The 60000-nt window shown below is 43.4% G+C and overlaps 2 protein-coding genes across 7 annotated transcripts in view; both read right to left on the minus strand.

Annotated features, from left to right (window-relative positions):
• Window positions 1–9067, minus strand: part of LOC110534530 (mothers against decapentaplegic homolog 1) — a 25601-nt gene extending 16534 nt beyond the window's left edge. For 3 of the 5 annotated variants that reach the window (XM_021619420.2, XM_021619419.2, XM_021619416.2), the window contains exon 1: window positions 8921–9067. The gene's annotated coding sequence lies outside the window, so the exon portion shown is untranslated. Of the gene's footprint in view, window positions 1–7270; window positions 7927–8920 lie in introns of those variants that run through there. The other 2 variants (XM_021619417.2, XM_036933651.1) reach the window with 2 other exon arrangements.
• Window positions 9068–25196: 16129 nt separating this feature from the next.
• LOC110534529 (ATP-binding cassette sub-family E member 1) lies at window positions 25197–37072 on the minus strand. Of its 2 annotated transcripts, none has more exons than XM_021619415.2 (19): window positions 36908–37072; window positions 35900–36053; window positions 35597–35682; window positions 35389–35486; window positions 35149–35266; window positions 34739–34876; window positions 34534–34603; window positions 31493–31589; window positions 31316–31405; window positions 30897–31018; window positions 30263–30336; window positions 29917–30064; window positions 29774–29833; window positions 29312–29370; window positions 29078–29188; window positions 28538–28680; window positions 28208–28330; window positions 27685–27796; window positions 25197–25882 (listed from the first exon to the last, which is right to left on the minus strand). In XM_021619415.2, the coding sequence occupies exons 2-19, from the start codon at window positions 36000–36002 to the stop codon at window positions 25835–25837; spliced, it is 1800 nt and encodes a 599-aa protein (XP_021475090.1). In that variant the 5' UTR covers window positions 36003–36053; window positions 36908–37072; the 3' UTR covers window positions 25197–25834. The 2 variants fall into 2 exon arrangements, with proteins under 2 accessions (XP_021475090.1, XP_021475089.1); XM_021619414.2 differs by having other exon boundaries at window positions 35900–36058.
• Window positions 37073–60000: the final 22928 nt, after the last annotated feature.

A 60000-nucleotide genomic window follows, 5' to 3' on the forward strand; every position in this document is an offset into this window, starting at 1 on the left:
AACTCAGATTTTCACATTTCCTGACATTTAATCCTAGTAAAAAAAATCCCTGTTTTAGGTCAGTTAGGATCACCAATTTATTTTAAGAATGTGACATGTCAGAATAGAACTCGTTTTACTGTGGATATAGATAATTTTGTACCTGTTTCCTCCAGCATCTTCACAAGGTCCTTTGCTGTTGTTCTGGGATTGATTTGCACTTTTCGCACCAAAGTACGTTCATCTCTAGGAGACAGAACGCGTCAACTTCCTGAGCGGTATGACGGCTGCGTGGTCCCATGGTGTTTAAACTTGTGTACTATTGTTTGTACAGATGAACATGGTACCTTCATCAGACATTTGGAAATTGCTCCCGAGTATGAACCAGACTTGTGGAGGTCTACAATTTTTTTTCTGAGGTCTTGGATTTATTTTCATTTTCCCATGATGTCAAGCAAAGAGGCACTGGGTTTGAAGGTAAGCCTTGAAATACATCCACAGGTACACTTCCAATTGACTCAAATTATGTCAATTAGCAGAAGCTTCTAAAACCATGACATAATTTTCTGTAATTTTCCAAGCTGTTTAAAGGCACAGTCAACTTAGTGTGTGTAAACTTCTGACCACTGGAAATGTGATACAGTGAATTATAAGTGAAATAATCTGTCTGTAAACAATTGTTGGAAAATTGACTTGTGTCATGCACAAAGTAGATGTCCTAACCGACTTGCCAAAACTATAGTTTGTTAAAACCTGTTGTGACTAGGGGGCAGTATTTTCATTTTTGGAAAAATAACGTACCCAAAGTAAATGGGATATTTTGTTAGGACAAGATGCTAGAATATGCATATAATTGACAGCTTAGGATAGAAAATACTCTAAAGTTTCCAAAACTGTAAAAATATTGTCTGTGAGTATAACAGAACTGATATTGCAGGCGAAAGCCTGAGAAAAATCCAATCCGGAAGTGCCTCGTGTTTTGAAAGCTCTGCGTTCCAATGCGTCCCTATTGAGCAGTGAATGGGCTATCAACCAGATTACTTTTTCTACGTATTCCCCAAGGTGTCTACAGCATTGTGACGTAGTTTTACGCATTTATGTTGAAGAATACCCGTAAGCGGCTACATTGTGTAAGTGGTCACCTGATGGCTCTCAGAGTGACTCTCGCGTAAAATACAGAGGTAGCCATTTTTCCAATCGGTCCTACTGAAAAACCAATTGTCCCGGTGGATATATTATCGAATAGATATTTGAAAAACACCTTGAAGATTGATTATAAACAACATTTGCCATTTCTGTCGATTATTATGGAACTAATTTGGAATATTTTTCGGCGTTTCCGTGACCGTAATTTCCGGTCGATTTCTCAGCCAAACGTGAAGAACAAACGAAGCTATTTCGCCTACAAAAATAATATTTTTGGAAAAAATGAACATTGGCTATCTAACTGGGAGTCTCGTGAGTGAAAACATCCGAAGCTCATCAAAGGTAAACGTTTTAATTTGATTGCTTTTCTGACTTCCGTGACCAAGTTACCTGCTGCTAGCTGGACAAAATGCTATGCTAGGCTATCGATAAACTTACACAAATGCTTGTCTAGCTTTGGCTGTAAAGCATATTTTGAAAATCTGAGATGACAGGATGATTAACAAAAGGCTACGCTGTGTCTCAGTATATTTCACTTGTGATTTTCATGAATATAAATATTTTCTAGTAATATTTATGTCTTTCTCTCTGTCTCTGTCATCACCACCACCTGCATAGCAGCAATGTCACTTCCAGTTTAGGCCTGCAGGTCTCTCCACAGGTGGAGAGGGAGAACATTCAGAGGACTGAAGAAGAGAGGACAGATGTCTCTCTCTCTCTTGACTTTTCCATGGGTGGACAGGGGGATGGGAAGGGTTATGATTGGAAAGGGATGGTAAAAACGTTGTCTCAGTGTTGTTATGTGATCTTTACCTGACCTTTACATGTATTCTGTATACCAGTGGAGACTGCTGAGTGGAGGACAGCTCATAATAATAGCTGGAACGGCGCAGGTGGAATGGAATCAAACACATAGTACCATTCCACAAATTCCACTCACTCCATTACCACGAGCCCGTTGTCCTCAATTAAGGTGCCACCAGCTTCTGTGCGGTATACATATACAGTACCAGTCAAAAGTTTGGACACACCTACTCATTCAAGGGTTTTTCTTTTCTACATTGTAGAATAACAGTGATGACATCAAAACTATGAAATAACACATAGAATCATGTAGTAACCAAAAAAGTGTTATATTTTAGATTCTTCAAAGTAGCCACGCTTTGCCTCGATGACAGCTTTGCACACTCTTGGCATTCTCTCAACCAGCTTCACCTGGAATGCTTTTCCAACAGTCTTGAAGGAGTTCCCACATATGCTTAGCACTTGTTGGCTACTTTTCCTTCACTCTCCAACACATCTAAAGGACAGATTTCTACCTGTCTAATGTCCATTGCCCGTGTTTCTTGGCCCAAGCAGGTCTCTTCTCTCTGAACTTATCCTCTGCAGCAGCGGTAACTCTGGGTCTTCCTTTCCTGTGGTGGTCCTCAAGAAAGCCCGTTTCATCACAGCGCTGGATGTTTTTTGCGACTGCACTTGAAGAAAATTTCAAACTTTCTAGAAATGTTCCAGATTGACTGACCTTCATGTCTTAAAAGTAATGATGGATTGTCATTTCTCTTTGCTTATTTGAGCTTTGCTTATTTGAGCTGTTCTTGCCATTATATGGACTTCGTCTTTTACCAAATAGGGCTATCTTCTGTATACCACCCCTACTTTGTCACAAGTGACTACCTCGTGAAGCTGGTTGAGAGATTGCCCAGAGTGTGAACAGCTGTCATCAAGGCCAAGTGTGGCTACTTTGAATAATCTGTTTTGTTTAACACTTTTTTGGTTACTACATGATTCCATATGTGTTATTTCATAGTGTTGATGTCTTCACACTTGTTCTACATGTAGAAAATAGTAAAGAATAAAGAAAAACCCTTGAATGAGTAGGTGTGTCCAAACTTTTGACTGGTACTGTACGTTACAGTACCAGAAAATATGTATTTTTAAGTTGTAGATTTATTGTGTATTTATGACTTTGTAAATGGTAAATTATTGAATTTGAAATAAACCATTCTCTCTCTAACAGGTTTTCCCGCCATTCTGGGATGAGATTCCCTTTCCATGAACGGAAAAGGAGATCAAACTAAAAAGCAATGATACACAACTCAATACCAAAGACAGCTCTTGTCTGTCAATCTCAAACACAACCCTGCTTTGATGGGCCAGTCAGACAGTCAAACAGACAGTCAGTCAAACAGTTGGTCAGAGAGTCAGTCAGTCAGATAGTCAGACAATCGGTCAGATTGTCAGAGTCAGTCAGACAGTCAGATAGTCGGTCAGATAGTCTGACAGTCGGTCAGATAGTCAGTCAGACAGTCAGTCAGTAAGTCAGTGAGATAGTCAGTCAGTCAGTCAGTCACTTACTCAGACAGTCAGTCACTCACTCAGACAGTCACTCAGACAGTCAGTCAGTAAGTCGGTCAGATAGTCAGACAGTCACTCAGTCAGACAGTCAGTCAGTAAGTCAGGCAGATAGTCAGACAGTCAGTCAGTCAGTCAGTCACTCAGACAGTCAGTCACTCAGACAATCAGTCACTCAGACAGTCAGTCAGTTAGTCGACAGCCCATCTCACCACACGCTCCAGACCAGCTGCAAAAAAAACAACTCGTAATCCAATTCAGATGGAGGATTCCAGGAAAGTAGAGAGTGATAGACTGTAACAGGAACATCTGGACAGATAGGGCTCTCTACACAATCACCTACTGTCAACAACATCATACACTTGGATTAGATCTTCTGGATTTCTCCAGTCCAGACCTTACTTGGGTATTTCCAAACATGAGGATCTGAAGGGAATAGGTGTGACTTTCACTCACAATTAAAAACGGTATGTTTTATTTAGCTATTTCAGTCAAAAAAAGACAGGACGTTTCTTCTGTCAATTGCCATCATTAGAATCTACTAATCTCCAACCTGAGGAGGATCTATAATGTATGACCGATATATGATCAGAGTTTGATCAGCATTACTGTCACGCTCGTCCTCTTCTTCTGACAAGGACTAGCAAGGATCAGACCAAAGCGCAGCGTTGTACAGCGTCATGACGATATTTATTCAACTCAGAACACTAGAACAAAAATAACAACGAGAATGATACGAAACGAAACAGTCCTGTCTGGTGACATACACAAAGACAGAAAATAATCACCCACGAAACACAATAGAAAACAGGCTCCCTAAATATGGTTCTCAATCAGGGACAACGATTGACAGCTGCCTCTGATTGAGAACCATACCAGGCCAAACACAGAAATAGCAAATCATAGAAAAACTAATATAGACAACCCACCCAACTCACGCCCTGACCATACTAAAACAAAGACATAACAAAAGAACTAAGGTCAGAACGTGACAATTACTGTATGAAAAAGGAAAAATGGATTGTATTCACGCTTGAAACAGACAATGCTCATATGGGGTTGTCTGTGGACCAGTCAAAATAGAATGGGGCCGGTGTTGTGCCCTACTCTGGACTGTATAGAATGGGGCCGGTGTTGTTGTGCCCTACTCTGGACTGTATAGAATGGTGCCGGTGTTGTTGTGCCCTACTCTGGACTGTATAGAATGGGGCCGGTGTTGTGCCCTACTCTGGACTGTATAGAATGGGGCCGGTGTTGTGCCCTACTCTGGACTGTATCGAATGGGGCCGGTGTTGTTGTGCCCTACTCTGGACTGTATAGAATGGGGCCGGTGTTGTTGTGCCCTACTCTGGACTGTATAGAATGGGGCCGGTGTTGTTGTGCCCTACTCTGGACTGTATAGAATAGGGCCGGTGTTGTTGTGCCCTACTCTGGACTGTATAGAATGGGGCCGGTGTTGTGCCCTACTCTGGAATGTATAGAATGGGGCCGGTGTTGTGCTCTACTCTGGACTGTATAGAATGGGGCCGGTGTTGTTGTGCCCTACTCTGGACTGTATAGAATGGGGCCGGTGTTGTTGTGCCCTACTCTGGACTGAATAGAATGGGGCCGTGTTGTTGTGCCCTACTCTGGACTGTATAGAATGGGGCCGGTGTTGTTGTGCCCTACTCTGGACTGTATAGAATGGGGCCGTGGTGTTGTGCCCTACTCTGGACTGTATAGAATGGGGCCGGTGTTGTGCCCTACTCTGGACTGTATAGAATGGGGCCGGTGTTGTTGTGTTCTACTCTGGACTGTATAGAATGGGGCCGGTGTTGTTGTGCCCTACTCTGGACTGTATAGAATGGGGCCGGTGTTGTGCCCTACTCTGGACTGTATAGAATGGGTCTGGGCTACTATGATAAACTTACATTAGCTTTATACAGAATGTTCTGAGAACAGGAGTGGTAAAAATGTAAATGAGAAACCAAAGGTAATGTGATTGGTAAGGTTTCAGTATCACCTTATTAGTCATCAGACACAATAACTACCAAGCTAGATCACACACTATCTGATAAATGGTTACTACAAGTCATTATTTGATCACTGGTCGTTGGTTACTACAGGCAACCCCGTAGATCTGTGATAATCTGATATCCGATCCCCCTCCTAAAAGGTAAGCCTGACCTGCACTTTTCTTTCTTTCCTAAATCACATTAACCTCCCAAACATCTTCCAGCCCAGCAGTCCCCTTCTCTAACCTCTCTTACCCAACACATACTTAGTGTGTGTCCCAAATGGCACCCTATTCCCTACAGAGTGCACATAGTGCTATGGGCCCTATAGGTTGTGTAATATATAGAGAATAGGATGCCATTTGGGATGCAGAGTTACGCCTCTCCCTTACACAAGTAGGGCCCAATTAAGCATCACACAAATATCTGTAGCGGACAGGTCCCACTCTTATCCGCCCTCTGCCCATTTAAGCTGAAACACGCCACCGTTTACACAAGATAAAAGTGCCCAGGCAGAGCTATCTATCTATCTCCCTTCCTTGCCTGCAATTCATTCAGCCTGTATTGGGTTAGTGCGCTAACTGGCGCTAACGCTAACCCATTGGTGAGTAGTTAGCATAGCCAGGAGTTAATGGGAGTCAGAGGGATCTAATAGGTTAGCCCATGATCACATGTCATTGACAAGGCCTGTTAGCCTGACCTGTGCCATTTCAAGCCTGCTCTAGCTGCTAGCCACCAATCCCTACCAACCCCATTGATCATTTTGCGCTAGCTGCTTCAGTCAGTGCTGTTAATCAATTTAGGGGCCGGGGCTGTAGGATGAGGAGCCAGTAATGATGCTCTCTGCTCTCTCCCCAGAGACGGGGCATTATAAAGAAGTTACATTATTTATCAGCAGGGCCTGGACGGGGCCTCCATTAGCCCCCACTCAATTGAGTCGCTGGCTATGAAGGGAGGAGTGGATGGAGAGAGGAATAAAGAGATGCAGAGAGATAACGAATAGAGGAGAGAGGGATGAAGAGAGGTAAAGAGGAGAGGAGAGGGGGATAAAGAGATGGAGAGAGATAACGAATAGAGGAGAGAGGGATGGAAGAGGAGGGTGTGTGTGCATGCGTGCGTTCGTGTGTACGTTTGTGTGTACGTGCATGTGCAAGTGTGTCTGAGAGAGAGAAAAAGAGTGAACAGAGAGGCCGAGGGAGGAAAGAGGGAGAGAGAGAGGGTAAGAGAGAGGGGGAAAGAGTGAGGAGAAAGAGAGAGGAACGAGGGAGGAGAGAGAAGGGGGATGCAAATTCTCGTTAATACACACACTGTCTAGCCTCTCGGCGTAAACCTTCCACTTCACACAAGAGTGTTCCCTCTAACTGTCAGCTCAGCAGCCCAACACAAATAGTGACTGTATGGCCTCGTTGTGCTGTCTCCCTCTCACTCTGTGTGGCCTGACCCATCGCCATGGACGAGGTGTGTCTATTCCATGTATTATGTGTTCATTAATACACAGATAACAATCATCAAGTACCAAAACTGCACATCAAAATTCTAAATGTGTTTCGGCACGCAAGCCCTCACGAACTAGGCCTACCCACGACACCACAACACCCAAACAACCATACCTCCCCAGCCTCTACAGTAGACAGAAATAACCAGACAGACAGACAGACAGACAGACAGGAAGACGGAGAGGTTTTGCCCTTGGTGACTACACACAGCATTGACCCAGGAGGTCTACACAAATCTAGGGTCAGTTATCACACACGCACACACATCCACCACACCTCACGTTAGCCACAAACATAACTCACCCACTGTAACCAACACATGGGCTTTCAATCAGCTATCCCAACCATCCCAGGCATTTGGGGTAAGCGTTGTGTTTGTGGTGGTTGGGATGGTCGGGAGGACACCTCAGGCCAACACATCATGAGGGGTCTGGGATGGGTCGGACATATAGAGAAGGGCTATTCTGAGGATGCCTCTGTCTGAACGGAGAATGATGTTATGGCTGGAGACTGGAATGTGGTTAGCTTGTTTATTCCTATAAGGGGGAAATGTCTCTCCAAGTCCACCATGTGCTGTACCAGACTGAATACAGGAGATGTCCACCTATAGATGAACAGAAGAGGAACTGAGAAATGTGCCATTTCCTCTGTATAAGATCTAGGTTAAATGTCTTAAGCTAAGAAAAATACCCCATTCTCTGAGATAATGTTGCATTTGAATGATCAATATCACTATCAACACTGGGATTTAGAGATACAGTACACATGTCCCTTTCACTCCTTCTATTATCCTGTCTTTAGCGAACCCAACAGCTATCTGTTATCAGACCATTGCAGAAATATCACATCTCTATAACTATGTAACACAGGCATTGCATCACAATCGTTATATCTATTTAAAAGTTTGAATAAAGCCAAACTGTCAGTCTACAGTGTGCCCCACAACAACAAAAAAACAGAAACAAATAGTTCATTTATAATAAAACACAAACCTGAATTTGACAAGAATGCTGCAGGATTCAACAATTGTACTAAATCATGGACAAGGACAAATTCCAGTCCTTTGAGTAATCTGATATGTCATCTTCAATGATGTCAGGAGATCTGGCCCTGCTGCTCAGGGTCTCACAGTCACACAGGCTCGCTCTGCATCCATGAGACATGGAACACACACACACACACACATACATATGTGCACACAATGCACGCACCCTAACACACGCATGTGCACGCGCGCGCAAACACACACGATGGAAAAGATTGATAGCCTATGTTGATTATTTAAAGCAAGTAATTTAGCAATGAGACACAGCTTCCCTCCAAATGGACCCTGACGTTGAGATGAAGATCACTGTTAATATCCAATTAAATATCGCAAATCTTGGTTTTGCATCTTGGTTTTGCTGCTACATCCATGATGCATGAATTTAGATCAAATAATCTGCATGACATTTACAGATGGAAAGTTAACATGTGTGTCACAAATGTGATGTTGATACTATTTCTGAGTACAAGAGGCCTACATCAGTAGCATATTAGATTTAATCACAACAAATACAGATGGACAGACTGATATCAAACATCATACCAACACAATGCATCACAAAGGTTAACCATCAAAGCAGACTGACACATTGAAATACACACATTGTGCACACACACTATTAATATTGTTCACAAGTACGTGTTCCAACTGTAGAATACACGACAATACAATGTTACAAATATGAAATTAATCCCACATTCTACTAACGTTAATTGCCAATCAATCTCTGTTGCCAAATATGATAGACAGAAAAGTTTGAAGCTTCAAAATACATTTTCACTGTCTCTATCCCTTTTAAAAAGTTGCAAATACTATTTTCTTATAAGCAATAGATCTAGTCAACCGAACATACTCATTCCCCCAAGATTGTTGATGTTTTGACGGGTGAAAAATAAAGTTTACAGTACCTTATAAACATCTATCAAGCTCGCTCTCAACGCTCCCATACTATACAGCTGCCTGTCTCTGGTCTCCTCGCGCTGGCGTCAGGGAGTCGCTGGGCCGTCGCACCCTCCGCGGAGCGCCAGTATCATGCCGCGGGATACAGTTTGGGGCGGTCCGTGAATAACAAGACCTACTTTTACACATCTAACATTTTCATGCACTGTGGAATGGATTATGTAACTAAAACACTGTATTCTTTCGTGGAGTTTTTTTAAAAAGAGGGCTAGCTCTTTTGCTATTTTGGCAGTGGAGACTCTAGCCAAGTTGATTGCCTGTAGAGGACTATACACTCGTCTGACTCCTGTTTCTTGTTAAAATATACAGTTATGTGCTGCATCTTTTATGTGCAAATTGCATGAATGAGAAAAGAAGTAAATTTAGCATATTTATTTTACAAAGCTGTGAACATTTTTGAGGGTTTGATTCATTGTGATTAGATAGCAGAACATTTTTGCAGATGGATTGGCACAGCTGTTTTTGATGAACAGTTGCATTTATTCAAAAGATACATTAATTGCCATTGATGTATTGCTGATTCAACAAAATGGCCACACACATTCACACACTGTCAATAAAGATTGTGATAATTTCTTGTCGAAGGAATGCATAGAATAAATTATAAATTAATGCATATAATCGACATAAAAACGTAGGTTATTCTGGTGTAATACTATATAATATAGTAGTTTAGGCTATTTAGCAGACGCTTTTATTCAAAGTTACTTACAGTCAAGCATGTATACATATACATTCTTATATTATACTGAACAAAAATATGAACACAACATGCAACAATTTCAAAGATTTTACAGAGTTACAGTTCATATAAGGATATCAGTCAATTGAAATAAATAAATTAGGTCCTAATCAATGGATTTTACATGACTGGGCAGGGCGCAGCCATGGATGGGCCTGGAAGGGCCACTTGGGAGCCATGCCCAGGAAATCAGAATTAGTTTTTCCCCACAAAGGGGCTTTATTATAGACAGAAATATATATGGTCTCAGACGATCCCTCGGGTGATGAAGCCGGATGTGGAGGTCCTGGGCTGGCGTGGTTACAATGTGGTCTGCGGTTGTGAGGCCGGTTGGACGTACTGCCAAATTCTCTAAAACGACGTTGGAGGTGACTTGTGGTAGAGAAATTAACATTTAATTTTCTGCCAACAGCTCTGGTGGACATTCCTGCAGTCAGCATGCCAATTTCACGCTACCTCAAAACTTGAGACATCTGTAGCATTGTGTTGTGTGACAAAACTGCACATTTTAGAGTGGCCTTTTATTCCCCAGCACAAGGTGCACCTGTGTAATGATCATGCTGTTTAATCAACTTATTCATATGCCAGGTGGACGAATTATCTTGGCAAATGAGAAACGCTCACGAACAGGGATGTAATCAAATGTGTGCACAACATTTAAGAGAAATACGTTTGTTCTGCATATGGAACATTTCTGGGATCTTTTATTTCAGCTCATGAAACATCGGATCAGCACTTTACATGGTGCGTTTATATTTTTGTTCAGTATATATTCAGTTACCAGAATATGCCACTTTACTATAGACCTAATATAAGCAAGTTAAAAATACACCTTCTGGATCAGTAATCTCTTGCAAATATGAGAGAGAGCCCGATAACACTGGTGTGGTTATCTGATGGAACTGATCTGAACTTTTGAACTGATCTGTGCTAAGCTTGTTCTTAGTTCCCCTTCTTTGATTGTGGCGCGATAAGCACTATTTATGTACTCGGGAGAACTAAAGTGTCTAAGGCAAGTGTCAACACAAAGAGCATGTTCTGTCATGTCCTCATATAGGCTACCATCTCAAATGAACACCTTGCTCTAGGGGCTAGGCCTAAAGACAGTGTTTTAAAGTAAAGTGGAGAATGACAGCTGTGTTACAACTTAACAACAATGGGCCTGTGTTAAATGTGGGGAAAGACGGCTTAGTTTGTATCAACCCTCATTTTGATTGTTGCACTGTCAGAGAGAACGAAGCTGCAACGATTCATCAAACCATCTCATTAATACTGCATGCTAATGCATGAAAATAGACGTTAGGGTATCAGGCAGGCAGCAGGCAGGCTGGACGACAGGAACATTAAGTTTAATTTCCTCTCTCAGATTTGTGTGAGAGAGATGATACTAGACTGCAGACATAAACCCATTTTATATGTATTGACTGAATTGATAAATAGGCTCAATACATAGGCTAATAATAATTACTGATAGTTTACAATTGTGGGATAGTGCACCATAGCCTAGCCAACATCTGGAAGCCTGTAAGAAAATGAAGCAAAGAATATAATACACTAGAATATGACATGATAGACTACAATATAATATAACATACTGGAATAGAACAGAATAGAATAGGTTTATGCCATGATGACAGTGGACCTGTCATTATCATAAAATTACCATTGACATAATTGATGAGAAATAGGCTAAATAGATCTTCCTTTTGAGATGAATGATGTTAAATTTCGAAGATTTTTTACCGGTCAAGAATTTTCACCGGTCAAGTTTGACATGGCTATTTGGCAAATTGGAGGGAATCGCCGCCGGCAGCAAACAGAGACAAGCCGGTGGAACTAGATTCTCCTCAGGACTACTAGCGGCGGAGGAAAACCGCTGAAAGTGGAAGTTACTAGCGCAGGTTACGTCACGGGGCTGGCGACAGAATGTCTGAGTGAGGCGAGAGCAAGCTGCACGTGAACGTGAAGTGAAATCTGGGAAAACAGTGCGATGCGCGAGCGTGTTGGGAGCAGTTGAGGAGAAAAGACAAGGACTCTCGGAGGAGCCCTGAATTAGAATAAAATTGTCAGCAAATTAGATTACTTTGCTGTTTTAGAGCAGCAACAGTGTCTGTTTGCTCTCTCTTGTTCTGTACTTTTACAGACTGCAACTCACTGTCCAAATACTGTAAATTAATTTGTTTGCAAAGCTGGCAGCCACCCTTAGGCAAATATTTGCATTATGGCACCATCATATCTGATAAACACAGAGATAAAACAATGCACATGTTCTGTTCCAGACAGACTATCAGTGTAAGCATAATTGTAATCAATTTATCAAACCTATTTGAATCAGAACCTTTACAAATTATTTTGATTACTTGATTGCAAAAGAATGTGTGCATTTGCTGATATACACTATATATACAAAAGTATGTGGACACCCCTTCAAATTAGTGGATTTGTCTATTTCAGCCAAACCCGTTGCTGATAGGTGTATAAAATCAAGCACACGGCCATGCACTCTCCATAGACAAACATTGACAGTAGAATGGCCTTTCTGAAGAGCTCAGTGACTTTCAACGTGGCACCGTCATAGGATGCCACCTTTCCAGCAAGTCAGTTTGTTAAATTTCTGCACTGCTAGAGCTGCCCCGGTCAATCTTTAAGTGCTGTTATTGTGACGTGGAAGCACCATAGCCTAGCCAACATCTACACACAAGTCTAAGATCACCACACGCAATGAGTCGGCTGGAGTGGTAAGCTCGCCGCCATTGGACTCTGGAGCAGTGGAAACGTGTTCTCTGGAGTGATGAATCACGCTTCACCATCTGGCAGTCTGACGGACAAATCTGGGTTTGGCAGATGCCAGGAGAATGCTTCCTGCCCAATGCATAGTGCCAACTGTAAAGTTTGGTGGAGGAGGAATAATGGTAATGGGGCTGTTTTTCATGGTTCAAGCTAGGCCCCTTAGTTCCAGTGAAGGGAAATCTTAACGCTACAGCATACAATGACATTCTAGACCATTCTGTGCTTCCAACGTTGTGGCAACAGTTTGAAGAAGGCCCTTTACTGTTTCAGCATGACAATGCCCCTGTGCACAAAGCGAGGTCCAAACAGAAATGGTTTGTTGAGATCGGTGTGGAATAGAATGACAGAATGTTTGACTCATCCTAATTTTGATTAAACTCATTTGTCTACTCATATAGTCAATGGGTACCTTATATTGTTCTTCAGAAACTGTTAACACAAGAAAAGGAAAATGCATCTGAACTGTAATATCATAGTAAAAGTCATTAGAGATTTCATGAAAGCAGGACTACGGGAAGAACTGGGAAATAGAGTCAACCCCCATATCTTCTACATGCTGTCTCACCACCATTATTTCTAGTGATGTGTGTGTGCGTGTGTGTGTGTGTGTGTGTGTGTGTGTGTCTTTTTCTTTCCTGAGATGTTCTATGACAGGTCCTATTGTTAGGTCATCACACAGCTGGATACCTCGGAGTGACGGAGAAGAGAAAAGATCTATTGGAGAGGTCGTCACCTTCCCATCTCTCTTTAGCACACAAACACAGGCATGCACGCACACACACACAAACACACACTGCCTGTGTACTAAATAATGGAAGGCGTTGCTTTCTAAGCACAGATCCAGGATCAGCTCTTCCCGAGACCAAACCTAACCAACAAGAAAAAGGTTCAATGTATATCTGACCCAGACCTAAGATAACCTACTACACCCGACTCAGTCTTAAACCTATCGGTCCACTCCTTAGTGACCAGTGACCACTGATCTAAAATAAGACGATAGGTGGGTAACCAAAGGTGGGAACCAATGGTTAGTAGCGTGAGTCATTGACATCACTGGTATAGTGAGTCTTATGATCCTGCTACACCTGTTTTCATCTTAAACCTGTCCGTCCACTCCTTAGTGACCACTGATATAAAATGGCTAAAATTAGACGCGATAGGTGGGAACCAATAAGAGGTGGAACCAATGGTTAGTGACTGTGGGCATTTAATATCATACACTTAATGTTGTGGGCGCATGGCCAGCCACTTTGATTTCACTTAGTTGTTTGAGATCAGAGGTCATGAGGACAGCCGTGCCATTGGCCCATTTAAAAGCATTGGAACTCAGCCTGTCTCTAGGCTAGACGGCATGAGGAAGAGCATAACTGGAAGGTTGGATTGCAGCACAGCGTTCCATAGACGTCCATGAATTGGCACGGGCATCAGAATGCTCTACGATGAACGATGACAGACGTGTTTAGATGAGAGTGAGACCGGGCGGGTGGTGCGAGTGGGGACGTTGCCCCCCCCCCACCGGAGGACTTTGGCAGGCCTGGTAGGTTTTTCAGTAACGACAGGCATTCTGGCAGGCAGTGTATCGGCCAGCTCGCATTTCAAACGGGCGCCTCTCTCGACGCAGCTTTCCACTAGTCCTTCTAGAAATAATGTTGGGAGTGGTAATATTAAAACGGTCTCTCTACGGGCTGAGGGATTACTATCTCCATCCAGTCACTGCACAGCACAATGCCCTAAAGCCTTCCTCAGTAGCATACTGAAACATTCAGGTGTCACTCACTCATGTCAGTGACCACAACAAGCATATTGCTGTGTATATATCATTGGCTATTGTCACCATGACTCTCTAAATTGCAAAATAACAAGGCAGACACATGCACACACAGCTATCCACTGGCACGTGCACACACATGGTATGCAACAACAGAATGCATCAGTAGTACCCTACTATGTCACTTCTCCAGTATGACTCAAACCCCAGCCTGTAAGGACACACACACACACACACACACACACACACACACACACACACACACACACACACACACACACACACACGCCACTCCTCTCTCCTCGCCACACCTCTCTCCTCACCCCTCTGATCTGATCACAGGTCCGCTGGTGATTGCCGTTTGTCTCTGAGGACAATGTGCTATTTGTGAACCCGCTGTATGTAAACTGAGATGGCAGACTGTCGGCTGTGTCTAAAAATCACGGTTGGGGCTGGTCGCCTGCCCCCCACCCCCACCCCAACTATACCGCAGAAGAGGCCCCCAAGGCAGGGCACCAAGGAGGGTGGTCTGGGCTGCCCCTGTCCCCAGGGTTTGGCGGGTTGGGGGGGGGGTCACTTTTGGGGAGAAGCGTCAGCTGCCACGGTCACTTGGTGGATGAATGGAATAGTCAGCATCAGACAGCAGCTCACGGCTGTCAGTCAAGGATCCACCCTGAAGCGATGGGTTTGTGGGCTACAACAGAGAAGGGAAGGTGACACACTGGGCATCTCCTAACTGTGAGATGTGTTGTATTTTATTAGACATGCCGGTGAATTCTCAGATAGACCTTCACTTTCAGGCATACATCTCATGACCCATCCACGTTTGGTGTTACGGATGTGATTAGAAGACCACAGAACATTCTTCAAGGCCTTTGGAGATGACACAACGCGGTAGCACACAACGCTCATTCAGAAGCTGCATTAAGGGGAATGGGGTAATGGATTTAATTTACGGAGGGTTATACACAATATTCTTGTGAGGTGATGTCAGGGGTGACAAGATGTACCGTGCAAGGTTCTCCTCAACCAGTTAACGGATCTTTAATAGAGGAAGTGGAGGAAATGGATGATGTAACTATAGCCTTGTGATGACAGAACACCCTAAAGCTAATCATCTCATGCTGTACATCCAGCACTATTCTATCTCTGATATAAACACAGAACACAACACTGATATAGTACAGTACTGTATGTCATACTAAATATGGATCTGCTTTCATAGTAGGGGTCACAATGGGGCAAATATTCACGCTAAATCTGCTAGATTACATGGATGTTGTTTTACTGGAGTGCAGTGATGAGGTCATCTCTCACGAGACACGCACGCACACACACACACACACACACACACACACACACACACACGTGTGTACATCTGGGAGTTGAGAGAGAGCATTGTAAGCGATAGCATCATGACGTCACCTCTTTTCCTGGATTGGCCTCCAAACACCAGAACGTACTGTAACAGCAGCAGGCAAAAATAGATCACAGTTCCCAAACAAAGCGGTGATGACTGATTTAAAAAAAAATGTTATTAAAAAATGTAAGAATCACTCAGGCAGTGGTTGGAATTAGATCATTAGGGTAAGTTTGGGGTCGACCGTCAATGAGTACAGAGTAACACAAGGAGCGGGGCAGCTGTGGTAGTCATTAGATATAAGTTACTCATTAAAATGGATCGTGATACAGATTTAGCTCAATGAAAGAAAAATGTATTATTGTTACAATACAATGATGGTCTTGGAGTAAGGACACCCTGTCCAGTCGAAAAGAACATCAGGTGATAACTGCACCATCTCAAAGCAGGTCTGGTAAGACAAACAAATAAAAAGGGCCGCTGATTTCCAGAACTTTGAGGCGCAGCACGCAATTAAGAGGCATACAACCGAACGGTTCAATTAACATTATTACGTTTCACCCATCATGAAATGCCTGTTAAAATGTCACTATGTGTGGGTATAGCAGGGCTGTTGAATGTCACTATGTGTGGGTATAGCAGGGCTGTTGAATGTCACTATGTGTGGGTATAGCAGGGCTGTTGAATGTCACTATGTGTGGGTATAGCAGGGCTGTTGAATGTCACTATGTGTGGGTATAGCAGGGCTGTTAAATGTCACTATGTGTGGGTATAGCAGGGCTGTTAAATGTCACTATGTGTGGGTATAGCAGGGCTGTTAAATGTCACTATGTGTGGGTATAGCAGGGCTGTTAAAATGTCACTATGTGTGGGTATAGCAGGGCTGTTAAATGTCACTATGTGTGGGTATAGCAGGGCTGTTGAATGTCACTATGTGTGGGTATAGCAGGGCTGTTGAATGTCACTATGTGTGGGTATAGCAGGGCTGTTAAATGTCACTATGTGTGGGTATAGCAGGGCTGTTAAATGTCACTATGTGTGGGTATAGCAGGGCTGTTAAATGTCACTATGTGTGGGTATAGCAGGGCTGTTAAATGTCACTATGTGTGGGTATAGCAGGGCTGTTAAAATGTCACTATGTGTGGGTATAGCAGGGCTGTTAAATGTCACTACGTGTGGGTATAGCAGGGCTGTTGAATGTCACTATGTGTGGGTATAGCAGGGCTGTTAAATGTCACTATGTGTGGGTATAGCAGGGCTGTTGAATGTCACTATGTGTGGGTATAGCAGGGCTGTTGAATGTCACTATGTGTGGGTATAGCAGGGCTGTTAAATGTCACTATGTGTGGGTATCATGAAATGCCTGTTAAAATGTCACTATGTGTGGGTATAGCAGGGCTGTTGAATGTCACTATGTGTGGGTATAGCAGGGCTGTTGAATGTCACTATGTGTGGGTATAGCAGGGCTGTTGAATGTCACTATGTGTGGGTATAGCAGGGCTGTTGAATGTCACTATGTGTGGGTATAGCAGGGCTGTTAAATGTCACTATGTGTGGGTATAGCAGGGCTGTTAAATGTCACTATGTGTGGGTATAGCAGGGCTGTTAAATGTCACTATGTGTGGGTATAGCAGGGCTGTTAAAATGTCACTATGTGTGGGTATAGCAGGGCTGTTAAATGTCACTATGTGTGGGTATAGCAGGGCTGTTGAATGTCACTATGTGTGGGTATAGCAGGGCTGTTGAATGTCACTATGTGTGGGTATAGCAGGGCTGTTAAATGTCACTATGTGTGGGTATAGCAGGGCTGTTAAATGTCACTATGTGTGGGTATAGCAGGGCTGTTAAATGTCACTATGTGTGGGTATAGCAGGGCTGTTAAATGTCACTATGTGTGGGTATAGCAGGGCTGTTAAAATGTCACTATGTGTGGGTATAGCAGGGCTGTTAAATGTCACTACGTGTGGGTATAGCAGGGCTGTTGAATGTCACTATGTGTGGGTATAGCAGGGCTGTTAAATGTCACTATGTGTGGGTATAGCAGGGCTGTTAAATGTCACTATGTGTGGGTATAGCAGGGCTGTTAAATGTCACTATGTGTGGGTATAGCAGGGCTGTTGAATGTCACTATGTGTGGGTATAGCAGGGCTGTTAAATGTCACTATGTGTGGGTATAGCAGGGCTGTTAAATGTCACTATGTGTGGGTATAGCAGGGCTGTTGAATGTCACTATGTGTGGGTATAGCAGGGCTGTTAAATGTCACTATGTGTGGGTATAGCAGGGCTGTTGAATTGAACACTTGTTAAAGAAGCAGAAGCTTGGGGACATCCCTCCCTTGCTTTGTTGACCTTTAAGGGAGAGAGAGAGAGGCAAGCTGCACCCACCTACCCAGACTGAATGATGTCATGCCACCCACCTCCAGACCAGTGCTGGATTGATCTCTGTAGCACCACACCTTAGCCCCCCTGGGCTGCATGTAGCTATGTCCTCACTGCCCTGCACCCGAGGGAGGCAGGTGGAGGGACTTTAGGAGGGAGGCGGTCGTGGGGTTAGGGTCAGGGGTAATGTGGTTACAAGCTCAGTTAACTGCTCCAATCCAATCGTTCTTGATTAGGGGTTGTTGCATCATTTTACCCACTCCAGGGCAGACAGACCACCACTCTTTCCTCCCACGCTACCCCCTCCTATAGTCTAGTTATTCACCCCCTCTCCCTCCTGTAGTATCTTCCCCCTTTCTCTAATATCTTCCCCCTCCTCTAGTATCTTCCCCTTTCTCTCTCTAATATCACCCCCCCTTTCTCCTCTAGTCTTTCACCCATTTCACCCTCTAATATCTTCCCTCTATCTCCCCCCCCCCCTCTCCCTCTAATATCTTCCTTCCTCTATCCCCCCTCTCTCCTCTAGTATCTCCCCCCTAATATCTTCTCCCCATCTCTCTCCCTCTATCTTCCCTCTATCTTTCCCCGCTCTCTCTCCCTCTAATATCTTCCCTCTATCTTTCCACTCTAATATCTTCCCTCCTCTATCCCCCCCTCTCTCCTCTAGTAACTCCCCCCTCATATCTTCTCCCCATCTCTCTTCTCTAGTATCTCCACCCCCCTCTCTCTCTCCCTCCTCCTTCAGTGTGCAGCCTAGGCCTAAGGGGGAGACCCGTCCCATCGATCATGGCCAATTACCACAGCAACCCTCTCAGGACAGTACAGTGACAGTCAGACCTTGGTTCAAATACTATTTGAAATCACTTCAAATTCTTTATTTGAGCGTTATTGAGCTTGCCTGGCGCAATGGAACCAGTACAATAGTCACACGGCTGTAAACCCAGTCCATCTAGAACCACAGGCAGGCCAAATCAACAGTTAAGTATTTGAAAGATTTCAAAGAATATTTGAACCCAGGTCTGCTGTCTACAGATCTCCAATAACCTCTGGCCTACTATATACTACACTTTATGAGTCCTCTGAGTAGGATGGAGAGGATGGCTGAGAGATCAGTTGGTTAGTCCCCATAGGACAGTGATATGGAGGGGGTCACCTTCTGGAAAATGACAGTGGCTGCATCTGAAATCCACCCTATTCCCTGTATAGCGTAGTACTTTATACCAGGGGCCAGAGGGCCAACAAACAGATCTCTCCACAATCTCACCAAGATTTCAATTTCAAATCAAATCAAATTTGATTTGTCACATGCTTTGTAAACAACAGGTGTAGGCTAACAGTGAAATGCTGACTGATGGGCCCTTCCCAACCACGCTGAGAGAACAAAAGAAATGAAAAATGAACAAAAGAAAAAGAAAAATGGAGAGAAAAAAAGCCAAACAACTCAGATGTAGCCAACCTTGTCGTGTACCAAGCTCAGTTTCCAAATGTTTTTCTCCTATTCAAAGGGAGGAATCCCCTAGCCCTCACTCTGCTGTGACAGCCATCACTATTAACGTTGAACATAATGAACATAAACGCAAAACTCTATTTCTTAGAGTCAATGGCTCTTTACCCCCATCTAGTGTTGGTTGCATGGTTGACTTTGAAACAGTACAATATAGAATTTTAGTTAGGATATTCTGTCATTTGCACCTTTAAAGGGAAAGATTCACCCATTTTGATTGTTATATAGTTTTTGTGCATCTCTGAACAATGTTCTATCTATGCTGGAAGTTAATAGGAATACAGCTTTTTGATCATGAAAACCTATATCATACATGTCCAGGGTTGGGTAGGTTACTTTCTAAATGTAATCCGTTAGTTACTAGTTATCTGTCAAAAATTGTAATCAGTAACAATTTTGGATTACCCAAACTCAGTAACGTAATCTGATTACATTGTTACTTTTAGTTTACTTTCCCCTTAAGAGGCATTAGAAGAAGACAAAACTGTATGTTACCAATTGATTTATCCTGAAATAGATGTCGTTCAATGTTAAAGTTTACATAGCTGGCCATATATGAATGTTACATTTTACTTTATGGGTTGGTTATGTAGGCTTCTTCTAACCCATCTCTTTTTACTACTACATAGATACTACATAGATTAAATTATACCTTTACATTGAATCAGAATTCCAGTCATTCCAATAAATGTTATACTCCTTGATCTTCAAGAATAGGACTTGGAAATATGGAAATATAGATTAGGCAAATTGTTTTAACTGAGCTACAGACTTATTAGCCAACCCTACTTTGTTTACGATTTTGTTGTCAAGGAGGACTGATTTGGCTCATTGATTAGAGTTGTTGAGCTCATGGAATTGCATGCTTTGAGCACTAGTGAAAAGTGCTATTTTCATGTGAAAAATGAATGCCATATGCTGCATTTGCTATAGGCCTATTGTTACCCTTTGCCTTTTTACCTGTTGGTGACACTTTGATATCGTGATAATATGCAGCTGTTTAAAGGGCAAATCCACAGATTAAACAATAAAATGGACACCCCACCTATTTTGGTTGAGGGATGGGCCTGGAGAAATGTAACCACTGTCAGATTAATAGACAGAGCTATGGATGCAAGGACTGACCATCCATGATATAACAATGGTTTTAACCATGTTATGAGGTTATATACAGTGTTCATAAACATTGGAATAAAACAAGCTAATATTTTGGGTTCTAAACTCATGAGATAAATTATACTCTTTTAAAAAAAAAAAATCATAGATAGATAATTCTAATTTATAAATCCAAAAATGGATGTAGCCATTACAGACTGCCCCTTTAAGTCTATCAAAGGTGTACAAGTTCAAGCATGTGTCCATCAGGACAATGGATTTAAAAAAAAAATTATCAGCCTCCTCCCTAAGTGTGTCTTACTCACTGCTCTAGCACACTCTGCTAACCCTGATGTCCTTGCCGTGTCTGAATCCTGGCTCAGGAAGGCCACCAAAAATTCTGAGATTTCCATACCCAACTATAACATCTTCCGTCAAGATAGAACTGCCAAAGGGGGAGGAGTTGCAGTCTACTGCAGAGATAGCCTGCAAAGTAATGTCATACTCTCCAGGTCCATACCCAAACAGTTCGAACTACTAATTTTGAAAATTACTCTCTCCAGAAATAAGTCTCTCACTGTTGCCGCCTGCTACCGACCCCCCTCAGCTCCCAGCTGTGCCCTGGACACCATTTGTGAATTGATCGCCCCCCATCTAGCTTCAGAGTTTGTTCTGTTAGGTGACCTAAACTGGGATATGCTTAACACCCCGGCAGTCCTACAATCTAAGCTAGATGCCCTCAATCTCACTCAAATCATCAAGGAACCCACCAGGTACAACCCTAACTCTGTAAACAAGGGCACCCTCATTGACGTCATCCTGACCAACTGGCCCTCCAAATACACCTCCGCTGTCTACAACCAGGATCTCAGCGATCACTGCCTCATTGCCTGTATCCGCTACGGAGCCGCAGTCAAACGACCACCCCTCATCACTGTCAAACGCTCCCTAAAACACTTCTGTGAGCAGGCCTTTCTAATCGACCTGGCCCGGGTATCCTGGAAGGACATTGACCTCATCCCGTCAGTTGAGGATGCCTGGTCTTTCTTTAAAAGTAACTTCCTCACCATTTTAGATAAGCATGCTCCGTTCAAAAAATGCAGAACTAAGAACAGATATAGCCCCTGGTTCACTCCAGACCTGACTGCCCTCGACCAGCACAAAAACATCCTGTGGCGGACTGCGCTAACATCGAATAGTCCCCGCGATATGCAACTGTTCAGGGAAGTCAGGAACCAATACACACAGTCAGTCAGGAAAGCTAAAGCCAACTTCTTCAGGCAGAAGTTTGCATCCTGTAGCTCCAACTCCAAAAAGTTCTGGGACACTGTGAAGTCCATGGAGAACAAGAGCACCTCCTCCCAGCTGCCCACTGCACTGAGACTAGGTAACATGGTCACCACCGATAAATCCATGATTATCGAAAACTTCAACAAGCATTTCTCAACGGCTGGCCATGCCTTCCGCCTGGCTACTCCAACCTCGGACAACAGCTCCCCCCCCCCCGCAGCTACTCGCCCAAGCCTCTCCAGGTTCTCCTTTACCCAAATCCAGATAGCAGATGTCCTGAAAGAGCTGCAAAACCTGGACCCGTACAAATCAGCTGGGCTGGACAATCTGGACCCTCTATTCCTGAAACTATCCGCCGCCATTGTCGCAACCCCTATTACCAGCCTGTTCAACCTCTCTTTCATATCGTCTGAGATCCCCAAGGATTGGAAAGCTGCCGCAGTCATCCCCCTCTTCAAAGGGGGCGACACCCTGGACCCAAACTGTTACAGACCTATATCCATCCTGCCCTGCCTATCTAAGGTCTTCGAAAGCCAAGTCAACAAACAGGTCACTGACCATCTTGAATCCCACCGTACCTTCTCCGCTGTGCAATCTGGTTTCCGAGCCGGTCACGGGTGTACCTCAGCCACGCTCAAGGTACTAAACGATATCATAACCGCCATCGATAAAAGACAGTACTGTGCAGCCGTCTTCATAGACCTTGCCAAGGCTTTCGACTCTGTCAATCACCGTATTCTTATCGGCAGACTCAGTAGCCTCGGTTTTTCGGATGACTGCCTTGCCTGGTTCACCAATTACTTTGCAGACAGAGTTCAGTGTGTCAAATCGGAGGGCATGCTGTCCGGTCCTCTGGCAGTCTCTATGGGGGTGCCACAGGGTTCAATTCTCGGGCCGACTCTTTTCTCTGTATATATCAATGATGTTTCTCATGCTGCGGGCGATTCCCTGATCCACCTCTACGCAGACGACACCATTCTATATACTTCCGGCCCGTCCTTGGACACTGTGCTATCTAACCTCCAAACGAGCTTCAATGCCATACAGCACTCCTTCCGTGGCCTCCAACTGCTCTTAAACGCTAGTAAAACCAAATGCATGCTTTTCAACCGTTCGCTGCCTGCACCCGCACGCCTGACCAGCATCACCACCCTGGATGGTTCCGACCTTGAATATGTGGACATCTATAAGTACCTAGGTGTCTGGCTAGACTCTAAACTCTCCTTCCAGACCCATATCAAACATCTCCAATCGAAAATCAAATCAAGAGTCGGCTTTCTATTCCGCAACAAAGCCTCCTTCACTCACGCCGCCAAACTTACCCTAGTAAAACTGACTATCCTACCGATCCTCGACTTCGGCGACGTCATCTACAAAATTGCTTCCAACACTCTACTCAGCAAACTGGATGCAGTTTATCACAGTGCCATCCGTTTTGTCACTAAAGCACCTTATACCACCCACCACTGCGACTTGTATGCTCTAGTCGGCTGGCCCTCGCTACATATTCGTCGCCAGACCCACTGGCTCCAGGTCATCTACAAGTCCATGCTAGGTAAAGCTCCGCCTTATCTCAGTTCACTGGTTACGATGGCAACACCCATCCGTAGCACGCGCTCCAGCAGGTATATCTCACTGATCATCCCTAAAGCCAACACCTCATTTGGCCGCCTTTCGTTCCAGTTCTCTGCTGCCTGTGACTGGAACGAATTGCAAAAATCGCTGAAGTTGGAGACTTTTATCTCCCTCACCAACTTCAAACATCTGCTATCTGAGCAGCTAACCGATCGCTGCAGCTGTACATAGTCTATTGGTAAATAGCCCACCCATTTTCACCTACCTCATCCCCATACTGTTTTTATTTATTTATATTTTTCTGCTCTTTTGCACACCAATATCTCTACCTGTACATAACCATCTGATCATTTATCACTCCAGTGTTAATCTGCATAATTGTAATTATTTGCCTACCTCATGCCTTTTGCACACAATGTATATATAGACTCCCCTTTTTTTCTACTGTGTTATTGACTTGTTAATTGTTTACTCCATGTGTAACTCTGTGTTGTCTGTTCACACTGCTATGCCTTATCTTGGCCAGGTCGCAGTTGCAAATGAGAACTTGTTCTCAACTAGCCTACCTGGTTAAATAAAGGTGAAATAAAAAAATAAAAATAAAATGAATTACATTAAGCAATAAAAGCCACACTTTTATTCCATAGGCTTGGATCCGCACTATGCAGTTGTTGCAAGAGCACATGTTTCATTGGCTGTCCACTGGTTTCAAAAACAATGATTGATAGGCAACTTCAATTTATTGAATTCAACCATTATTGGGTTAAAATATTTAGATTAGTGAACACCCACCCACAACCCGTAAGGCGCAAATCGCAAAATGAGAGTAGCAGTGTGATTCGCATCAATGTGCTATGTAGCTATCAATAATAAGTGATATCCGTATCGCCGTAGACTACACCACTGCTGTCATCCTTACCTCCAAGCGTTTATTCAAGTTGGTTGCCGACAGCAGTCGCACAATTGGAAGACAGCTTGGACTGTAGCCTACAAAAGCCAATTCCTTTCTTTCGCCACGATCCATCAAACACATTTGGTGTGTCAAGAAACAAATTTAAAGTGAAACTTTTTTTCGATGCTGATTTGAACGTCATTGACATAAACAGAAGTGTCAAAGATTTTTCGCAAATATCCTTTCGGAATTTAAAAGTAATCCTTGAAGTAAACATCTAGTTTTTCAAAAGTACATAATCTGATTACAATATTTTTGCTGGTAATGTGACGGATTACAGGTAGTTTTTGTAGTCCCTTACATGTAACTGATTACATTACATATACGCCATTACTCCCCAAAACTGTACATGTCAGATTTCAATATTGGCCGATGTCATAACGTGGGAGGTTGCGATATTCCTACACCAAGAAATGTGTAATTTAACAGAGGGTCTCTATTTGTCTGCCTCTTTAGTCCAGGGTGTCGTTGCGAATGTCACACTGCGAGCCCCTGGTGAGATTAAGAATCCTACATTGATAGTTGGTTTAGGCGATTTTACAACTAGCTAGCTACTTCACATGCTAATATTAACTTTGGTATTATTGTATGTAGCTACGTTTACTAGCTTGCTACCTAGCTCGCCAACCAGCACATAGAGCGTTGCATGTTTTGTAGTTGACTTGAGCTGCAATAGATTTCCACATGTTGCTACCAACCTTGTAAAGACAAAATAAATACTTGTTCACAAATAAGGACAAATTGAATTGTGGAATAACACATTGACAAGAACTGTATAGAGACACTTTTAATTGTTGAACCGCAGAATATGAAGGTATATTGCCTTTAATTCCAGTAAATAGATAATGTATTACTTCAGATGTGCATTTTTTGATGGAGAACCAACGAACCGCAGTAGTCTGCTGCCCTCTTGTGGACAAAACCCACAATTTCACTTTCAAAAAACACCACCATACTCAGGAAATGGTGTTTATTCATAAGATACCATTTTAAAATGACATGAATTGGATGACTCTTTGATAAAACACTCCTTTGACTCCCAAAGGTAGGTGTGTGTGTGGGCGAGTTTGTTTTGCATAGCCCTGTGCACACAGGTGGTTGAAGATTTCACTTTAGGACCAATGGTCTAATATGTAAACCCCAGTGCACCAGGCAATGCAAAACAAACTCACCCTGTGTGTGCACGCATACGTATGACTCTGGTGGTCCACTCAGGTTGGGTCTCTAAGCCATCAGCCCAAGGGGGGGCAGTAGGGTAGGGCTACGTTCCAAATACCCACACTAACATCACTTAGAACGGAGCAATGTACCATGGAATGCTAGTGTGGGTACTGGAACAGCCATACAGGTGTCAGGGCTTGAGGAGGATGGATCTGGAGGTCTCTGATGGCGGGAAGGTTTGGTCCTTTAGTCATCCAGGAAGAAGTAGTTCCCACTCTTCTTCTGTTCACAATCCTAGATATACAACATATAGATTGGGTTACAGAGGAGCCACAATCCTAGATATATAACAGGTGAGAGCAAATTAAATAAAATGGATTGATGCTGAATGAAATGACTGAAAGTCAATAAGTTTACTAAAAGCACAAAAGGGATGTAAATAAAAATGTAGGTTTTAAACACTCAGTATTTCCCTGTACTAGAGGTCGACCGATTATGATTTTTCAACACCGATACCGATTGGAGGACAAAAGAAGGTGATACCGATTAATCGGACGATTTTTAAAATGTATTTGTAATGACAATTACAACAATACTGAATGAACACTTACTTTAAACACATCAATAAAATCAATTTAGCCTCAAATAAATAATGAAACATGTTCAATTTGGTTTAAATAATGCAAAAACAAAGTGTTGGAGAAGAAAGTAAAAGTGCTATATGTGCCATGTAAGAAAGCTAACATTTAAGTTCCTTGCTCAGAACATGAGAACATATGAAAGTTGGTGGTTCCTTTTAACACGAGTCTTCAATATTCCCAGGTAAGAAGTTTTAGGTTGTAGTTATTATAGGAATTATAGGACTATTTCTCTCTATACCATTTGTATTTCATATACCTTTGGATGTTTTTATAGTCACTTTAGTATTGCCAGTGTAACAGTATAGCTTCCGTACCTCTCCTCGCTCCTACCTGGGCTCGACCCAGGAACACAACAGCCACCCTCTAAGCAGCGTTACCCATGCAGAGCAAGGGGAACAACTACTCCAAGTCTCAGAGCGAGTGACGTTTGAAACGCTATTAGCGCGCACCCCGCTAACCATTTCACATCACATCGTTACACCAGCCTAATCTCGGGAGTTAATAGGCTTGAAGTCATAAACAGCAGAGCTACTGGCAAAATGCACAAAAGTGCTGTTTGAATGAATGCTTATGAGCCTGCAGGTGGCTACCATCGCTCAGTCAGACTGCTCTATCAAATCATACTTAATTATAACATAATAACACACAGAAATACGAGCCTTAGGTCATTAATATGGTAGAATCCAGAAATCATCATCTCGAAAACAAGACGTTTATTCTTTCAGTGAAATACGGGACCGTTCCGTATTTTATCTAACGGGTGGCATCCATCAGTCTAAATATTCCTGTTACATTACACAACCTTCAATGTTATGTCATAATTACGTAAAATTCTGGCAAATTAATTCGCAACAAGCCAGGCTGTCCAAACTGTTGCATATACTCTGACTCTGTGCGCAATGAACGCTAGAGAAGTGACAATTTCACCTGGTTAATATTGCCTGCTAACCTGGATTTCTTTTAGCTAAATTTTTTAAGAAAGGCATTGGTGTTTATGGTTAGGTACACGGCGCAACGACAGTCCTTTTTCGCGAATGCCGCACTGCATCGATTTATATGCAACGCAGGACACGCTAGATAAACTAGTAATATTGATTAAGTTTAATGCTAGCTAGCAACTTACTTTGGCTTCTTACTGCATTCGCGTAACAGACAGGCTCCTCGTGAGGCAGGTGGTTAGAGCGTTGGACTAGTTAACCGTAAGGTTGCAAGACTGAATCCCTGAGCTGACAAGGTAAAAATGTTGTTCTGCCACTGAACAAGGCAGTTAACCCACCGTTCCTAGGCCGTCATTGAAAATAAGAATTTGTTCTTAACTGACTTGCCTAGTTAATTAAAGATTATATAAAGGTGTAAATCGGCATCCAAAATTACCGATTTCCGATTGTTATGTACTTGAAATCAGCCCTAATTAAATCGACCATTCCGATTAAATCGTCGACCTCTACCCTGTACCTTTATGGAATTCATCTTATTGATCCTTGGTCGGAAGTTGTTGGGGTCTCTCCTGAACGTTATCTCCAGCTGTGATAGGAACTTGTTCATCCCTGCGAGTAAGGTCTGTGGCCTGAGAGGTCAAAAGATGACGGGTTACACAGTTGCTTAAGAGCTAAACATCTGTCTTGTCATGAAAATACCACTTTGTCAGACTGGAACATCAATTTCAGTCAGGATGACAGTTTGCTTACAAATGAACCAATAAGCAGTTTGAAAGAGGAAGAAAACAAAAGCCACCACAGATAAGAACATCAGATATTAAAAGCCACCACAGATAAGAACATCAGATATTAAAAGCCACCACAGATAAGAACATCAGATATTAAAAGCCACCACAGATAAGAACATCAGATATTAAAAGCCACCACAGATAAGAACATCAGATATTAAAAGCCACCACAGATAAGAACAGCCGACGTCATGCTGCTGGGTAAATCAGTGGATGAGACTCATGCCAAATGAATGTGGAGGGTTAACGTACGTGTTGGCAGCGGTGCTTCGCGAGGGAATACCGTCAAACACAATGACGCGGTCAGCCAGGTAGGTGGCCATGATGAAGTCATGCTCCACCACAAACGCAGTCTTCTTAGCGTGGAGGATGAATCTACAAACAATGAATATATCAAAATCAATGGCGTCCATTAAGGTTTGGGAGGTTGTAGGGTTTCTGTATTTCCTGTCAAACAACATATTCAGGGTTTGTGAATGGTACTGCTGTGAGCAATGTACAGCACGAGGTGGATCACTTTGCTGGAGGTAGAAGTTCACCCCACCCTAACCACAGATCTAGGATCAGAGTGTGTGTGTTTACCTTTTGATGACCTTGGCACACACGAGACGCTGCTCAGAGTCCAGGTAGGCAGAGGGCTCGTCTATCAGGTAGACATCAGCTGGTTTCCCCAGACACAGGGCCATGGCCACCCTCTGCAACTCTCCTCCAGACAGGTTCTGGACCTACAGAGACAAGCAGGGGGGTGTTCATTAGACACCAAACGGAGTAAAACGGACTGAAACAGGGAGTACCTGGGCATGTCCAATAAGAAATGCTTGCTTTCATTCTCTGGTCCAGTGTGTATGGTATGTATGGGGCGGCAGGGTAGCCTAGTGGTTAGAGCATTGGACTAGTAAACGAAAGGTTGCAAGTTCAAATCCCCAAGCTGACAAGGTACAAATCTGTCGTTCTTCCCCTGTACAAGGCAGTTGTTCCTAGGCCGTCATTGAAGGAAAGTAGGAAAGTGATTTGCATTAGACATGTTTTATTCTGTTCTTAATGGACAAGTTAAGGAAGTAGTTGCTCATCGTTGCAAAACATTCAATGAGAACTGAACACAACCCAGAAAGCACAACTTACGTCCTGGTCAATGATGCTCTCAATCTGCATAGGCTTCATGACGTCAGTCACAAACTGGGGGTGAGTGTAGGCGTCTCGGATCTTCTCATGGAGCAGAGCCCGCACACTACCCTACAGACAGAGGACATGAGGAAGTTAGTCAGGGGCTGAGGGGCACACTACCCTACATGAGATGAGGGGCAGGTGTCTGTTAGAGGTGTGTAGTTGTCAAGGCAGTGACTGGTTGGTACCTACTTTGAATTTGGGGCTGATCTTTTGGGGTTTGTAGCTGACGTTCAGGATAGGCACTTCCCCTTTGGAAGTAATAGAAAATGTTTAGGAAAAATGGACAGAGAGTGTACAAAACAATAAGAACACCTACCTAATAGTGTTGCACCACCCCCTTTAGCCATCAAAACAGTCCCACTTCAATATTTTGTCTCCATTCACCCTCTGAAAGGCACACACACAAAATCCATGTCTCAATTGTCTTAAGGCTTAAAAATCCTTACTTAACCTGTCTCCTCCCCTTCATCTACACTGATTGAAGTGGATTTAACAAGTGACATCAATAAGGGATCATAGCTTCACCTGGATTCTTTGTCATGGAAAGAGCAGGTGTTCCTAATGTTTTGTACACTCAGTATATATTAGAGTACATGGTTCCAGCAATTAGACGATGTGAAGAGGAATTAAAATTTGTCAAATGTTATTTACCCCCTTCATCTGGTTTCAGACGGCCAGCCAGCATTCTGATGAACGTGGTTTTGCCCGTCCCTGAAAGAGAGGATTTAGAAATAACACTCATTATATGGAACTTGGTTGATAAAGACACACACACTCTTCCCCCACCTACTCACCATTCTCTCCCAGCATGACCATGATCTCAGAGTCAGTGAACTCTCCTTCCAGGATCTCCAGGGCAAAGTCCCCCATGTTCTTCTTCATGTGGGGGTACTGGTAGTGGCACATCCTCTTGATCTCCTCCTCGTTGGCCGTCTCCGCCACCTAGTGTTGTTTTACTACATTATTATGAACTAGACGGTTCGAGCCCTGAATGCTGTTTGGCTGAAATACCAGTTTATAATAGCAACAAGGCACCTCTGGGGTTTGTGGCACTGCGTTGCGTCGTGCATAAGAACAGCCCTTTGCCGTGGTATATTGGCCATATGCCACATATCCTCAGGCTTAATTGTATCACATTACCTTGAACACAAGCGATATCTCCCTGAAGCGCAGATTCTCCGTGGGCACATAGCCGTCCAGGAAGATGTTGATGCCTGGAGAAAGGAGCGGAGGAAGCCTGGGGTTAGAGGTGAAGTGGTCAAGTGAACAGGACAGGTGTGCATTGGGAAGATATCCATTGGTTGTGGTGATATGCTCCACTGACAGATTGTGAAAAGCTGTGTTACCATTTGGAGGGTAAGTGACAGAGGGGTGGTCTATGGGGTGCTGCGCTAGGCTACGGCCTTAAGGCTTTGAAATGTCTGTACCAGTTGGCTCTGCAGCAGACCCATTAGAGTTAGTCCCTAGTGGGGTCAGAGTGGGGGTTTACTGTAGCAGAGATCAAGTTGAGACAGATCTTCATTTGTCTTCACAGACTAGACTGTAGCCTGCCATGTACTGAGGATATACTTTATCCATTGATATCAATGCAAATAATAATAATGAAGTACACATACCAATAGCCAGGGCGTCATTGTGAATGAAGTAAGAGGGTGGTAGAGGTAGTCTCGCCTTCCTTGACTCCAAAGGCCATAGTGACCGCTCCATAAGCACTGGACACTCCTTACAGACCGCGTGGTGTTTATGGTGTAATATGAAGTATTTAGGGTCCTACCTTCTCTAACTCCAAAGGGCATAGTGACCACTCCATAGGCGCTGGGCACTCCGTACAGACAGCAGATGAAGTCAGACAGGTAGTCCAGCACACTCAGGTCGTGTTCCACCACTATGATGTATCTGGGAGAGTGGACAAAATAAGAGTCAAGAGTCTACAAGACAAGAAAAAGCTGATGGAAGAACAGTGGATAATGTTCAAGTAGGCATAAAACCAAAAGTAAACCAAGTGAAATAGGGCGGAACAACCAGGTTGGTGTTTACTAGGAATAAAGCAGAAAAAACTGCCAGGGCAGTACTACCTGAATTTGTCCAATGAGAAACTGTTTTTTCTTTTTCCGTTGCAAAACGCTTTGCTACTGTATGCCCTTTTGAACAGGACCCAGGTCTCTAGTGAGAGCATCATGTAATGTAACAGACCTGTCTGGGGAGATGAGGGAGCGGATGGTGACGGCAGCTCTTAGACGTTGCTTAACATCCAGGTAACTGGACGGCTCATCAAACATGAAGCTGGAAGGAACCACATAAAGAGAGCCGCGTTAAGAACCACAACATAGTCTTGGACGGCTTCCGCTGAAGCTGGTGCTGTTGACTTACATGTCTGCTCTCTGGATGCAGACCACAGCGATGGCAAAGCGCTGCAGCTCTCCTCCTGATAGGTCCTCCACATTCCTCTCCCTGAGATGAGTCAGATCTGGGACAGGAGAGAGATTATTTAATCTGCTGGCCAAATTGTATATTTTACTGACAACTTGACTGTAGAAGTGGGTCAAAAGTAGAGGTCAACCGATTAATCGGAATGGCCGATTAATTGGGGCCGATTTCAAACTTTCATAACAATCGGTTCTCTGCCTTTTTGGACATAGATTATGGCCGATTACATTGCACTCCACGAGGAGACTGCATGGCAGGCCGACTACCTGTTATGTGAGTGCAGCAAGGAGCCACGGTAAGGTGCTAGCTAGCATTAAACTTAGCTTATAAAAAAAACAATCAATCTTAACATAATCACTAGTTAACTACACAAGGTTGATGATATTACTGGTTTATCTAGCATGTCCTGCGTTGCATATAATCGATGCGGTGCCTGTTGATTCAATGATAAATTACAGCCTACTTCGCCAAATGGGTGATTTAACAAGCGCATTCGTGAAAAAAGCACTGTCGTTGCACCAGTGTACCTAACCATAAACACCAATGCCTTTTTTAAAATCAATACACAAGTATATATATTTTTTTTAAACCTGCATATTTAGTTAACATTGCCTGCTAACATGATTTTATTTTAACTAGGGAAATTGTGTCACTTCTCCTGCGTTCTGTGCAAGCAAAGTCAGGGTATACGCAGCAGTTTGGGCCGACTAGCTCGTTGCAAACTGTGTGAAGACCATTTCTTCCTAACAAAGACCGTAATTAATTTGCCAGAATTGTACATAATTATGACATAACTTTGAAGGTTGTGTAACGTAACAGCAATATTTAGAGACTTAGGGATGCCACATAACGGTTCTGTATTTCACTAAAAGAATAAACGTTTTGTTTTTGAAATGATAGTTTCTGGATTTGACCATATTCATAACCTAAGGCTCGTATTTCTGTGTTATTATATTATAATTAAGTCTATGATTTGATAGAGCAGTCTGAGCGGTGGTAGGCAGCAACAGGCTTGTAAGCATTCATTCAAACAGGACTTTCCTGCATTTGCCAGCAGCTCTTCAAGCATTGTGCTGTTTATGACTTCAAGCCTATCAACTCCCAAGATTAGGCTGGCAATACTAAAGTACCTATTAGAACATCCAATAGTCAAAGGTATATGAAATACAAATGGTATAGAGAAATAGTCCTATAATAACTACAACCTCTCTTACCTGGGAATATTGAAGACTCAGGTTAAAAGGAACTTGAACGTTAACTTTTTTACATGGCACATATTGCACTTTTACTTTCTTCTCCAACACTTTGTTTTTGCATTATTTAACCTGTTAGAGCTCTAGGGGCGCTATTTCATTTTTGGATAAAAAACGTTCCCGTTTTAAGCGCGGTATTTTGTCACGAAAAGATGCTCGACTATGCATATTCCTGACAGTTTTGGAAAGAAAACACTCTGAAGTTTCAGAATCTGCAAAGATTTTGTCTGTAAGTGCCCCAGAACTCATTCTACAGGCAAAACCAAGATGATGCATCACCCAGGAATTAGCAGAATTTCTGAAGCTCTGTTTTCCATTCTCTCCTTATATGGCTGTGATTGCGCAACGAATGAGCCTACACTTTCTGTCGTTCGCCCAAGGTCTTAGCAGCATTGTGACGTATTTGTAGGCATATCATTGGAAGATTGACCATAAGAGACTACATTTTCCAAGTGTCCGCCTGGTGTCCTGCGTCGAATTCGGTGCGCAATTGCCAGCTGCTTCTACTTTACCATTTGATTCAGGGGAGAAAGCATGTGTCCAAGAACGATGTATCAATGAAGAGATATGTGAAAAACACCTTGATGATTGATTCTAAACAACGTTTGCCATGTTTTCAGTCGATATTATGGAGTTAATTTGGAAAAAAGTTCGCGTTTTGAGAGTATCCTCATTGAAAACATCAGAAGTTCTTCAAAGGTAAATGATTTTATTTGAAGGCTTTTATGTTTTTGTTAATGTTGCGTGCTGGATGCTAACGCTAATGCTAACGCTAAATGCTAACGCGAAATGCTAATGCTAGCTAGCTACTTTTACACAAATGATTGTTTTCCTATGGTTGAGAAGCATATTTTGAAAATCTGAGATGACAGTGTTGTTTACAAAAGGCTAAGCTTGAGAGATGGCATATTTATTTCATTTGCGATTTTCATAAATAGTTAACGTTGTGTTATGCTAATGAGCTTGCTGATAGATTTACACAATCCTGGATACAGGGGTTTTCTCATAGCTAAACGTGACGCAGAAAACGGAGCGATTTGTCCTAAACAAATAATCTTTCAGGAAAAACTGAACATTTGCTATCTGAGAGTCTCCTCATTGAAAACATCTGAAGTTCTTCAAAGGTAAATGATTTTATTTGAATGCTTTTCTGTTTTTTTGTGTAAATGTTGCCAGCTGAATGCTAATGCTAAATGCTACGTTAGCCATCAATACTGTTACACAAATGCTTGTTTTGCAATGGTTGAGAAGCATATTTTGAAAATCTGAGATGACAGTGTTGTTAACAAAAGGCTAAGCTTGAGAGCTAGCATATTTATTTCATTTCATTTGCGATTTTCATGAATAGTTAACGTTGCGTTATGGTAATGAGCTTGAGTCTGTATTCACGATCCCGGATCCGGGATGGGGAGATCAGAAAGGTTAAACCAAATTGAACAGGTTTCATTACTTATTTGAGACTACATTGATTTTATTGATCTATTATATTAAGTTAAAATAGTGTTTATTCAGTATTGTTGTAATTGTCATTATTACAAATATATATCAAAAAAAATAATTTGGCCGATTAATCAGGATCGTCTTTTTTTGGTCCTCCAATAATTGGTATCGGCATTGAAAATTTATAATCGGTCGACCTCTAGTCAAAAGGAACATTTTTTAAAACATAAATGGAAAGAGTTAGGATTACACACAAATTATAGAAAAGGTGAGAAACCAATCTAAACGTACCGAGCTGCTCACAGACGATGGTCTCAGTCTTGGAGTCGTCTTTCCTGCTCAGAATGGAGCCCACAGTCCCCTAGTGGCAGAACACAGCACTACTGTTAGCCCGTCAGACAACAATTCTGTACAGATCTGTGTATCTGGAACACACCAATTCTATCCCCGCATTAATTTCTACAGGCCTAAACCCACACCCACAGGCTTGACTGACCTTGACAGTCTTGGGGATCTGGTCGACGTACTGGGGCTTGACGATGGCTTTCAGGTCATCCTCCAGGATCTTGGTAAAGTAGTTCTGGAGCTCAGAGCCACGGAAGTAGGTCAGGATCTCCTGCCAGTCTGGTGGAGCCTGGTGGAGGAACGGGAGAGAATTGAGCTTTTGAAACTAGGGATAGAGTGATGGTAACACAGCACAGTGTTTAAGTAACTAGTTGCATTTCTGTAATTTAGCTGACATTGTGAGGTCATTCAGCTGACACTAAAGACATTCTGCAGACATTATAATTATGCAGAGGGACTTAAGTGACCCTTTAAACATTGTAAAGCTAGATAATAATGTATTAGACATCTGGCTACATTCTCTACAAGGCTGTGTCATAAAACGAATAGTTACACACTTACATCGTACTTCCCCAAGTTAGGCTTCTGTTTTCCAGCCAGAATTTTCAGTGCCGTGGATTTCCCGATTCCGTTGGTGCCCACAAGTCCCAGAACCTCTCCAGGTCTGGGAATGGGTAATCTGGAATGGAATATTGCACAAGTACAGTCCATGGATTCAAGAGAGAAACAAACATTCATTGAGATTAGGCCTACAGGTCTATGAGACAAACACAGCTCTCTTTACCTTGAAAAGTAACCCACCTATGCAACTTGAAGGAGTTGGCACAGTATCTGTGAGTTGTCTCTTTCTCGAGGTTGCTTGGCAAGTTGACAATAGACAAGGCCCCAAATGGACATTTCTGGAATAAAAAAAAGTCTGTGCTAAGTGCTGTGTAATCAGGACTGAAGGACAATGCATAAAGAAAACTTTTCTATCAACAGAGGGTCAGTCATTTTGTTACGATTTTACCTTGATACAGATGCCACAACCGATACAGAGCGATTCAGAAATCCACACAATTTTGCTCTGAGCTGTGACCTCTATGCACAGTTTGCCTGCAAGACAAAAAGATTAAAGATGAATGACAATTGAGTCTTGAAAAGAGTCAACATGGACCATTTCAACTGTACATAATTTGAGGCATTATCGTTTAGGCTACGGCCTCAAGACCTGGAGGAATTAGTTAGTGTATGTGTCAGTCATATTATAATAGGACTAGATTATCAAGTACGAGGTTCAGCACAGTAGGAAAGGATGCAACACAAGTCGTACCCATGCGAACCACAGGGCAGCTCTTCTTGCACTCTTGCCGGCATTTCTTTGGCTTGCATTTGTCATGGTTCACAATGGCGATTCTGGTGTTTTTCTCCGACATTCTGCCTGCCCCTTGTCAATTCTTAGCGGAGCAGAATCCCTCCCCAGAGTACTGTGCTACAGAGATATGAGAGTTTAGATCAGACAAGGGTTAGGCCTGTAGCGTCTGCAGAGACAGTGAGTCAGATTAATAACAGTTTGGATGAATGAATACAAATGGCCTGTAAATTACTATTTATTATGAATTTCCATTAGCTGCTGCCAAGGCAGTAGCTACTCTTCCTGAGGTCCAGCAAAATTAAAGCAGTTATACAATTTTAAAAACATTACAATACATTCACAACAGATTTCACAACACATTAAGTGTGTGCCCCAAATCTGGGGGAGGCAAGGGAGAAGAATGTATCTAGCTATTTCCATCTCGTATCCATCTCCCACTTCGAGACAAGAAAGCAAGATGGATAACGTTATAACTTAGTAGGTACAACTAGATAACGAGTAACACTGAAATATGAAATGATAGCTATCAGCAAAGAGACTGAGACTAGCTGAGCAGTGTTGATGCCACTGACAGTTTAACTAGCTACATTAGCAAGTTTGCCAACTAACACGTAGTTTACCATAGCTTGCTATGTTACCCTAACGGTCACTTCATCCAAATCAGCTGAAAGGCGATACTGTTGGCTATACAAACTAGTTAGCCAGCTTACTAGTATCAGTGACCTATAATTAAACACGTGGTAATTTAACTGGCAGTTATAAACTATCAAATTAACGAACAGCTGTCATGTGAAATTATAACAGAGGCGGCTATGATACACTAGCTAGCAAGCTAACGTTAATTCGCTAACGAACAGTGCTGACGTTGGTGCTAGCTCTGTTAGCTAGCCAGCTGGACAAGCAGCCCATTAAAATGTTATTTGACAAGTTTGTCATTAATATAATTTATATATCAATCCAACTCACCCAGAAACACTCTTCGTGTGTTTCTGTCCTCCAGGTATGATACTTTTGGTTTTAAAGTGTCGTTTTACTACGGCGTTTCAAACAACGTGTTCTCAACTGGGACAGAACGCCGGGAAAAAAATGGCGCTCCCATGCGTAAAAGTTTAGCGACGTTCAGCCATGCGTCGCTGTGACGTTGGTATCTACGACAATACAAAGTGGGAGTAGGTTATTTGAGGTGATGGCAAAGCAGAACCATCTGTTTGAAATTCATAAAAATAAATTGAAGTGTATTATCAGAAATGTTTAATTGAATTTGTGAGACCTTCAATGTAATCTCGAGCTGATGTATAATTTTACCTCTGTAAAATACAATGGCTTAATTTCCTGCATGGCCTTAATAAATAAAAGTGTATCAATGGGTTCACCATGCCATCAATGAATAAAAGGGAAATATGTTACTTTTCGAAAACAAGTTATTTTAACTACATAGGCCCATTGATGCTAAGATGTTTAGAAATATGAATCATAATGTATTTATCATATAGGAACATTTATTTTGAAGGCATCTCTGGCTGCAGTGCAACTGGTGTCTTTATGGCACATACTGTATCAAAATGCAGAATGAGACAAAGTGAGTATCCTTAAACCACCATAGGCCTACTCAAATCAGTCCAAATTTAATTTAATTGGTCACATACACATATTTAGCAGATGTTATTTTGAGTGTAGTGAAACGTTTGTGCTCTTAGCTCCAACAGTGCAGAATATCTAAAAATACACAACAATACACACAAATCTAAAACTAAATTAATGGAATTAAGAAATATATAAATATTAGGATGAGCAATGTCATAGTCCGGAGTATATGACCAAAAGTATGTGGACACCTGCTAGTCAAACATCTCATTCCAAAATCATGGATTGAGATGGTCCCCTCTTTGCTGCTATAACAGCCTTCACTCTTCTGGGATGGAAAGCGGATACCAAGTCAGTTGTACAACTGAATGCCTTCAACTGAAACGTGTCTTCCGCATTTAACCCAACCCCTCTGAATCAGAGAGGTGCGGGGGGCTGCCTTAATCGACATCCATGTCTACAGCACCCGGGGAACAGGGGCAGAACAACATATGTTTTACCTTGTCAGCTTGGGGATTCAATTCAGCAACCTTTCGGTTACTAACCACTAGGCTACCTGCTGCTAGATGTTGGAACATTTCTGCGGGGGACTTGCCTCCATTCAACCACAAGAGCATTAATGAGGTTGGCACTGATGTTTAGCGATTAGGCCTAGCTCGCAGTAGGCATTCCAATTCATCCCAAAGGTGTTCGATGGGGTTTAGGTCAGGGCTCTGTGCAGGCCAGTCAAGTTATTCCATGCAAATCTTGACAAACCATTTCTGTATGAACCTTGCTTCGTGCACAGGGGCATTGTCATGCTGAAACAGGAAAGGGCCTTCTCCAAACTGTTGCCACAAAGTTGGAAGCACAGCATTTTCTAGAATGTCATTGTATGATGTAGCATTAAGATTTCCCTTCACTGGATCTAAGGGGCCTAGCCCAAAACATGAAAAAGAGCCCCAGCCCATATTCCTTCCCCACCAAACTTTACAGTTGCCACTATGCATTGGGGCAGGTAGCGTTCTCCTGGCATCCGCCAAATACAGATTTGTCCGTCGGACTGCCAGATGTTGAAGCGTATATTTTTATAACTCTAGAGAACGTGTTTCCACTTCTCCAGAGTCCACTGGCGGCGAACTTTACACCACTCCAGCCAATGCTTGGTATTGGGCAAGGTGATCTTAGGCTTGTGTGCGGATGCTAGGCCATGGAAATCCATTTCATGAAGCTCCAGATGAACATTCCTTGTGCTGATGTTGCTTCCAGAGGCAGTTTGGAACTCGATAGTGAGTGTTGCAAATGAGGACAGATTATTTTTACGCGCTACGCACTTCAGCAGTCGGCGGTCCCGTTCTGTGAGCTTGTGAGGGCTACCACTTTGCGGCTGAGCCATTGTTGCTCCTAGACGTTTCCACTTCACACTTCGCAGCTAAAACAGGGCAGAAATTTGACTAAATGACTTGTTGGAAAGGTGGTATCCTATGATGGTGAAAGTCACTGAGCTCTTCAGTAAGGCCATTTTACTGCCAATTTGTGTCTATGGAGATTGCATGTCTGTGTGCTTGATTTTATACACCTTTCAGCAACGGGTTTGGCTGAAATAGCCGAATCCACTAATTTGAAGAGGTGTCCACATACGTTTGTATATATAGTGTACATGGGATGTATAGACATTTTGGACAGTATGTGGATAGAATATTTAGTAAATCTGAAGAATGAAGAAGAATATGTAAAGCAATAGTTAAATAGGATGGCCTTGACTAGAATACAGTATATACTGTACATATGAAATGGGTAAAACAGTATGTAAACATTATTAAAGTGACCAGTGTGACCATTTCTATGTACATAGGGCAGCAGCCTTTAAGGTGCAGGATTGAGTTACCGGGTGGTAGCCGGCTAGTGACAGTGACTAAGTTCAGGGAAGGGTACTGGGGGAGGCCGGCTAGTGATGGCTATTTAACAGTCTAATGGCCTTGAGACAAAATATGTTTTTCAGTCTCTTTGTCCCAGTTTTGATGCACCTGTACTAACCTCGCCTTCTGGAGGATGGCAGGGTTAACAGTCAGTGGTTCGGGTGGCTGAGGTCATTGATGATCTTCTTGGCCTTCCTGTGACACCGGGTCCTGGAGGCCAGGCAGTGTGCCTCCGGTGATGCATTGGGAAGACCGTACCAGCCTTATTCAACTAATAAAAGACTGGACGACCTGACCAGAGAGGTCCAAGACGTGAAGAACAGCTTGCAGTTCTCCCAGAGTCAGCTCGATGAGTTTAAACAGGAGAACGACAAGATGACAGCAATCTGTAAGTCATTGAGAGAGGACATCAGTTCTGTATGTGAACCCTTGAATCCATGAAAACATTGACGGATAAATCTCGAGGGACAATCAATACGGAATAACATGGTTGTGGACGCAATTGCAGTATCTCCACATGAGACCTGGACGGAGTCTGAGGACAAAGTGAGGGAAATGATCTCTGAGAAATTGAAGATGGACCACAGGAAGATTGAAGTGGAGTGCGCCCACAGGACTGGAAAACCCACTACCTGTCACACCCTGACCATAGTTTGCTTTGTATGTTTCTATGTTTTGTTTGGTCAGGGTGTGATCTGAGTGGGCATTCTATGTTACATGTCTAGTTTGTCTATTTCTATGTTTGGCCTGATATGGTTCTCAATCAGAGGCAGGTGTTAGTCATTGTCTCTGATTGGGAACCATATTTAGGTAGCCTGTTTGGTGTTGGGTTTTGTGGGGGATTGTTCCTGTCTCTGTGTTAGTTTGCACCAGAATAGGCTGTGTAGAGTCTTTTATTTATTATAATTTTTTTTTTTTTTTTTAATTTTACCCCTTTTTCTCCCCAATTTCGTGGTATCCAATTGTTGTAGTAGCTACTATCTTGTCTCATCGCTACAACTCCCGTACGGGCTCGGGAGAGACGAAGGTTGAATGTCATGCGTCCTCCGATACACAACCCAACCAGCCGCACTGCTTCTTAACACAGCTAGCATCCAACCCGGAAGCCAGCAGCACCAATGTGTCGGAGGCTACACCGTGCACCTGGCAACCTTGGTTAGCGCGCGATGAGACAAGGACATCCCTACCGACCAAGCCCTCCCCAACCCGGACGACGCGTCGCCCCACGGACCTCCCTGATGGCACAGCTGGCGCTGCAGTACAGCGCCCTTAACCACTGCGCCACCCGGGAGGCCTTGTGTAGAGTCTTTATTAAAGAACCATGAATAGAAACCACGCTGCATTTTGGTCCGCCTCTCCTTCAACTCAAGAAAACCGTTACACTACCAGCGTAAGTGACAGGCCCAGGCCGATAGTGGTCAAGTTCCTGAGGTTCAAGGACATACCTTTCTCAACGAGGACTATCCTGAAGCTGTGCGCCAGAAGAGGAAATAACTTTTCCCAGTCATGAAAGCTGCCAGAGCGCGTGGGGACATTGCTTACATCTGCTATGACAGGCTCATTGTCCACCCTCCCTCCCACAAGTCTGGAAAAGAGATGAGAGAGTTGCAATACAAGGATATAACATTTATAGAAGAGACAGAAATGCTTATGGGGGAGGTGTTGCTATATATATTCAGAGCCATATCCCAGTAATGCTTAGAGAATATCTTATGTCAAGTGTCATTGAAGTGTTGTGGTTGCAGGTTCACATGGCACATATAAAGCCTTTTCTTTTGGGATTTTGTTTTAGGCCACCAAGTGCTAACAGTCAGTAACTAGATAATAAGTGTGAAATGCTTGATAGTGTATGTGATGTAAACAGAGAGGTATACTTTCTTGGGGACCTGAATATTGACAGGTTTTCATCAAGCCTACCGCTCAAGAGGAAGTTTCTCACTTTAACCAGTGCCTGTTATCTGGTTATTAATCAACCTACCAGGGTGTTTACAAACACTACTGGAACAATATCATGTATCACATTTTGTAACAGCTTTCTTCCTGGGAAGGAGGGGACCAAAGCGCAGCGTGGTAAGTGTCCATGGTTCTTTAATGACAGAAACTCAACATGAACACACTACAAAACAATACACGTGGCAAAACCCGAAACAGTCCTATCTGGTGCAGAGAACACAGACAGGAAACAATCACAACACAAAACAGGCTACCTAAATATGGTTCCCAATCAGAGACAATGACTAACACCTGCCTCTGATTGAGAACCATATCAGGCCATATATAGAAACGGACAAACTAGACACACAACATAGAATGCCCACCCAGCTCACATCCTGACCAACACTAAAACAAGGAAAACACACAAGAACTATGGTCAGAACATGACAGTACCACCCCCCCCAAGGTGCGGACTCCGACCGCACAACCTAAACCTATAGGGGAGGGTCTGGGTGGGCATCTGTCCGCGGTGGCGGCTCTGGCGCTGGACGTGGACCTCACTCCATCATTGTCTTAGTCCACCTCCTTAGCGTCCTTCGAGTGGCGACCCTCGCCGCCGACCTGGGCCTAGGAACCCTAACAAAGGACTCCACTGGACTGAGGGGCAGCTCGGGACTGAGGGGCAGCTCGGGACTGAGGGGCAGCTCGGGACTGAGGGGTAGCTCGGGACTGAGGGATAGCTCAGGACTGAAGGGTAGCTCATGACCGAGGGGTAGCTCAGGACCGAGGGGTAGCTCAGGACCGAGGGGTAGCTCAGGACCGAGGGGTAGCTCAGGACCGGGAGGTAGCTCAGGACCGGGAGGTAGCTCAGGCTGGTTGATGGCTCTGGCAGCTTCTGGCTGACTGACGGCTCTGGCAGATCCTGGCTGAATGGCGGCGCTGGCAGATCCTGGCTGACTGGCGGCTCTGGCGGCTCCACGCTGACTGGCGGCTCTGGCGGCTCCACGCTGACTGGCGGCTCTGGCGGCTCCACGCTGACTGGCGACTCTGGCGGCTCATGACAGACGGGAGACTCTGGCGGCTCATGACAGACGGGAGACTCTGGCGGCTCATGACAGACGGGAGACTCTGGCGGCTCATGACAGACGGGAGACTCTGGCGGCTCATGACAGACGGGAGACTCTGGCGGCTCATGACAGACGGGAGACTCTGGCGGCTCTGGACAGACGGGAGACTCTGGCGGCTCTGGACAGACGGGAGACTCTGGCGGCTCTGGACAGACGGGAGACTCTGGCGGCTCTGGACAGACAGGAGACTCTGGCGGCTCTGGACAGACGGGAGACTCTGGCGGCTCTGGACAGACGGGAGACTCTAGCGGCTCTGGACAGACGAGAGACTCTAGCGGCTCTGGACAGACGGGAGACTCTAGCGGCTCTGGACAGACGGGAGACTCTGATGGCTCTGTGCAGACTGGAGACTCCGGCAGTGCTGGAGAGGAGGAAGGCTCTGGCCGCGCTGGACAGAGGAGCTCTGGCGCCTCTGGACTGAGGGGCTCTGGCGCCTCTGGATTGAGGGGCTCAGGCACCTCTGGACTGAGGGGCTGAAACTCTGGTAGCGCCGGACAGGCGGGAGCACCTGTATTGATGGGACGGAGAGACAGCCTGGTGCGGGGTGCCGGCACTGGTGGTACCGGGCTGGGGACACGCACCTCAGGGTGAGTGCAAGGAACAGGACACACCGGGTTGAGAAGGTGTACTGGAGACCTGGTGTGTATAGCCGGCATCAAATCCTCCGGAACTCCAACACAAGTTTCAGGCTGAGTACGAGAAACTGACACAGGTGGCATCGGACAGCTAACACGCTCCTCAGGGCGAATGCCGTGCATACTACGCCAAACCAGCAGCTCTCTCTCTACTCTGTCCAATACCTCCTCAACACTCCCAGACTCACACCTCAACTTCGCCGACTGCTCTGATTCCATCCATGGCCCCTTACGGTAAACAGGGGGAGTTGGCTCAGGACTAACTCCTGACTCTGCCACACTCTCCCTGTGCCTCCCCCCAAGAAAATGTTGGGGCTGCCTCTCGGGCTTCCAGCCGCTCTGCCGTGCTAGCTCCTCATAATGCCGCCTCTCCGCTTTCGCTGCCTCCAGCTCTGCTTTCGGGTGGCAATATTCCCCTATTCCTCCCAAGTCCATTTCTCCAAATAGTGCTGCCTCACCAACTGCTGCTGCTGCTGCTTATTCTGCTGCTGTTGCCTCTCCTGCTGCTGCTTTTGCTGCTGCTGCTGTTGCTCCTGCTGCTGCTGCTGCCGCTGTCTGTCCCCACGCCGCTTGGTCCTTGGTTGGTGGGTGATTCTGTAACGGCTTTCTTCCTGGGAAGGAGGGGACCAAAGTGCAGCGTGGTAAGTGTCCATGGTTCTTTAATGACAGAAACTCAACATGAACACACTACAAAACAATACACGTGGCAAAACCCGAAACAGTCCTATCTGGTGCAGAGAACACAAAGACAGGAAACAATCACCCACCAATCCCAACACAAAACAGGCTACCTAAATATGGTTCCCAATCAGAGACAATGACTAACACCTGCCTCTGATTGAGAACCATATCAGGCCATACATAGAAACGGACAAACTAGACACACAACATAGAATGCCCACCCAGCTCACGTCCTGACCAACACTAAAACAAGGAAAACACACAAGAACTATGGTCAGAACGTGACACATTTTTACTAATACTGTAGAACTTTGTTCTAAAGCTGTATCCGTACCCATTGGATGCAGTGATCACAATATAGTGACTATAGCCAGGACAGCCAAAGTTCCGAAAGCTGGGCCTAAAATAGTGTAAAGAGATCATACAAAATATTTTGCTGTGACTCTTATGTGGATGATGTTAAAAATATTTGTTGGTCTGATGTGATTAATGAGGAGCATCCAGATGCTGATGAATTTAGGAAATGTCTTATTTCAATTATTGATAAACATGCACCTTAAAAGAAACAGACTTTTAGAACTGTTAAGGTTCCATGGATTGATGAGGAATTGAAAAACGTTATGGTTGAAAGAGATGGGGCAAAAGGAGAGGCTAATAATTCTGGCTGCACATCTGACTGGCTGACTTACTGCAAATTATGTGACTCAACTCAACAAAAGAAGAAGAAACTGTATTATGAAGCCAAGCTTAATGATCAAATCAAATCTAACTTTATTTTTCACATGCAACACATATACAACAAGTGTAGACTTTAACGTGAAATGCTTACTTACAAGCCCTTAACCAATAGTGCAGCTCAAGAAGAGTTAAGAAAATATTTGTACATAGTAGTATACAAAACAAATATACGGGGGGGGGGGGGGGGGGGCTGTCAATGTAAATAGTCCGTTGGCCAATTGATTAATTGTTCAGCAGTCTTATGGTTTGGGGGTAGAAGCTGTTAAGGAGCCTTTTGGTCCAAGAATTGGCGCTCCGGTACCGCTTTCCGTGCGGTAGCAGAGAAAACAGTCTATGACTTGGGTGACTGGAGTCTCTGACAATTTTTGGGGCTTTCCTCTGACTCAGCCTAGTATATAGGTCCTGGATGGCAAGAAGCTTGGCCCCAGTGATGTACTGGGCCGTACGCATTACCCTCAATAGCCTTGGCCAGGTCGTTCATTGAAAATTTGTGTGAGATTGAGGGCATCAAGCTTGGATTGTTGGATGGCCGGGGTGTTAAGTATGTCCCAGTTTAGGTCACCTAGTAGCACTAGCTCAGAAGATAGAGGGGGGCAATCAATTCACATATGGTATGGAGGGCACAGCTCGGGGCTGAGGGAGGTCTATAGCAAGCGGCAACAGTGAGAGACTTGTTTCTGGAAAGGTGAATTTTTAGAAGTAGAAGCTCGAATTGTTTGGGTACAGACTTGGATAGGCTATCTTTGCAGTAGATTGCAACACCGCCCCATTTGGCAGTTCTATCTTGGCGGAAAATGTTATAGTTAGCGATGGAGATTTCAGGGTTTTTGGTGGTTTTCCTAAGCCAGGATTCAGACACGGCTAAGACATCCGGGTTAGCAGAGTGTGCTAAAGCAGTGAGTAAAACTTAGGGAGTAGGCTTCTAATGTTAACATGCATGAAACCTACAGTGAAATAAGACAGTAATCACTAACCAGGACAGTAATGGACGAGGCATATTGATATTAGAGTGAGGCATGCGTAGCCAAGTGAACATATGGGTCCAGTGAGTGGTTGGGCTGACTGGGAACACGGCGATTCAGACAGTTAGCAGGCCGATGCTAACACGCTAACAGTTAGTAGGCCGGGGCTAAAAAAGCTAGCAGTTAGCAGACTGGGGCTGGCAAGCTAGCAGTTAGCAGACCGTGTTAGCAAGCAAGCAGATTGTAAACAAATTAACAATAGACCTTCAGCATGCTTATAGAGAGGGCACTCAACATGTACTGCACTGACATAAATGACTGTTGATTGGTTGAAAGAAATTGATAATAAGAATATTATGGGAGCTGTACTGTTAAATTTCAGTGCAGCCTTTGATATTATTGACCATAACCTGTTGTTGAAAAAACAAATGTGTTATGGCTTTTTCCATATAGTGGATTCAGAGCTATCTATCGACTAGAACTCAAAGGGTTTTCTTTAATGGAAGCTTCTCTAACGTCAAACATGTAAAGTGTGGTGAAATAGCATTTCTATTTTTACCAATGACCTGCCACTGGCATTAAACAAAGCATGGGTGTCCATGTATGCTAATGATTCAACCATATACGCATCAGCAAACACAGCTAATGAAACCCTTAACAAAGAGTTGCAGTCTGTTTTGGAATGGGTGGCCAGTAATAAACTGGTCCTGAACATCTCCAAAACTAAGATCATTGTAATTGGTACAAATCATTTCCCAAGTTCTACAACTCAGCTGAATCTGGTAATGAATGGTGTGGCTGTTGAACAAGTTGAGGAGACTAAATTACTTGGTGTTACCATAGATTGTAAACTGTCATGGTCAAAACATATAGATTCAATGGTTGTAAAGATGGGGAGAGGTCTGTCCGTAATAAAGAGATGCTCTGCTTTTTTGACACCACACTCCAAAAAGCAAGTTTTGCAGGCTCTAGTTTTGTGTTATCTTGATTATTGTTGTGTGGCCGAGTGCTGCAAGGAAAGACCTAGTTAAATTGCAGCTGGTCCAGAACAGAGCTGCACGTCTTGCTCTTCATTGTAATAAGAGAGCTGATATAAATACTATGCATGCCAGTGTCTCTTGGCTAAGAGTTGAGGAGAGACTGACTGCGTCACTTCTTCTTTTTATAAGAAACATTCATGTGTCGAAAATCCCAACTTGTTTTGCATAGTCAACTTACACACAGCTTTGACACACACACTTACCCCACCAGACATGCCACCAGGGGTCTTTTCACAGTCCCCAAATTCAAGACAGCGAACAGTATTATATAGAGCCATTATTGCATGGAACTCCATTCCATCTCATATTGTTCAAATAAACAGCAAACCTAGTTTCAAAAAACAGATAAAGCAACACCTCACAGGACAACACCTCTCCCTTATATGACCTAAATAGATGTGTGTATGTGATTATATTTAGGCTACGTGTGCCTTTGTAAAAATGTTTTATGTAGTTCTGTCCTTGAGCTGTTGTTGTCTATTAATGTTCTGTATTATGTAATGTTTCATGTTTTGTGAGGACTCCAGGAAGAGTAGCTGCTGCTTTTGCAACAGCTAATGGGGATCCTAATAAAATACCAAATAATGGAGAGCCCTGAGGTTGCGGATGGTGCAGTTGCCGCACCAGGCGGTGATACAGCCCGACAGGATGCTTTCAATGGTGCATCTGTAAAGATTTGTGAGGGTCTATAGGGGCAAGCCAAATTACTTCAGCCTCCTGAGGTTGAAGAGGCTCTGTTGCACCTTCTTCACCACACTGTCTGTGTGGGTTGACCATTTCAGATTGTCAGTGATGTGTACGCCGAGGAACTTGAAGCTTTTCACCTTCTCTTGTCCAGATGGGATAGGGCAGTGTGCAGTACGATGGCGATTGCATCATCCGTGGATCTATGTATGGATCTATACTGAGCAAAGAGAACTGTGTAACCTACAGTATTGAGCTAATATGATTTAGCCCTCAGTCATCCAGATGTGGCACGTTGACATTGAGAGTGACAGCCACTCCATTGTATCCCTGGTGTTTAGAGTAAAGTGATACACAATAAACACACCAGCACACAGTACTGGGAGCTAGGCAACGGGTCCCGTAGTGGTCCCCTGAACCCAATGCTCTCACGTCTATGTGTGACATCATGACACTGTCAGCAGTAGAGCTACAAGCTAAACAACAGTAGAGCTGTAGTTGATTACTTTTTGGACTAACCTTGTAATGATGTTGCATATTAGATGAAACTAGGAATGTTATTAGACGCTGAGCATTGACAGTTTATTCCTGTAGGACCCCAATTCTAAACTGCCAATGCTTGAGCTAGTCATAGACAGTGCAGTATTACTTTCCTGTCACTAGGTGTCACCGTTCACTAAGGAAAACAGCCAGCTTGAGACTGGATAGGATGAATAGTCTTTCCTATAAGTTTGACAAAAATGAATTATATATTACAGGTATGCTCTTTATGGTGGTGAAGTTAAATTATTATTCAAAGTACTGCAAATTGTTGTTGAATATCCCATGTCCCTTGTGTGTTCTAGTTGAGACATTGCAAACTAAGGGTCCCTATATTATCCATTGAAATGACTCAGTTGCTATATTGTATCTAAAAGTATATCTCAGACTGAGGGGAAATTCCAAACCCAGAGAGTCAAGGTCTGTTTAGCAGATTTCTATGTTGAAATGGAAATAAACCATATGTGGTTTTTTAAAATTGTAGTGGTGTTTGGGAGGTCTTTGTGGAGTGAGGTTTGTGCTTATTGTGTAAGCTCTCTTTTTAGCTTCATTTTGACAAATATAAATGAAGAACACTCAAGACTAAAATAAGATTAATACATCTAGATAAAGAATAATGCAGACATTTCTTTTCTAATTTCACAATAATTAGAAATTCTATACTGTAGAAACCCTTTTCTGTTTCCACTTATCTCTCTAGGCCTCTACTACAGTAGGAATGGATATTCTATTCTCATGGGACAGAGAATGTTTTAGTGTGTGTGTGTGCGCGCGCATGCGTGCCTGTGCACACGTGTCTGTGCGTGTGTGTATGTACGTGTGTGTATGTCCCTGCGTGTGTGTGTCAGAAGCATAGGGGTGAAGGTTAATTTATGACTGTTTATTTCCCCATGCCAGAGGTAAGCAGCAGCCCGGATTAGTGTTAACTGCCACCCAGTCTCCAGCCTGGTTCAGAGAGCCACCGGCGGCCCTCCAGCAGCAGACTATTGGGGCCCGGCCTGCACGGGGGCCAACTGGGGACTGCTAATCTAGGCCTGAATAGAGACCCCACCATGGCCAGGTCCCCGGGCCACTTATCGTCACATCACAAGCCTAGGCTGTGTGGCTGGGGATCTGGAGCTCTGTAGCTGGTGGGGTTGGCCTGGGCCGAGTGGATGAGCTAATCGCTCTCCTCGGAGGTGTTGGGGAGGGGAGCATAGGAGGATGGGAGTAGGAGGGAGGGGGAGAGAGCCGGCCGGACCACCCACCCGGAGGATTCAGAGGCACACAGATTCACAGCCCATTCTGTGACCCGCCGCACCGCCCCGCTCTAAGGCAGGGCCCTCCCCAATTGTTCCCCCTGCTAACACGCAGAGGGGCAGAGGGAGGGGGTAGGAGGGAGAGGAGGGGGGACTAGCAGTAAACAGCGGGCCGGGCTGCCCTCCTTAAGCGGCACAATGGGGCTGAATTCCGTCAGGGGCTGGAGCACTTCTTAGAGTGGCCTGCCTGGCTGCCATCAGGCTGAATGAAACATCTGTGGAGGCTATGCTGGAGGGGGGAAATGCTATTTTGTTGTGAGCCACACTGACAACCTGTTGTTCCCTTTTCTCTTCCCCCCCTCTCTTCTTTCGTTCCGTTTCTTGCTTGGCATACGCGAGCGAGCATACAATATGAATAGTTTTACGGGGCAGAGAGAGGGAGGGAGGGACATGATTTAAAATGTTTTGTTGAGGGACGCAGGACTAGTTGGTGGGCGGATACATATTTTTTCCACATGCGTATAAATTCACACATATTAGAAACTCATGTACGGTTTTACTGGCTTTACAGGAAAGTTTTCATGTATATTTTGGGTGGACATTCCTTTGAGAGAGAAATTCTGGAGACCACACTGAATGCAGCATTCAAAGTAAACATGCTTTAAATGCTTGAAAAGCAAATGCCTTACAATAAAACAACCAAGAATACATTGTGTACAGTTTTCCCCCATCATATGTACTGTGTATGCACTGACACTACTCTATATATTCACTCTAGCACCATTCCTGTAAGTTGGAGCCTGCTGGTGTCCTTTCATCATGTCTCTCTACAGATGTAGGATCTTAATTTGATCACTCTTTTGTTGCTGAGAGTTTTCCTGTACAGCAGGAAATGCAAACTGGTAGTGCATTCGTGGCTTAAAAAGGCCTTTAAAGTTTGTAATTTCCAATAAAAAATGTTGAGCAAATTGGCTCAAATTAAGATCCTACATCTGTAGTGTACAGTAGCATAAACTCACATTATCACACTCTGCCTCTCAGGAGAGCTTGTAGTCCAGCAATCAATCATCATCACATCACCTCTCCAAACCTGACCACCTTCCAAGAAATCACGCACCATTCGCCAACCTCCACCCCACACCACCTCACCTCACCCCACCCACCCAAACCCAGCACCTCTACCTCAGCCATACTCCCTGTTCCCCAATGTCCTGCTGGGATATGATGACAGAGTTTCACCCCCACGGATCAGGGCTGAGAAAGAGAGAGAGAGGGAGAGAGAGAGAGAGAGAGAGAGAGAGAGAGAGAGAGAGAGAGAGAGAGACAGGGACCACCAAGATATTTGATTTAATTGAAGTGAAAACAAAGACCCCTGTCTACTTCCTGGTCACCCATTTCCTTTAATCAATTTACTCTCTTTTGGTCCTTATATCATCTGTAATTACTTTCACCTCACCCACCCCCCTCTCACCTCAGTTCCTCCAGGGGTATAAGCCTCCACACACTGTGGCCCCTGCTGTGCCCACCAATACCTTCAGCATCAATACTGGCTGGCCCACCGATCCTCCGGCCCCCTTCGGCTCCTCAGCCTTCTAAACAATGGAGAAAGAAAGCCCTACTGGCTCCAGAACCCCACAGGGTAACCCCTGCCCACCTACTCTGCACAAGGAGCAGGACTCCCCCAAACACACACACACATAAGTCACACATAATACAACACAGACACCCGGGATGGGGAGAATGGAGGGGCTGCTGCGAGACCACTTTAAATACCAGCGCAGCTTGTCATCACTGGGGTTTGACCTTACAACACTTCTAATGCTAAGAGGTCAAGAAGCTAGAGCATTCATACCTCCCACCCCTCACCCCTTCTATAACCCTCCCCACCCTCACCCCCCGCATGGCTGCCCTCCGTAACTCTGTTCTTTCAGGACCTCTCTACTTTCTCTGCTGTTTTCTTGATATGATGGTGTTTCCAATACTAAAAAATAAATTACCCTGACAAAATTCCTCTACTTGCTTTTTCTACGAAAGCAAAATAGACATTCTGAGAAACAGAAATTCTGAGAAAGATTCATTAAATTGTTAATAGGAATTAAGAAGATTTATACTGCAGGCAAGAGTTTAGATACAGACGAAAATACTCACATCGCCCAGCAAATGAACTTTCCTTTTTTGGACTTCATGTTCTCCAAATATGACCACCCAGAGAAAAGATATGAGCCCTATACCACCCACATACTAGTGAATGGACACACACACACACACACACACACACACACACACACACACACACACACACACACACACACACACACACACACACACACACACACAGTCCTGTTGGTGTAGTTGATAAGAGAAACCTGCTGCTTTCAATATTGGCATCGTTGCCTTCACCTCAGGGAAGTGAAACATCACAAACACCCACCTAAAAATAATAAACTATTGGAAGAGGAAAGGTGATGTCAACAAGTATTATAATCAGAGTGGCGGTACTGTATTGTACAAACCTGAAAGCAATAAGGAAAGGAAAGTCAATGTGTCACAGAAAGACAAAGTTGAGCATAAATGATAAAAAAAAAGATAATAGAATAGAATATGAAACAATAGAATAGGAAATAATAGAATAGGAAACAATAGAATAGAAAACAATAGAATATTAAACAATATAATATGAAATAATAGAATATGAAACACTAGAATAGAAAATAATAGAATATTAAACAATATAATATGAAACAATAGAATATGAAACACTAGAATAGAAAATAATAGAATATGCAACAATATAATAGAAAACAATAGAACATGAAATAGTAGACTAAAAAACACAATAATATAAAACAATAGAATATGAAAGAATAGAATATAAAACAATGGAATATAAAACAATGGAATATAAAACAATGGAATACAAAACAATGGAATATGGAACAATGTAATATAAAACAATATACTATAAAACAGTAGAATAGGAAAATGTTATTGTCCACTCCATTTGGCAATAATATCATGATACAAATGGCAGTGATATGTTGAGTTCACTATAGCTACATAGATCCACTGAGAGCGAGTTCCCTTGGAGAAAACTGTGCTGCCTGGTGATAGTCTCTGTCCCTGGCCTTGGGGACCAGCCACTGTCTGTGTATCCATGTAGATAATGGACAGCTGTGTTTAAATTCACTTACACTGACGTGATCCACCATCACACACACACACACAGCCGCCAACATGGGCCATCCCATTCTACCCAGCAGATAACACCTAGCAGTATCTCCACATGGTCGGACAGCCTCGCTTCAGGGACCACCATGACACTCATTAGTGATTACTGCTGCGAGGGAAAGTGGATAGAGGAAGGTGAGAGAGAGAGAGAGAGAGAGAGAGGGAGGGAGAGAGAGAGAGAGTGAGCGAAAGCAAAAGAGAGAGAGAGAGAGAGAGCAAGAAGAGAGAGAGAAAAATAGAAAGAGATGGGAAGGAGAGAGAGGAAGGAGAGAGAAAGATCTATATATATTTATATAGATAGATAGATAGAGAGCGAGAGGAAGGAAAGAGAGAGAGCGAGAGGAAGGAAAGAGAGAGAGAGAGAGGAAGGAAAGAGAGAGAGAGAGAGAGAGAGAGAGAGAGCAAGAGGAAGGAGAGAGAGAGAGAGAGAGCGAGAGGAAGGAAAGAGAGAGAGCGAGAGAGAGCGAGATGGATTGTATGTACATATGGGCATGAGAATGAGGACGATGCAAGACTGTTGAACAAGTTCAGCTGCTCTGAGCTTTTGACAAAGGATTGACAGATAGATAGATAGATAGATAGATAGAGAGAGAGAGAGAGCGAGAGAGAGAGAGTGAGAGAGAGAGAGAGAGAGAGAGAGAGAGAGAGAGAGAGAGAGAGAGAGAGAGAAAGAGCAAGATGGATTGTATGTACATATGGGCATGAGAATGAGGACGATGCATATTTATTTTTACTATTTTCTACATTGTAGAATAATAGTGGAGACATCAAAACTATGAAATAACACATATGTAATCATGTAGTAACCAAAAAAGTGTTAAACAAATAAATAAAATAATTATCATAATTTTTGATTCTTCAAAGTAGCCACCCTTTGCCTTGATGACAGCTTTGCACACTCTTAGCATTCTCTCAACCAGCTACACCTGTAATGCTTTTCCAACAGTCTTGAAGGATTTCCCACATATGCTGAGCACTTGTTGGCTGCTTTTCCTTCACTCTATGGTCCAACTCATCCCAAACCATCTCAATTGGGTTGAGGTCGGGTGATTGTGGATCCCAGGGCATCTGATGCAGCACTCCATCCATATCTTTGGTCAAATAGCCCTTACATAGCCTGGAGGTGTGTTTCTTGGCCCAAGCAAGTCTCTTCTTATTATTGGTGTCCTTTAGTAGTGGCTTCTTTGCAGCAATTCGATCATGAAGGTCTGATTCATGCAGTCTCCTCTGAACAGTTGATGTTGAGATGTGTCTGTTACTTGAACTCTGTAAAGCATTTATTTGGGCTGCAATTTAGGAGGCTGGCAACTCTAATGAACTTACCCTCTGCAGCAGAGGTAACTCTGGGTCTTTCTTTCCTGTGGCAGTCCTTGTGAGAGCCAGTTTCATCATAGCGCTTGATGGTTTTTGCAAGTGCACTTGAGGAAACTTTCAAAGTTCTTGAAATTTTCCGGATTGACTGTCCTTCATGTCTTCAAGTAATGGTGGACTGTCATTTCTCTTTGCTTATTTGAGCTGTTCTTGCCATAATATGGACTTGGTCTTTTGCCAAATAGGGCTATCTTCTGTATACCACCCCTACCTTGTCACAACACAACTGATTGGCTTTAACGCATTCTGATTTGTTTAACACTTTTGTGGTTACTACATGATTCCATGTGTGTTATTTCATAGTTTTGGTGTCTTCACAATTATTCTACAATGTAGAAAATTGTCCAAATAAAGAAAAACCCTGGAATGAGTAGGTGTGTCCAAACTTTTGACTGGTACTGTTTGAACACACACATACACATGCACGCAGCACACATCTGCTGCGGTACCATAACTCAACCACTAAGCTTTCTCTGACTAAATCTGAAGAACTTTGGCATTTCAACCAGTGATTGGTTGAATACCCATGGTGATTGATTCATACCCATGCTTCAGCTTTTCACACTCATTTCCTTGGAGACACAGAGAAAGAGAAACATATCCAACTGGTGTTGTAGTGTCAATGACATACTCTAGAGATGCAAGGAGCGACACTGTCAGTTCTAATCTCCTGCACATATCTTTGGTTGGAGGAGGCAACTTGCACAGCTTCTTTCCTAGGTCAAATAAAACATTCACTTCCGTCATTGTACTAGTCTTCTATAGTCTACTAGTCTCTATACATCACTGTTACAGACAGAGAGTCCACTTGATGCATTAGGGTGGGATATGCGTGTGTGTGTGACGTGTGTGTGTGTGTGTGTTCGTGCCTGCGTGCGTGTGTGTGTCTGGAGGGCTGGAGAGGAGAAAATACAGACTACCTCCGAGAGACGTGTGTGTTTGTGTGTGTGTTTGTGTGTGTGTGTGTGTGTGTGTGTGTGTGACTTGTGTGTGCATATGCGTGTGTGTGTGACGTGTGTGTGTGTGTGTGTTCGTGCCTGCATGCGTGTGTGTGTCTGGAGGGCTGGAGAGGAGTGTCTGTGTGTGTGGGCCACATAGAGTACTACAGGGGGAATGACTTCATTGCTGTTTACTGTAACACATGACATGTCCCATCCAGGTCATTAGGCCCAGCAGTCATCAGCAGCACTTTAGCTGGTTTGAAGTGGCGCTGAGGGTCTGGCTTACTGCACGTATGACTGTGAGCGACACAGTGGGTGAATATATTTGTATTGGTATTTATTATGGATCCCCATTAGCCAAGGCAGCAGCTACTCTTCCAGGGGTCCAGCAAAATTAAAGCAGTTTATACAGTTTTAAAAACATTATAATACCTTCAGACTGTGTGCCCTCAGGCCCCTACTCCCCCAAAAGTACATACAATGCCTTGCAAAACAAAATGATAAGCCCAACAATACAGGGCGCGGACATACAACGTGACAACCCAAAAAACACAGGGTGCCAAGTTTAAGAAAATAAATCCACCTCTACCTAAAACGCACACACGTAACATAAAGACAATCCCGCACAAAACAAGGGCGGGTCCAGCTACTAAAAATAGGGAAGCTCATTAAACCAAACAACAGAAACACAGGTGAAACTAATAAGACAAAACAAACAGACAAACGAAAAAGGGATCGGTGGCGGCTAGTAGGACGGTGACGACGACCGCCGAGCACCGCCTGAACAGGCAGGGGAGCCAACTTCGGCGGAAGTCGTGACACCCCCCCTTGGCGTTTTTCCTATTTTGTTGCATTACAACCTGTAATTTAAATTGATTTTTATTTGGATTTCATGTAATGGACATACACAAAATAGTCCAAATTGATGAAGTGAAATGAAAAAAAAAACAACTTGTTAAAAAAAGAAAAGAAAAGAAAAGAAAGTGGTGCCTGCATATGTATTCACTCCCTTTGCTATGAAGCCTCTAAATAAAATATAGTGCAACCAATTACCTCCAGAAGTCACATAATTAGTAAAGTCCATCTGTGTGCAATCTAAGTGTCACATGATCTGTCCCATGATCTCAGTATACAGTGGGGAGAACTGTATGATACACTGCCGATTTTGCAGGTTTTCCTATTTACAAAGCATGTAGAGGTCTGTAATTTTTATCATATGTACACTTCAACTGTGACAGACGGAATCTAAAAATCCAGAAAATAACAAAAATCCAGAAAATCACATTGTATGATTTTTAAGTAATTAATTTGCATTTTATTGCATGACATAAGTATTTGATCACCTACCAACCAGTAAGAATTCCGGCTCTCACAGACCTGTGAGTTTTTCTTTAAGAAGCCCTCCTGTTTTCCACTCATTACCTGTATTAACTGCACCTGTTTGAACTCGTTACCTGTATAAAAGACACCTGTCCACACACTCAATCAAACAGACTCCAACCTCTCCACAATGGCCAAGACCAGAGAGCTGTGTAAGGACATCAGAGCTAAAATTGTAGACCTGCAGAAGACTGGGATGGGCTACAGGACAATAGGCAAGCAGCTTGGTGAGAAGGCAACAACTGTTGGTGCAATTATTAGAAAATTGAAGAAGTTCAAGATGACGGTCAGTCACCCTCGGTCTGGGGCTCCATGCAAGATCTCACCTCGTGGAGCATCAATGATCATGAGGAAGGTGAGGAATCAGCCCAGAACTACACGGCAGGACCTGGTCAATGACCTGAAGAGAGCTGGGACCACAGTCTCACAGAAAACCATTAGTAACACACTACGCCGTCATGGATTAAAATCCTGCAGCGCACGCAAGGTTCCCCTGCTCAAGCCAGGGCATGTCCAGGCCTGTCTGAAGTTTGCCAATGACCATCTGGATGATCCAGAGGAGGAATGGGAGAAGGTCATGTGGTCTGATGAGACAAAAATAGAGCTTTTTGGTCTAAACTCCACTCGCCGTGTTTGGAGGAAGAAGAAGGATGAGTACAACCCCAAGAATACCATCCCAACCGTGAAGCATGGAGGTGGAAACATCATTCTTTGGGGATGCTTTTCTGCAAAGGGGACAGGACGACTGCACCGTATTGAGGGGAGGATGGATGGGGCCATGTATCGCGAGATCTTGGCCAACAACCTCCTTCCCTCAGTAAGAGCATTGAAGATGGGTTGTGGTTGGGTCTTCCAGCATGACAACGACAAGAAACACACAGCCAGGGCAACTAAGGAGTGGCTCCGTAAGAATCATCTCAAGGTCCTGGAGTGGCCTAGCCAGTCTCCAGACCTGAACCCAATAGAAAATCTTTGGAGGGAGCTGAAAGTCCGTATTGCCCAGCGACAGCCCCAAAACCTGAAGGATCTGGAGAAGGTCTGTATGGAGGAGTGGGCCAAAATCCCTGCTGCAGTGTGTGCAAACCTGGTCAAGAACTACAGGAAACATATGATCTATGTAATTGCAAACAAAGGTTTCTGTACCAAATATTAAGTTCTGCTTTTCTGATGTATCAAATACTTATGTCATGCAATAAAATGCAAATTAATTACTTAAAATCATACAATGTGATTTTCTGGATTTTTCACTTATGGGCCAAGAGAGATTGACATGAATATTATTAATATTACCTCTCTGTGTACATCCAAGGGTCAGCTGTGCTTTCCTGTTCTGAACCAATTGCAATTTTCCTAAGTCCCTTTTTGTGGCACCTGACCACACGACTGAACAGTAGTCCAGGTGCGACAAAACTAGAGCCTGTAGGACTTGCCCTGTTGACAGTGCTCTCAAGAAGGTAGAGCAGCCCCTTATCATAAACATACTTCTCCCCATCTTAGCTACTGTTAGTTACTGTGTCAACATGTTCTGACTATGACAGTTTACAATCCAGGCTTACTCCAAGCAGTTTAGTCACCTCACCTTGCTCAATTTCCACATTATTTATTACAAGATTTAGTTGAGGTTTAGGGTTTAGTGAATGATTTGTCCCAAATGCAATGCTTTTAATTTTCAAAATATTTAGGACTCATTTATTCCTTGCCACCCACTCTAAAACTAACTGCAACTCTTTGTTGAGTGTTGCAGTCATTTTAGTCACTGTAGTAGCTGACATGTATAGTGTTGAGTCATCCGCATACATAGTCATAAGTAAAGATTGAAAAAAGTAAATAGGCCTAGACAGCTGCCCTGGGGAATTCCTGATTCTACCTGGATTATGTTGGAGAGGCTTCCATTATTATCCATCTGTTAGACAGGTAACTCTTTATCCACAATTTAGCAGGGGGTGTAAAGCCATAACACAAGTTTTGCAGCAGCAGACTACGATCGAGAATGTCAAAGGCCGCACTGACGTCTAACAAAACAGCCCCCACAATCTTTTTATCATCAATTTCTCTCAGCCAATCATCAGTAATTTGTGTAAGTGCTGTGCTTGTTGAATGTCCTTGTTGTCAATTTGTTTACTGTAAAATAGCATTGTATCTGGTCAAACACCATTTCTTCCAAAAGTTTACTAAGGGTTGGTAACAGGCTATTTGAGCCAGTAAAGGTGGCTTTACTCTTCTTAGGTAACGGAATGACTTTTGCTTCTCTCCAAGCCCGAGGGCACACACTTTCTAGTATGCTTAAATTTAAGATGTGACAAGTAGGAGTGGCAATATCGTTCACTATTATCCTCAGTAATTTTCCATTTTCAACAACTTGTCATTGTTGATCGACAACAATAATTTGTTCACCTCTTCCACACTAACTTTACGGAATTTAAAATGGCAATGCTTGTCTTTCATAATTTGGTCAGATATACTTGGATGTGTCGTGTCAGCATTTTTTGCTGGCATGTTATGCTTAAGTTTTCTAATCTTGCCAATGAAAAAAATCATTAAAGTAGTTGGTTTTGTGATGAATGATCTGTTTCAATGAATGATGGAGCTGAGTTTGCCTTTTTTTCCCAGAATTTCATTTTAGGCACTCCAAAGCTTTTTACTATCATTCTTTATTTAATTTATCTTGGTTTCATAGTGTCGTTTCTTCTTCTTTTTATTCAGTTTAGTCACATGATTTGTCAATTTGCAATAAGTTTTCCAATCGGTTGTGCAGCCAGACTTATTTGCCATTCCGTTTGCCTCATCCCTCTCAACCATACAATTTTTAAATTCCTTATCGATCCACAGGGATTTAACAGTTTTACAGTCATTTTCTTAATGGGTGCATGCTTATTAGCAACTAGAATAAGCTATTTAATGTCTCTTTGCTCCTCATTATACACCACGGACCAACGAGTAGCCTGCTCGTCCTTCTGCAGCTTGCCTGCTAATCCATGTTTTGACAACTGAATGGGAACTTGCCTGCCTCCCAGCCAATTTGATAAATGCCAAATACATTTGGTTAACAACTAAGAGATATGCTAACTGTGAATAACAGTCATTCAAGTTCAGCATCGCTAGCTAGCTAGCTAGCAAAGTGATTCACATTTCTTGCTAGCTAACCAAATGACACCTGCATATCTACCTGTAGCCACTGAAAAATTATATGAGGGGGAAAAGTTGGTAACTCACTCACTTCCACCAATGACATGACATCCTCCCAGCAACTAGCTAGCTAGCAAACGTTAGGCTCCATTATTTTTTAGCTTGCTAAATAAATAAGTAGATATATACATAGATACGCTAGCCCAATGGTGTCAAACTCAATCAATCGCACGAGCCATACTGAAAAAACACAACAAATTCACGGGCTGGACATAGCCTTTTTTTTTTTTTAAACGTGCAAGCAATTTAATGTCTCTTTGCTCCTCATTATACACCACGGACCAACGAGTAGCATTGTTTTATTTAAAGAAATATGCCCTTTCTAATGTCCACTTAGGATGCTGTATATAGCATTTTAACATATTAAAACAAAAGAAGAGATAAATTATATTTGATATGCTTGCAGATGTACAAACATTTAGTACTGCATGGATCACCGGTGCGATTGAATGCAGCATTGTTGTATGGTGCACTCACAATGTATTGTCGTTGAGTAGCCAGCCGAGGCTACAGCTCAAATGTTTCTGTAATAGGCCTTCATGTTTGTCCTTTGCATGGTGTTTTGTTGCAGGTTATGTTTTTTGGTTATTGTCAAGCCAACTTTAAATATCGAAGCCAGACTGCAACATTTTAGTAGCCTAGCTAGGACTGTGGCATGTGTCAGCAGCACAATTTAAGTTGAATTCACTGATGCCGCATCAGGCTGTAACTTCATAAAGTAGATGACTCAACTGTTGACTCATTTATACTTGCTTGTGTGTCCTATTCGGCCCATGGGCCTTGTGTTGGATACATGTGAGCTAGCCTATTAGCCACGTTATGGCTGACTTGTGTTCATTGCCCTTGCTAGTTTGATTGTATTGACATTCCCAGCCTTAGTTACAGTCGTCC

Source organism: Oncorhynchus mykiss, chromosome 10, assembly GCF_013265735.2.
Source record: "Oncorhynchus mykiss isolate Arlee chromosome 10, USDA_OmykA_1.1, whole genome shotgun sequence".
NCBI classification, from domain to species: Eukaryota; Metazoa; Chordata; class Actinopteri; order Salmoniformes; family Salmonidae; genus Oncorhynchus; species Oncorhynchus mykiss.

Bases quoted from the DNA above. Each gene is read 5' to 3' on its own strand.
- LOC110534529 (XM_021619415.2), bottom strand. From the start codon at position 36,002: ATGTCGGAGAAAAACACCAGAATCGCCATTGTGAACCATGACAAATGC. The intron at 35,683-35,899 runs GTACGACTTGTG...TTTGTCTTGCAG, and splicing joins CTGCCCTGTGGTTCGCATGG to GCAAACTGTGCATAGAGGTC. The intron at 31,406-31,492 runs GTAAGTCAACAG...GGTTCCTTCCAG, and splicing joins TGCATCCAGAGAGCAGACAT to CTTCATGTTTGATGAGCCGT.